The sequence below is a fragment of the Cebidichthys violaceus genome, unplaced genomic scaffold (assembly GCF_023349555.1).
Source record: "Cebidichthys violaceus isolate CVI_PGR_0920_01 unplaced genomic scaffold, fCebVio1.0.p SCAF_9, whole genome shotgun sequence".
Lineage (NCBI taxonomy): Eukaryota > Metazoa > Chordata > Actinopteri > Perciformes > Stichaeidae > Cebidichthys > Cebidichthys violaceus.
Window position 1 is genome coordinate 2759436 of NW_027176975.1, and position 58054 is coordinate 2817489.

At 46.7% G+C, this 58054-nt stretch overlaps 3 protein-coding genes across 3 annotated transcripts in view; 2 read left to right on the forward strand and 1 right to left on the reverse strand.

Moving 5' to 3' along the window:
- Positions 1–15966: 15966 nt before the first annotated feature.
- Positions 15967–20306, forward strand: si:dkey-193c22.1 (uncharacterized protein LOC567837 homolog). Its single transcript, XM_068704177.1, has 9 exons — positions 15967–16009; positions 16953–16980; positions 17087–17236; positions 17323–17443; positions 17559–17771; positions 17911–17994; positions 18520–18661; positions 18824–18986; positions 19097–20306. Coding segments are annotated over exons 2-9 (1110 nt in total). The 5' UTR covers positions 15967–16009; positions 16953–16978; the 3' UTR covers positions 19332–20306.
- Positions 20307–22062: 1756 nt separating this feature from the next.
- Positions 22063–44036, forward strand: cspg4ba (chondroitin sulfate proteoglycan 4ba). The gene is given in 12 exon segments (XM_068703853.1): positions 22063–22164; positions 26009–26172; positions 28610–29500; positions 29502–31270; positions 31272–32163; positions 32515–32988; positions 33175–33351; positions 37069–37267; positions 37492–37623; positions 39136–39308; positions 39772–39955; positions 40587–44036. Coding segments are annotated over 12 exon segments (7203 nt in total). The 5' UTR covers positions 22063–22076; the 3' UTR covers positions 42647–44036.
- A 12110-nt stretch (positions 44037–56146) lies between these two features.
- Positions 56147–58054, reverse strand: part of snx18a (sorting nexin 18a) — a 7627-nt gene continuing 5719 nt past the window's right edge. Inside the window, exon 2 of the mRNA XM_068703907.1 lies at positions 56147–56401. Coding sequence (XP_068560008.1) covers positions 56148–56401 — 254 coding nt within the window. The 3' untranslated portion in view covers position 56147. The remainder of the gene's footprint in view (positions 56402–58054) is intronic.

The window sequence follows — 58054 nt, forward strand, 5'->3', positions numbered from 1 at the left end:
TTATCAGCACCGACTCTCCTGACTTTTTTGGGATAATCTGAACTTTTGGGAAAAACTTTCCAGGTCAAGGACAGAAAACATGTTTGCTGATAACCTCCACACGGGGAAACGTTGATGCATTTCAGTCATTACTTGTTGTTTCAGCTGATTACAACAACGTTTTACACCATCCAAGGTTTATTGCTTTTCCATTCAACGTTGAAACGTATTCCTCTTGGACCACCGTAGCTTTAATTCCCTGCCGCGTCAAAAATGTAATACCTTGGATATTTCAGGGACATTAAACATATATATTGAATCCACAGTGAACCAGCTACTGACTGCAATAAAATAAAAAAAACAACCTGCAGGGAAGTCGCAGAGTGAGTCGCGCCGGATTTACACGTCGGAGGGTGGACACAGAATTTTCATGTAATATTTCTAACCCATGTTTATACAGACAAACAACAAGTAAAGCTTTCAAAACATTCCGACCTGCAACTATATATCTATATATATATATCGGCCCGGTTCAACGTAATTAGAGGGCTCAGAGGAGCTCTAAGAGATGTGGAATTCCTGCCTGTTGCTTCACGCAACCGGGTCAACAGTAAAAACATGCATGATTCAGACTAACACGTGCACGGTTTGCCTCAACGCTATGATTACATGGTAAACACAACCCGTGTGACGGAATGACTCGACACCCTGACTGCTGTTGGATTGGACCAACTTGGGCTCACAGAAATAAGTGAAAATGACCACGACCGGCTAGAAACGCATTAAATGATGTGGAAACATGGCTGATAGAAAGCACATTTTTTTGGGTGGCGCACAGCTTAATTAAAGGCATCCGCGTGACGCAGCAGTCAGAGAAAGTGACGGTGAAGAAGAGTGCTTGGATGTTGGATGACGGTCAAACAAACACAAGACTTTGCGAACCATGATATTGGCGTCTGGTGTTTGTGTCCCAACGCGTTGTTGCTCCATTGGTTTAAGTCCATCCATCCGTCCATCCGTCCGTCCATCTGTCCGTCCGTCCATCCATCCATCCATCCATCCATACATCCATCTATCCGTCCATCCGTCCATCCGTCCATCCATCCATCCATCCATAAATCCATCTATTCGTCCATCCATCAATCCATCCATCCATCCATACCTACATCCATACATCCATCCATCCATCCATCCATCCGGATCAGAGTTGCAGAAGCACAGCAGCGTTCTCATTTAGGCAACAAAAGTACTTTAGGTTTTAAAAAAAGATCAAGGTTTTGGTTAAAAGAAGTATGTTTCTTATGTATATTAAGTTACATAAATAAGTCAGCTTTTGGTTCCACATGGGACACGAACAGCAACTTTTAGGACAATCGTTTTCGGGTTGGATCCGACCATCCAACCCGAACCTCTTCTTCCCTTCTCGATGTCTGTCTCCTGACTTCCGGAGCTCTTGCTCTGAGCATGATATTGTTGCGGCATTGAAGTAACGCGCAAAAAAGCATATTGACAACACGCTAAATGTTACTCATATATGCCATGTGGTGACACGAGGCTGCTGCTGAAGGCAGTGTGGTAAAAAAAATATTCATATTTTCTTGTCTTGTTTCTTTCATGCATGAAAAGAAACACGTTACTACATATGTCATTGTAGCCCTCCAGCTAAAGGTGCAGTGGTGAAGAAGGTCACGGAGAATACTTCTTTCTGATTGGCCGACCAGGGATCTGGTGGTTTCCTTCAACAGTTTTCCTTTCAACCAAATGTGTAAATCTGTAACGTAACCCTAACCCATAGGCAGCTGTAGTAACAGCACTTCTTCTAGACCTTATTACAGATCTAACAATGATCAGGAGTTTAAAGCTTGTGTGGCACAATGGCAGTGATTATATGGAACTTTAACAAAAGAAAAAGGGTAACAAACACACCTGGTCATTTATTTTTGCACACCTCCCTGTGTGTTTTCGATGGCGTAGTGCACGCTAGTTGCAACCGCACCGGTTGCACCGTCTATATTTACGGCCTGACTTGACTCCCTGGTGGTCTAGGGGTTTAATAAGGTGCTGACTTGTGGACCACAGTGTCTTTGGTTTAAGTCCGTTTCTGTCACACGGCGTTGCCCGTCTCTCTCTTCCCCTAATTCCTCCTAAATCATCTTTCCCACTGTGAAAAAAGGAGACACGGCCTTTCATCCTCCATTACATAATGAAGGCAACATGAGCGGCGGACAGGAATGTGCTCATCAGATCAGATTTGTCCTGAGAACATTTGGGCATGCTTATCACCTTTGTCCTCGATGACAAAAAAGTTTTGGCCGCGGACGAGAGTTCCCAGCAGACCGGGGTTACATCAGTGCGTGTGTGTGTGTGTGTGTGTGTGTGTGTGTGTGTGTGTGTGTGTGTGTGTGTGAGTGTGTGAGTGTGTGTTCAGCCATCTGAAAGATAAACTTGATATCACACCACTCTGTCTGTCTGACACGTAATTTGCCACGCTAAGCCCCTCTGACAACACCCAACCTCACGCAACTGCAAACACACACACACACACACACACACACACACACACACACACACACACTTGCTTGGCCTTCTCTCCTGTGCTTTTTTTGGAAACGCCAAGTCTCACATCCCAGTCACCTCATTCACATCACGCCACTTCTCACCAATTGGGTGTCAGGGAGTGTCCTGTTTGTCCACAGGAGCGTATACCTGATCCTGAAAGTCATTTTTTTATTTCAAATATAATAGAATCAAACATGTTTTTAAAAAAAAAACGAAATAACAGTTGACATTGTTGACTTATTTGTTGTTGTAATTACTAATAATAATTCATAATAATTCAGCTGAATGGATGGAGCTCTTTCCCCCACGGATGGTTTGGAGGTCTAACAACGATGAATAGACAAAACGGAGTATATATATATATATGACACATTATCTCGTCTCCGATGCATCCGCCAAGGCCAGGTTCCCAGCCTTTTGGTGGGAAGAGGGTTTAGGTGGTGAGATCAGGATGACCCAACAGAGAAAGAAAGAAATGCTAAAATACCTTCAATATGAGAGTTCTTATTAGCTTTTAAATGAGTCCGGTTGGTCTCGTCTTAAGCAATACAAGTTATAACTAAGAGAATGGTATGATAAATGTATGTGTGGGAGAGCTGTTGGACGCTGAGGACTTTGTTAAGGTCATTGATGTAAACATCTCAGCGTACTTACAAAGGTTCTGTCTTCCTGGGTGTATCCTGTAAAGTGTGTCAACTCCGACTGACCTTTCGGTTCAGGAAAGACAATTTCAGAGTTGACCTCGGAGTCGTTAAAGTTGATGAAATTGTGGCCATGAAATCCTTTGATTGTTCTGTTTTCGTTGTCTTCGGTCTCTTAGACTCTGCCTGCCACCGCATTCACAAACAACAGTGTCACCGTGGTCAACACCGTCAAAAACACGTACGTCACATTTAGACACACGGTGTTGTGTTGTGGTGGATTTCTCTTATTCCTGTAGAAAACATTAAAAACTGCTAGAACGAAATAAACACTGACATACAAGGGAAACCATATTACATGTGCAGTCAACATATAATTAAAATACTATTGCAAAGATCCAGTAAGAAGCATGGCCTGAGGCAATGCATGAATAAAGGTACTAGATATGTTATGTTAAACTATATGATTTATCACTCAACACACTAAAGTTCACATGCAGCTTATATCTAATTACACCCTAATTAGCGCCCTCTAGGGTGTCCTTCTAGTGGAGAAAACGTGATAAAAAACCTCTAGGGTGTCCTTCTAGTGGAGAAAACGTGATTAAAAAAAACTTCTAGGGTGTCCTTCTACTGGACAAAACGTGATAAAAAACTTCTACGGTGTCCTTCTAGTGGAGAAAACGTGATAAAAAACTTCTAGGGTGTCCTTCTTGTGGGGAAAATGTGATGAAGTGCCCTCTAGGGTGTCCTTCTAGTGGAGAAAGCATGATAAAAAACCTCTAGGGTGTCCTTCTAGTGGGGAAAATGTGATGAAGTGCCCTCTAGGGTGTCCTTGTAGTGGGGAAAACGTGATAAAAAAACCTCTAGGGTGTCCTTCTAGTGGAGAAAACGTGATAAAAAAACTTCTAGGGTGTCCTTCTAGTGGAGAAAACGTGATAAAAAAACTCTAGGGTGTCCTTCTAGTGGAGAAAAGGTGACAAAAAAAACCTCTAGGATGTCCTTCTAGTGGAGAGAACGTCATAAAAACTTCTAGGATGTCCTTCTAGTGGAGAAAACGTGATAAAAAACTCTAGGATGTCCTTCTAGTGGAGAAAAGGTGATTAAAAAAAACCTTCTAGGATGTCCTTCTAGTGGAGAGAACGTCATAAAAACTTCTAGGATGTCCTTCTAGTGGAGAAAAAGTGATAAAAAAAACTCTAGGGTGTCCTTCTAGTGGAGAAAAGGTGATAAAAAAACCTCTAGGATGTCCTTCTAGTGGAGAAAAGGTGATAAAAAAAACCTCTAGGATGTCCTTCTAGTGGAGAGAACGCCATAAAAACTTCTAGGATGTCCTTCTAGTGGAGAAAACGTGATAAAAAACTCTAGGATGTCCTTCTAGTGGAGAAAACATCATAAAAACTTCTAGGATGTCCTTCTAGTGGAGAAAATGTGATAAAAAACTTCTAGGATGTGAGAAAACGTGATAAGAAACCTCTAGGGTGTCCTTCTAGAGGGGAAAATGTGATGAAGTGCCTCAGGCAACCTCAGTTCGAGTATAGCCTACTTTAATTTTGTTCTAGAATTAATACACGTTTTGCGTATCAGACTCTGTCTCTGTTTTTAGGGTTTGTATAATGTAGCAGATCATGAACTCATTTAGGTAGGAATGGGTGAAACGCAATGCCAGCTGAGCAATTTAGCAAAGAGGAGTGACAACGTGACCGATGTACACACACTAGAGCTTGGCGAGGGAACGGGTGGACAGGTGTGCAGGGAGAAGCGAGATCAGGTGATGGGCTGAGGCAGGAGCACAACCGACGAGGTGTACCTTTCCTAACACGAGATGACATAATACATGAGCAGGCTGTCGGCCGTCAGCCAAGGTGTGACTTTAAAGTGACACTGCCTACCCACCACCACCACCACCACCACTTATTCAGTCTCTCTTTCAAACTCTCAAGTTAGCTTTGGAGGCGCTGGAACAGTGGAGAACAACTAACAAACGTGGTTTTGATGAGCTATATTCTGTTACTGTCGAGTTTGAATAAATTGCTGTTATCTAACTGGAGTCTGGTGGCTTTAAGCAAATCATATTCATTGTTTGTTTTTGTCCAAATCTCTCTTTCATTCGTGAGTGAGTGTGCACCTCTGCGTCTGTCCGCGGGTAATAGTAGTTTGCTAAGACTCACGCTTTTGCGAAACACCTTTCATTGCCACAGTGTTTTGAGAAGCGGTCTAATCAGAGTAATTGAAAAGCACCTGTGTAGTTTTCCGCATTGGGGTGTGCAGGAGCTGCGTTGTATTGTGTGACAACAGTTTGGATTTGGGAGACAGCCAAGGTCTGGAAAGTTCACAATAAAGACAAGATGGAGAAAGTGAGACATAGCAGGTGTCATCATAAAAGGACGCGGCGTTGTGTAAATGTTAACGGCTCATGTCTGTCACTCCGTATCACCTCTACGAACAGGTGGCATCTTACCAGAGGTGTGTGTGATCTCACTGAACGCCTCTGTCCACTCGTGACCTTTTGAAAAGAAAATGGACGTTTCAGTTCTTTATTTTTGCAAAGACAAATCAAAATAAGCCCGTAGCTCTCTTGTCTGTCCACTCCTTTGCCTCCCCACAAGCCGACCGCTCTCTTGGTACATGATATTCTTCTTCTTTTCTTTTTTTTTCCTCCTCGACTTGCTGACATTTAACACCGGTGGCACCCCCGCGGTGCGTCTGCTCTCGGTTTCCATCTCTCATCCGACATGGGTTTCGGGTCTTAAAATATGCATTCAATGTGTTTCTAAGAGGATCGCTTCTGGTTCTGCAAAAAAATGGAAAGTTTAAGACTTTCAATTGTGGAGGTGGGAACGCTGATTTAACGAAATGAACACATAGCTAACTCCTGTTGGTGCCTGAGAGCAATTTGTCTGTACTGACACTCTTCAGGGAAACACCGTTGGTCATATTCAGGCACACGCTTCAGCAAGCAGGACATCGACTCATCAATGCTATTAATGGAGTCATACAGTAGATCTCATTTTACATCTACTTTTTAGGCCTTCAGCTGACACGCTTCCAGAGCAACTTAAAATGAGCAGGCCAGCGAGGGGTCAGGGTGTTGTGTGTAGGGGCATGTTTGATTGTGTTTGATACATATTTTGTCATGATCCTGGGTTTTCTTTCCTGTTTTATTTTGAAGTTCCCTGCCTCTTGTGTCTTGTGATTCCTGTCCTTCCATTCCATCCTTTTTTCCGGGGATCACCTGTGTTTGATTAGTCTCGTCAGCCTCGCTTTGCTCCCTTGTGTTTCTTCCACCTATGTCTGCCCAGCTGTGTCTTGTTGTCTAATTAGTCTCTTGTGTATTCTTTGTGTCTTCCTGTCTTTTGTCTGTTGGTTGTTGGTCCGTCTGCTACGTTTCCTGTGTATTTTTTCCCTGATCCTGTTTCGTTTTTTTTATTTTGCCCGTTTCTGTTTTTTTGGACTTTCAGTAACTCATTTTTGGACTCACCTGCTTTGCAATTTTTTTACTTTTGGACACTTTCTTTATTACATCATTATTGATAATCCATCTGTTCCCAGTGAGTCTGGCATTTGGGTCACATCCCCTGTTGTCTGTTTGACAGACCGTGACATATTTTGCATTATGTGGCAGACCCATAGATGTAGCGGCAGAGACCTGTCAATCACAGTGTAGCCCCGCCCCTAAAGCATCCCCTGCTTTATGGTCTGTTTGACTCTAAATGGAGCATAATGTACTAAATGAACATCATGCTGTATTAAAGAAGACTGTAAACTAGAGATTGAGACCATAAACTCATGTTTACAATGTTTACTGAGGGAATAAATCAAGAGAGAAGTAGAGTCACTTTCTCATAGACTTCCATACAATCAGACTCCTTTTAGCAACTGGAGGAGACCAGTGTCAACATAGGAATAGAGCTCATGTTGGTTTGTTGTGTTCTGTCATTTTTTGGCGGCGGGACCACGAGACCAAGCTCTGCAGCTGACCACCAGTTCACTGTTGGGCAGACCACTGTCGCACTGGAGAACGTTCATGCTTTTTGTTTCTTTTACAGTTTGCACAGTGTGAACTTCACAATAGTTGTGCAGAACAAAATAAGCATTTGATAAGAAAAGGAAAGTCCTCCGTTTTGTGTACGACGTCCTCCTCAAAGCCGCAAAACCGGGACTTCAAATGTCTGCTCCTTAGAGCCGATAATGCCGCCGGACACGTCGCCGGCAAATGTTTCCCGATAACAGATGTCGGCAGTAGTAGCATTATGAAATGCGGAATTACAGCTGTTAGTATAGACAACAAGATCGGCAAAACGCATGTTGAATTTACCACTGGTAGTCGATCGATAATCAAGGCTGCTGTTGATTGTTTTCTTCTGGCGGCGTGACGAACTAGGTCTCCGGTTCAGCCTCAGAGTTTTCAAACTTACCCGGCATCGGTAGCGTTTTCCAACTGATGTAGGTGAGGAGAGGTAACTTTCTGCACAGGGTGTTATGGGAACCTGATGAACGCTGATACTCTCCCTTCTTGTACTGGATAGAATTACGCAATCCGAGTAGTAGTGACTCATCGTTTTATGAAGAACCTGCTCACTTGTTTAGCCGGAGAATCAACATTCTTGATATTGACAACAGAACAAGTTTTCATGAATCAATTAGTTTCAGGATTTGTTAACGTATGGTTAGATAACAAAGACTCTTGTGTTTGGAAATAAAACACTCATCAAAGGATGTCTGTACATGCTCATAACAAACTCCCTGAACGGTACAGTGAGTCCGCTGCAAAGTTGTCCGTAACAGTTTTAAAGAATCGTCACGTTTAAGACCTTCAAATATTTGAAGCTCTTGAGGAGGGACACCGTGTACAGTGTCAGGTGTGAGATTATAGAAAATGAACAGTAATACTCACAACGCGTGGCCTTATGTAAATGTGTTCCAAAGCCATGAGAAAATGTCACAATGAGTTTACTCGGCGGATTAAATAGTTATCTTTGTTTTGCAATGTTGTTACGCAAGATCGGGTTGGTTGGTTAATCTCTGAACACATGGATAAGGGTCGGCCCCGTTCTTTTCACAAATAAACTGGGACAGGTCAAGTGTTATCTTTAGCGAGAGTAGCGAGTGAGGAGTCAGCAGAAAGTCAACGGAAGTACAAGACATTTAAACAAGCAGCCGTAACCTTCCGTCCGAAATATCTCGCAGTTTGCTGCAGCAATGTGCGAGATTAGCCGTGGATGGACACAGAGGCGCACACTCACTCACTCACTCAGGGACACACACACACGCAACTGACCGCATGATCCTCATGTAGACGATAATGTGATTCATGCTTGTAGAACAGTGTCATTTATTTGTCTCTCTGTCCATCCCTTCGTCTGATGTCCACACCCACTCAAGCCCCTCCTCCTCATTCCCACATCAAGCAACACCTCCTCTCATCATCCCCACTCAGTTTAAACATCTGAACAATAAACACCAATCCTTGGCCAGATTGTTTATTGCGCTGTTATCCCACAGGATGAATCACACTGACTTTTGATGAACCCCTGACTTTCCCTCTAAATTCTTCATCAGGGGACCCAGGCCCGGATCTGAATACCCACTCGATCCCAAAGTTCACTTTGTTATATTTGCGCGATAGCTGTGGACCCGGGGGGACTGTTCGTCGATCCGTGTCCAATCCACGCGACGAGGTGGTCTCGAGTGCGGTTTGTGCGTACCCAAGGTATGGTTTGCTTCAGGTGTGAAAACCAACCGTACCCAAAAAAAGTGGACTGGCTTAAAAACATAAATTTCAAGCATTTCATCGAAAGAATCCATCCCTCTCTGCATTTACAAACCTACCTTTCCCCTTTTCCTTATTCCTGCAGTTAAGACAGAACTAAAATTTCACGAGAATAACTCTTGCTGAGCTGTTAGATGTTAGAGTTAGGGGGAACCTGGCGAAAACAAAATGGCTGCCTGACAACCTTCGTGGTATATTTGCTTTAACTTTTAATCTTCTCTGTTGGGTTTTTGCTTTTTAGGGCTTTAGTTGTAAGTGACAAAGAGGCTCCTCTCTCTCTGCATCCGGGGGATTTTCATGCACCTAAATGTCAGCGTGCCTGAGGCAGAGCTCAGTCTGTAAAAGTGCCTCTCGTTGTTAGCCTTTACGGCGAGCGCTCCATGACGATGCGGATCAGAGCCGTTACACCCGCCGTACACTCCGCTGAAGATTCGGTTCCCATGGGGCTTCCGCGAGGAATCCAGTCGCCGGACAAACGGAAAAGTCCGGTTTGAAAATAAATCTGTACGAGGCAGTTTGAGGGCCAAGCCTGGAATAGTTTGGTTGAAAGGAACACCGGTGTTTATGCTGGAATTAAACACAGACTTTAGTGTGTAAAAAAACACTAAAAAAATCTATAAAATACCTTACCTCAATCTGTAAAAAGAACATTTATGCATGCCAGTTTCACAGTATTTGATACTTAATACAGGCTGTGGAAAGAATGTCTTAAATCCTAGCTGTGGACGCTGCACGCAAACGCAGTGAAAAGCAAACACAAGGGCGCTGAATTAAAACATACCTGGGCTACCTCTACCCCATGTTACTTGTTATGAGTCTTCTTGGATTCTAGGACGCAGGGAGCCGGAAACCGACCTAAAAGAGACACACTGGAGGGCCGACAGCCTCTCGTGGGGCACGTGCAGACAGACAAAACACAAAGTAAATATGCGTCATGTTGTATAATCCACGGAGGAAGGCCTCAGGAGGTTGTCAGCCGCCAACTCAGAGCCTCCCTGCGATAATTATGAGCGGATTAACCCACCAGGAAGGGCAAAAAATGGGCTGCCGGCTCCCAATTTAACCCCTTAAATCTCCTTCTTTCTGCACAATGTGCACAATTGAATACTAGCTAGCCTCCGATTGGATCGAAGTTGGTCAAAACAAAGACTGAGAGCGTTGGTCAGTCCCTCTGCTTGACTGACAAACCCGGGTACCTGTGGCCGTATGAGCCCATCCAGTCATTAAATTCAAGCCCAATGAAGTGAATGGACGGGCTTCGTACAGTCCGGGTCTGCCACGTCTACCTACCTGATCCGTATTGCGCTCGTGCACTCATTGCTCGTCACCGGAGTCTTCCGCTAGCTGCTAGCTTAACGGCTGTGAGCGCTAACAATAGCCGCGTTGGTTGTTAACGTTCATAATCAATGATTGTGGGGGGAGTCGCTTCTGAGAGAGGGCCTGAAGGGCTGTCAGTACTTATTTGCTAGATTTAGCAACTTTTGGAGGTAGCTAGCGCTGCAAGCTACTTTCATTGGAAAACTTAGTTTTTTTGGTTGGATAAGTTGCTAACTTGCTAGTTTCTGCAGATTACCAACCCTGCCTTTAAAGTAGCGTGATAATATGTTACTGCTGGGTCTTTGGTGATTCCCGCCCTTAATATTAATTCAGTTGTATGTACAAATGTAGTGCTACATATCCCCGAATGAAGTGTAAATACAACATTTTAAAAAACAGTTGATGCACAGTGAGCTTGGAGCAGTTGCACCATTGACTTGACTGGTATTGAATTTGGCCGTGACGCAAAAAAAAAGCTTTCCCGTTGATATACGTTTTACATAATCCTTGTAAACAGCACAAGCACAGGAATTCCGAGAAGAGACAGGTACAGAGGTCTCAATGTGTGTGTGTGTGTGTGTGTGTGTGTGTGGGGAGGGGGGGGGGGGTCATATGTGGCACTTTGAGAGCACAGCCTCGCACACGTAACACACACGGCTGCACTGTCAGTGTCGGTCTATTTATATGCAGTTACAGTACGTTCACCTTTCTGATCAGCCCGGGGCTCGATCGGCCTGCTCGGAAGTGAAGTAAGAAGAAAAGCTTGTAAACCATCGACAGGTGCTTCTTGTTCCCCTCCCTCTTGGTCTAAACAAGACGCCGTCCTCTCTCCTCATTTACGCTTTTAGGACACAAACGTCAACGTGTGCAAGAGACGTGATGTTTCTGTACAGTAATCACAGATCGTAGGTGCGTCTCTGTGACGTTTTTCTTTACCCTCACCGCTCTATAAAGTGACCCGTCATGTCAGGTTTTTAGTATTTATTTATTTTGAGGGCAGCTTTTTATCTTCTCCTGACTCAGTCAGCGCTGTAAAGAGACATGAAGCGCTGAAACTCAACCCGAGCGGCTTTGGACTATATAAAGACGAAAGTGTTGCAGCGATGCACCTCTGAACCCCATCAACCTGTTCACGCGCACGCACACCTTCTCACCGTATATTTGTCGGTTTCCCCGTCGACTACCTTATCTCGCCAAACCCTCTCCGCTCATTTCCTTTTTTTTCCAGCGAGGATGCTCCAGAGTGCATCCTCGCGGGCTTGTTAGCATTCATGCGGAGCGTCTGACAAGAATGGCCGCTCTGTTTCTCTCCGATCAATCAGAGCCCCCCCCCACCCTGAAAAAAAAAAAACCTGCATCGCCCTCAGAGCGCCAACGCCTCTGTCTCCGCTGCTCCTCCGGCGTCTGCAGGACTCGGGGGTGCGATTCCGGGCACAGGGATACCTAGAAACTGGGCCTTGTGGTCGGTGCCAGTTTCCATGGTTTCCCCCTCCGCCGTCAAAGGGAGGTTCTCTCCGGGCTTGGCGTGTTTGCGGAGTCCCCCCCAGTGAAAAGATGGCTCTGTCTGTCCTGAGGTCCCCGAGCCCCAGCGAGAGCAGAACTCCTCCTTGACTCCGGCTGAGTTGGGGGGTGTGGGGGGGGGTGTGTGTGTGTGGGGGGGGGACACACACAGAAGAAGCATGTTTGGGTTCTGGCTCAGCGCCACGCATCGGTTGGGGGACTGGGTCACGGTAGGGGGGAAGTAAACAGGCCAGTGTGTGCACATTTTAAGACGCAAACAGAGAAATGCGAGCATTCGATACGTTGCCCCTCCTACCTTTTAGAGTTTCCATCCACAATCACAAAGTTGAAGGAACCAGCCCCACGTTCTTACGATCTGAAATGACGCTGAACGCACACAAACTAACAAATCCTCCTAAAAATGAAGAAAGCTAGATTTTTTGCAGCGTAGTTTACGTTATGACTCAGCGCTCGGCAATCCCATCGGCACTCCCTCTGCTTTCTCATCTGATTTTTTTTTCACAGGTGAAGGACACAAGGTACACAAGGTAGGAGGCTTCTGTTTGACGTGAAAACACCCACAGTGACTCACTGGAGGCAGACGAGGATATGCTAGAGAGATTAAACGATGTGAACGTGGTTCAGATGGGAGCGGATGAGCTGCTACTTCTGCAATAATAAAACGGCAGCGTGAAGACGTTAATAGAAGTGTTTTCTCACGTAGTTGCAAAACACGATTTCGAAGAAATTACTGAACAGGAAACGGAAAATCTAGAGGGTTTATAGTTCCTCCTTTTTGAATAGCAACAGACTACAAAAGCACAATTGTCCCCGTGGGCTAAATGTGCAAAAGAGAATGACCGGTCTGATTTCAAAGGGACAACCAGTATCACCGGCCTCTCTAGTTGGATTCGCTTTCGGATGCTGGCAACCTGTCAGCTCCACCGGTGAGAAAGCTGCTCACACACCTTGTATTAATTCAACCGACGACAATTAGAATCCTGAGTTTCTTGAAATTCCACTTTCTCTTTTCAAAAGCCTCACCTCGTGTTTAAAGACACAGTTCAAAACAGTACCTCGGGTTTCGTACCGCGAGTTCTCCCTCGATCGCCGTGACCCGTGTGTTCCCGAAAGCGGCCGCCTCGACGCGGAAAAGCCTCCGAGGTGATCCATTGTGTTCGCCGCATTGTGTGTTTCTTGCCTTCCTGGTTCTGCAGCTCAAGCTGCACAATCCAGGATGCGATAGCGATCATCTCGGAGAACTGTGTCACGGGAAGGCCGTCTCCCCGCTTCCTGCTGGGTTTCCATTCAGCCCCCGGGACTATTTAGACATGTGTTGTTCTGCGTCAGTTCCTTTATTTGAACCGCAGTAAGAGTAGTAAGAAAATAAAAGCCCTAATAATTCAAACCACGAACGCAAACGGAGCCGTGAAAGGCCGTGTTTGCGTCTTTTCCGTGAGCTCAGAGAAGCGAGGCTGCACAGCTGGTGAGGACTCTGCATCTGGCTCCGGGGTCGTGTCACTATGTCGGTAGTTTGCTGCCACATGTGATGATGGCCCTGAGGCCGGGATCTCCGTGGTGAAGGACACGCGGAGTGACGGGGTCACCGTGCTTCCCCGCGGCATTCCGAGGAATCGGCGAGCTCTGATTTGATCCGAGCGGCTCAGAGAGCAAAAGAGAAGAGAAGATGGCTGCGACTGATCTCCAGCATCTGCACACTCTTCTTTAAACGCAGACCTAAGGGCAGATATGGGTTCTTATTAATAAAATGACCTTTCAAAACTTTTTTTCCACAAAGAACGCAGTTTTTTTTTCCAGGACGAAAAGCTCCTCGACGCCTACGCAGAACACGGTCTTGTGCGCGTCAATTATTATCTTAATACCGCGACGCGTACAGCGATTCCCTCAAGGATAATACAATTCTCAAAACGGGCACGGGGAGGGAAAACGCTGTGGTGGAGTTCCCAAAAACGGGCTGACTCGGCTCATACCGACGGCTTGAATGCCTGACTTAGCGCTCGCTCAACGGCTCCGTTTCCACCGCGGCCTCCGGAAAAAAAAAAAGAAAAAAAGCAAAGCACCTGGGCCTCCCCACATCGCGGCAGATGGAGGAGCTTAACCACACGCCCACTCAGGAGCCGGAGTTCTCCGCTCGGTGGGGCCAAACATAACAATAACCCCCTCAGGGAGGGGAGGGGGGGGGGGCAGTTCAGCGCTCGTACGCTGCTACGGGTTTCCTCGGAAGTCTGCGCCGTCGGATCCGACGGTTTTCCCTCGCCAACGGAACCTCCGTCCGGTGCCGCACTCCGTCCTCTGTGAACCTGACGGAGAGGCCTTCAGGGCGGGGCGGGCGTTTAATGGATGCACAGAGTGAACAAATCAACATCGAATTACATCGTTTAGAGGTAATAAATCCAGACAGGGACGTGCGAGTGGGTTTTTTTCCAATTTCCTTCACATCACAGGTGAAGTTTTTTTAAAGCGCAGCCTCTAGTTTCTAACACACCGAGGTGCAGTCCAGTGTGAATAACAATACATCTTAATGTATTCTCCTGTAATAGGGTAGATGATGTGCACCATCTGGATGCATTACTTTTGCACGTCACTTGCAGAAATGAGTTCAAGCAGCAAGTGGCAGAATTCTTCCTCCCCCTGCTGGACGTATGGAGACAGTGCTGCTTTCTGAAGGCACACTGATGCACGTGTAAAGTGTATTTAAACTGATAACTTGTGTTGTGGAGCGAGCTAAGCTCACTTCCAGTGGAGGTTCAGCAGTTGGTCTTTTGAAGTTTTTTTACTGGAGACCATAATAAAAAAAAAGGCATTGGATGAAACACAAGACATTGGGTAACAGTTAGACCAAGGGAACTGTAGGAATGAATTACTAGAAACGAGAAAAGTGGGCCGTGTATGTGTGTGTGTGTTTTTTTGGGTAATGTTAGTTAACGCTACAGTAGCAGTAAATAAACAGTGAGACGCATTTATTAAATTCTTTCAAATAGGAAACTAGCAGTATTTATATCCACACAGATTAAACCCAGTGTCATGATGTAAAGCCTCTCTCAGTCTCTTAACATTAGTCAGACGTTGGACTGAACTATTGGAAGTAGAAATGAGCAAATCAAACAGTGACCTGAGAGCTATGTGGAAAATCACAAGATAATTAACAGCTTCGGTTCAGGTTATGAGTGGAAAAAAACACAGACGAGGCTTCACACAATTAATAAGTAGCTGCATGCCCGCATATGATCAGACTGGGGCGTTTCAAATGAATTCGTAATTTTGTTTAATCAAAACAATGTTAATATAATATTTTAGTTATTGTGGATTTTTTTTACTTTTTTCAATATTCTTTACTTTTTTAATACTTATGTATTTTTTACTATGTCTCTGTTTGCAATATCCACTATGCTGCCCTAACCCTGTAAATCCCCACACTGCGGGACTAATAAAGGATTCTCTTATCTTATCTTAAGACACATTGGTCCTTTACGGTAATATCATTTTACATGTATTGAGTCTGTTAAGAAGGATTCCAACTAGACAGGTAAACAGTGACAATGCTGAAATTTAACATAAGTGCAATTTAGCAGCATTGTGTGCAGGTTAAAAGTAATCTTAAGAGGTCCATTTACTGATTTTTGCTCTATTTTTGTTAAGCTTTCGGGCACATCACACGGTCTTCCTCAGCGTGGTGGTGTCACTATGCTGCCACGAGCTTGTCACCACGCGACCCCTGCAGGTAGCAACTGAGCTATAACCATGACGACCGCGAGATCTAGTTAAAAATATAAATATATATATAAATTAGTAGATCGACCTTGAGTTACGAATCTTTTTTGGGGGGCGGGGGGTCAAACTACAGTTTCCATTGTCTGTATTTTTGCTATCTGCATTTAACGGGGTCTGCATTATCGTGGATGTACTTCCGGGGTATCAGTGCAGAGCTGTTGAGTGCAACAAGATAGTAATCCGTCTTTCCCTGAAGTAACAGAAGCCATCACCGCCACATGAAAACGTCATTTATTAGAGCATCTCTTTGTGTACCCGAGTGAATAAATACATCGAGCGACGTGTATCTGTGACGTGTCACGTGTATATTATCCACTGTACGGTCGGTCACCTTGGTACACGATACTTCGGAGCAGCACCGGAAGTAAAGGAAGATGTCCCTCTCGCTCTGACGGATACTTTTTGTTCTTTGAACGTGTGGGGCCGACGCCGACTTTCTGGAGGACAGGTAACGAGGTTATCCGCGGCATCGCTTCATCCGAATCTAAGGCTTTAATACCGGACCACATTGACCCGGGATTCGGCGTTCATATGATTATATTTTGCGATGTTTACGTCGGCTTCCGTCGTTTTTTTCCTCCCCCTGACCGTTTCCTTTGTTTTCCGAAGCAAACAATAAGTTAAGCTACAAAAACATCTTATATAACGTCAAGTAAACTTTACTTCTAGCGTCGCTCTACTCCACCCGAGCGGCCCTTTCCGTTCTCACGGCGTTCAGATAGAAGGAGGCTCACGTTTAACTCAGCTTTACGACGAAAACTGTGAAAAGCAGAGGACCGAAAAATGATGTTTGCTCATGTAAAATACCGTAGCCTCACTGTAGGTCAATGCTAGCTAGCTAATATCTATTTATAAAGTACCGTTAGTGGCCATTGTCAAAGTGTGCTGCTTTGTGTTATTCTTTAACAGATGAAGCTTCTTATAAGCGACGGTGTTACCGTATAGAGGCCCACTAGAGGGCGCCACGGTACCGTCACACGTGTAGAGACAGCTGGGTACCACTTTCGAAGTCACCCGTCATTAAGGTGTTATAAATTATGTTATAAACTATTCATATTTTTACCATTTACTAATGCTCTAGAGATACGTCATAAGCCATTAAAACGTTTTGGGTTCAAATGTTTAATTGTAAATGTTAATAAAGTTATTAATAACATTCTTTTTGGTCCAGATGCTCTGCAGTATTTTTCTTTTTTTTTTTAAGGTCAGAGGTCAATTGGAACTTTTACCTGGTCAAATAAAAAGTACAATAACCTACCAGCCCCACATTTGCATGTATTAATAGTTAATTTGTGAGCTATAAAACATAAGCACATTATTTATTAAACATTAATGAAGTCTGATAACAACGTAACACACACATCTCAAGGTCTCTCTCCTCTTTGTTGTAGGCGAGACAGACGGACTGAAGCAGAACATGTGAGATCCTCTCCAACACATTCTGAAGAGCACTGGGTGACATCACTTTTTAAAGAGTAATATATCTTCATCTATATATATATCTATATATCTTTTTCTTTTGAAGGTCGGGGTTGAAACATCACATGTCGCTGCCGGTGTCCGTGGGGTTCCTGTTGGTGGGCCTCCCGTACTCCATCTCTCTAGCGGCCCAGTGGCTTTATGGCTGGCCCAGCAAGCCCGGATATAAGAAGTACATCGAAGCTCTGAAACCACGGTAACCTGTGAAATACTGCAGCTCTCTTCCTGTTGTCTCGCTCACTGAGAAGAGTCGGTTGTTAATCTTTTGGCCTCTTTCTGCAGGCGAATCTACCGTTTGACCAGAGCTGTGCTGGAGACTCTCAAATACCTGCAATACGGGAGACTTTACTTCCAGTGGAAGTCGTGGTACCAGAACGAGGAGAACCGCAAGCACTACGAGAAGGTGCGTCAACGACGACGTGTCTCTCCGTCGCGCTTTTATGTTGGACGCAACGCCCTAAAGACCGTGTCAGAAGTTCACCGTTGTTGTTTTTTTTTGTCTGTCTCGGGACACAAAGGGCATCACGTTCGGCCGCCGAAGCAACAAGCTGGACTTGTACCACCCCCCCAACGTGGACCGGTCCGAAGGCGTGCCCGCTCCGCTGGTGGTGTTCGTCTACGGAGGCGCGTGGGGCTCCGGAGATCGATCCATTTACTGTCTGCTGGCGAGGCAGATGGCCGAAGAACTGAGCGCGGCGGTGATTTGTCCCGATTACTTCGTCTATCCACAGGTAGGAGAGCAACACTGTAGTCCTATTGTTACGGCAGGTGTTCCTCATTGCTTTGTGAAGTATAGGGACGAATTTCAGATAATAAATGTCTCTGTGGTGTCCGGACTGACTGCTGGTTCCAATCCGATCTCTGATCCAGACGAACGTTTTAGGCATGGTCCAAGATATCGCCGACTGCTTGCTTTGGGCCCAAGAGAGTGGACAGAAGTTCAACTTTGATAAAGTAAGAAATATGTTCATCTGTTTCTTAGAACAGTGATTCTCAACTGTTTTTTTTTTATTCAGGCAAAAGCCTGCGACCCACTGAAAACAATAACAAAATTAAATAAATCAACCCCCTTCAAAATAAAAGCACAGTATTTTTAATTAATTTTTTTTAATACATTTTTTTTATTCAGGCAAAAGTGGGTCACGTGCCTTCGCCTGAATAAAATTAAAAAAATTGTTTTTAAATCCTGTGCTTTTATTTTGAAGGGGATTTTTAATGCAGCGGAGTTATTCACACTCCTTATCAGTATTTGGCGTTAATGCCTTGTAATGCTAATAGACACCCATTTCACAGTATAGAAGAACACACACAAGGTTTGTTTTCGTGCTAATTGAGCGCCATCTTTTCATTAAATACATTTGAGAAGTTGAAAATTTGGGTCGTCATTGAGGGGTGATGGTGGGTCCCGCGGCCAGACCAGTTGAGAACCCCTGCTGTAGATAACACGTCACTACACGTGTTTTGTTTTTTTTTCCATAGGACAACATAGTCTTAATTGGCCATTCGGCGGGTGCTCACCTGTGCGCTCTGACCACGCTGTTTCTCATCGACGCACGAGAGGAGCTGTTCATCGAGGCCGGCAGGCAGAGGGACGTCATGCTGGCTATAAGAGGAGTCATCGGTGAGCGTCGCCGAGTTGCAGCCATGTTTTAAGCTTTAGTAAACTCAACTTGGGACGCGTTTATGCGTAGCGCAAAGACGCTTTCGTGGCATGAATGAATCCTATGACCTCGGGTTTCGCTGCCGTGATTTATTGACGGTTAGTCTGGCATGTTTGCGACAGGTCTGAGCGGCGTGTACGACATCATGGACCACTACGAGCACGAGCAGAAGCGAGCGGTGGAGTACGTCTCCACCATGCACAAAGCCATGAACGGCGTGGACAACTTCCCGTACTACTCGCCGACGCACCTGCTGAAGGAGATGAGCCGGGACAAGCTGGACAGGTGAGACCCCCCCCCCCCAAAAAAAACCCCAAAAAACACAAAATCTTCATGAAACCTGTTGGATCTGTTATTCTACCCACGATCCTCTCTTGTTTTCCCCTTTCCGCCAGAGTGCCCCCGTTCGCTTTGCTCCACGGCACCGACGACATCATCGTGCCGGTCGCCTCCTCCACGAAGTTCTGCGACCTGCTCACCTCGCTGTCGGCGCCGGTGTCGCTCTACCTGCTGCCCAGGGTGGACCACACCGAGATCGTCACGGACCTCATGGCGCCAGACCGCCGCTTCTACCATCCCATCTACAGCTGCATCAAACAGGAGCACAGGAAGCTGCTGGGGTTCTGCTGACGACCCGCCGGACCCATCCATCGCTAGTATTTACTGATTGTGCCATACGCTTCACTTTGTTTACATCGCCTGCTCTAATACTTCAACACCAATCATCTTTAGCCTTGGTTTCTACTCGATTGTGATTACATGATTTATGTTTTTGAACAGATGTTCATTTTGTCAATCCAAAGAGGTCCATCTGATTGATTTTTGATCTACATTCCTGGTGGACTGCAGTCTGGAAGGACGTCCTTATTGTCTCGGAGAGATTTTAGTGAAATCAATCTATAGCAGTATTGTGAAAAACACATAATGCTGATTTAGGAGTACAGTTACATTACATTACAGTCATTTAGCAGACGCTTTTATCCAAAGCAACTTACAACTCAGTATCTATCTACACTCCGTAGACGCAGCTACGGGAGACATTTTGGGGTTAAGTGTCTTGCTCAAGGACACATTGACATGAGACTAGTAACCAGGAATCGAACCGCCTACCCTCTGATTGAAAGGCGGCTCTGCTCTCCACTTAGCCACGGTCAGTTACGACAATTACATGTATTTTGTGTAGCCCAAATTCACAAATTTGCCTCAGAGGGCTTCGCAATCTGTACACGACGTCCTCTGTCCCGGGACCCTCGCATGGGAACAGGAAAGAGGAAGAGACCTGAGGAGGATCCTCTATCAGGGTGAAGTGTGACAGATGTCGTGTGTACAGAATGAACAACATAACAGAGCTACAACACATTCAATTTGATTCATGTAATGAGAGTAAGCAAGCATAAATAATGATGGAAGCATCACGACTACTAACAATGACGGCAGCGGTGGATGTAGGAGCGTAACTATGACAACAGAAGCAGTTATTGTTATCGGCCACACTGCGACATTTTGATCCATTAACCTGCATGTTTTTGTTAAATGACATTGTAATATATTTTCTTCAATAACTTTTTATTCATCTCAAGACACATTAAACCCACGTGAACAAACTGACTGTTGTTTTGTCTTTATGAATTGACTACAAAGGGATATTATTATATTATATTATTATTATTATAAGTACCAATATAAACAATTACAAAAATCACATATATTGTACATTGTTTTTACCGTATGCTTGTACTTTTGCATCTGAAGTGTGTTCCATACGTAACATACGTTTAACATATATATATATATCGTCAGCAAGGTAATAATACAATCATAAATGTACAAAAAATCCACTGAAGCATGGAACATCATGTAAGAGAACATCGTGATTACATTCAAATATATGCAGTCTGAACGTACGAGCATTTCATTACACATGTATCTACATACATACATATACATTTAAAACATAAATGAAAGATTGTTCCATGGCTACATTCTGCTGCAGGGACCGGGTATAAACTGGAAGTTACAAATATTCATTGTTTGGCTTTGGAGGGTAGAATGTGTCGGCGGTGCACAGATTACACTGAGCTAAACGTGGGCTACACCATAGCATGGTCATGCTTATTGATCGGTATCTGTTGTATGAACTGGACTGTATGAATGTGATTCAGTCAGGGAAAGAAGTGGACAAAGCTTTACGTGACGTCACACGGTGGTTTGCGGAATGCCGTCTTTGAAGCCTCAAGTTAGGCATTTTGGCCCCGCGCCATCTTGGTTTTTGGAACCAGAAGTGTGAATACAAAGGGTTAAAGTTGTAGGACTGAAACACAGATAACTCTGTGGCAGCGACCCGTCAGTCACAAGGTAGCCCCGCCCCCTAAATCATCCCCTGCTTTATGGTCTGTTTGACTGTAAATGGAGCATAATGTACTAAATGAACATCATGCTGTATTGAAGAAGACTGTAAACTAGAGATTGAGACCATAAACTCATGTTTACAATGTTTACTGAGGGAATAAATCAAGAGAGAAGTAGAGTCATTTTAGACTAGACTTCTATACAACCAGAGGAGTCGCCCCCTGGTGGACACTAGAGAGAATGCAGCTTTAAGGGACTTTCAAAAGTGTCTTTATATCTTTTTGGTGCTTCTTTATACGCATGAAAACTACATTTCACAGGTTTGGAGTACAACACTATAACTAATCTGAACGTTTTAACGTGTCACCAGCCCCTGATGGAGGTCACACTCATGTCTCCATGACGTTAAACATATTAATAGATCTTTTGGACATTTTTGATTTATCTGTATCAAACAACTTTGGATTTCAATGAAAAATTAAAGTCTCATTAAGGGGTAAATACCCCTTAAGCCATGCATATATTAAATTATAATACCCCTGACAGGAAAAGTAGGATTGGCTCAAATTAAAAGCCCCAAATTTTTTTTTATTTGACCTTAAATTAACCTGAAACCTGGAGAGTTAAATACAAAATGCAAAGTAAAATGTAGCTATAATGTGATCAACAAATAGCTCTTTCAACTTTATTTATTTCACAATTATACATCCAATACAAATAGGGTTAATTAAAATCTTCTATTTCCACTCATGTTCTGTCTTTTATTTTGAAAACTAAGATTTTTTTTTTGCTTTGAGAAGAACACACAAACACACACACACACGCGCGCGCGCGCGCACGAGGCGGAGTTTATCGAGGACCTCCGTCTGGGCGAATCAGTCCAGTCCACTTCAGCCTCGCACAGCGTCACGACAACAACTGTTGTGTTTCACGGTGCCGAAGCGCTGAAGAAGTGACAAAACAATGTCCGTTAAAATGTAACCGCACACGTCCGGTAACGTTCGCGTTCCCACCGGGAGAACAAAGATGGACCCTGTTGCGAAAAACACCCAGAAGAAGTTGTGGCTCCGCGGTCTGCTCTGGTGGTCTCTCGTGCTCGAGCTGGCGTCGGGAGGTAACAACTTTTTACACCTTTTTTTAAACTTTTTTTTTTGTGTTCTTCAATGAAAACAAACGAGAGATAAACTCCTTTCGTGGTGCTTTCATGCCGATGTGTTAATCTCATAACCATATCATTATAGTGGGTAATTTTGACGAGTTTCTTCCAGGTGTTTGTAGTTTACGGAGGAACTACGTCCACCCTGAAGGCCACTTGTTATAACCGCCACTTCGGTGGTCAGTACACGCGACCGTTAATGGCTGACAGTGATTTCACCTCACGCGCAGGCTACAGCGGACTATTTCTGTACTATCACAGGAGCCGCGCGCCTCCCAAAAAGCAGGCTCGCGCTGTATCACCTTACCGGGACGATTGTTCCCGTGTTTCCCGTCGAGTTGCCCGGTAGAGGTTCGCTGGTCTTAACATTGTGAACGAGGTTCTGGCTGAGTGACCAACGGTTCATTCACAACCGCAGATGGTCATTTTTTTTTATTTATTTTTTTTAGCTTTTGTACGCAGCTTGATTGTGCATGATTTTCTCAAATTAATGAGGCCATTAATTAAACATCACGTGCTTATCTCAGATAAATGATTTAAGCACGCGCGCTGCCTCAAATTACCGTATCACAGGGAGCAAGCGGCAAATGGGACTGTGATGCAATGTGACTGCGTGACAACAGCACACTCGGATTGAAATCAAAGAAATGGACAGGCGTTGAGAGAACTGTGCGCGTGTGTGTGTGTGTGTGCGTGCGTGCGTGTGTGAGAGCTTTCTCGTGAGTCACAGCTTCAGATGTATGTTATTTGCATCCATGTGGGCATTCATTAGCCTCTCTGGTTGATTTGATCCCATGCATCCATCCAGGCTCTGCCTTCCCTAACCCGGGGACAATCAGGAATTATTTCACCATGACTCAGTCTCACCACAGCCTTCATTGAAAAATAATAACGTACAGTATTAGACATTTGTTTCACCTCAATGCATATCTATATATCTATATATTTCCCTTAGTGTTCTGGAACCCTTGTTGAAACATCCACAGTGCATCAGCATTCCAGAGTGGCATGAAAGTCAACACAAAACCCCCAAAGAGGCTCTTGTGAGCGCTGGTCTCAGCCCTCCAATTACGTGTTTTGCTGAAAGGTCACTGGCTTTGTTCTTTGTGAAATATCACCTTCAGAAACATGCAGATTACAGAACCACCTCTTGTGTTTATGTGTGGGCTATTGTTTTTCTGGCACTGCTCTTTCATTTACCCTCCACTCCCCCTCTCTCCCTCCCTCCCCTAAACATGTCCATGTTTCAGCATGTGAGCGCTCCTCTTTCCATCCTTTCCCCCGGCTCTTCAAGAATCCAGTAAACTGTGGGGGAAGACCTATATTGTTTGTTGCTTCTTTTCTTTCTTTTTTTTTGTTCTAACCAAACACGACGCTCGATCGCACGGCTTTAACGTCGCAACCGGCGAAATACAATTGAGCATCCGTGTCCGTCCCCATGACTCTGAAGGGAACAAATGTCCTCTTCTCTTTTTTTTTTCGCAAATGCTCCCTTCCCCGTCGAGCGGAGCTAGTCAGATGAATGAACACGTGTGTGTGTGTGTGTGTGTGTGTGTGTGTGTGTGTGTGTGTGTGTGTGTGTGTGTGTGTGTGTGTGTGTGTGTGTGTGTGTGTGTGTGTGTGTGTGTGTGTGTGTGTGTGAGAGAGAGAGGGAGGACGGGTCACGCTGGATGCTGTTCTTGTGGGCCAGTCGATGCGTTTGACGGGGCCCGTGACACCCGACCGCTCCGTTAATTAAAGTAGTGAACTACCCTATTTATATGTCTTTGGTTTGAATAAATTAAATTTAAAAAACACAAGCACCTGGAGGATATATGTTTTTAAAATATATTCCAAACTTTGTCACGCTTGTGTCTGCCCTTTACGTGATTATTCACTTCTCTGTGTGTGTGTGTGTGTGTGTGTGTGTGGGAGCAACAGTGTGAGGTTTATGTGGAGAACGTGTCGTCACTTGAGCTGTGTGTGTTTGTTGTGATTAAATAACTCGAGGAGTCTTTAATCAAAGGGCGAGATCAGTTTGATGTACGGCTGTGGGCTTGATGAGGTATTTCCTTTTTTAATCTACGATTAGAGGGCTGATAGGGTGAGTCAATTAAAAGGAAATTAATTATTTTGGACGATTGATTTATTGTTTCAAGCAGAATATTCACTGGTTCCAGCTCGTCCGTTTGTGACGGTGAACTGAGTGTTTTTTTAAGGTCGTTTAAGGTCAAACCGAGACGTCACGTTGGCGTTGAGGACGTCGTCATAGTAACCGATAACGACGCTAGTTGCATTCTACAAAAGATTCCTCTGTTAAGATGAACTTGACCAAACCTAGACTGTGTTCATTTGCAATTTGTTGAAATTCGTCTTGTCAGTCTGGAGGAGGACAAAACAGATTTGTTCCGTCTTTTATTTCGTAAATGAGCCAATTATTTTTGAGGAATCCTGGGAGACGAGGGGAAAACAAACCACTCCCTCTTCTGCTATATATACATGTTTTTATATATCTTAAGTTCATGTTGTAAACGTGTTTCCTTTCCTTTTTAGCGCAGCCTGAGCTTTGATTTAATATCGTCTTTTTGTCTCAATCAGCTCCTGTTGACTGCATGTCTTCGTGTCCGGAGGGCTGATTTACACGCTTTACTGGTCTAACTGAGCCGCTCGTACAGATTGGATTCAATCGAGCCAATTAGTGCATTAACCCTTTTTTTTAGGAGTAACGACAATGCATTAGCTCACATCGACTGTATCCAGCCTCCCCGGTGAGTCACTCTGTTCTCACCCTGGGTCACGAGCTGCAGATGTGTATATCAAGCTGGGGGGGGGCGGCCACGTTCCTTTTAATATGCGTGGGAGCCGCGGAGCTCGTTTTAAAGTAGCGAGCTGCTGGTGTGGGAGCGCTTCAGAGCTACGCTTCAGAGCTACGCTTCAGAGAGCCAGATTACAGGGCGACGCCAGATGCCCGGGAGGTGAGATTAGCAGAAACAGCTGGGTCCGTCCGCCGCAGTTGTCTCTGGAACACGAGGCGCTGTGGGGACGTCGGGGGGGTGGGGGGGGGGGGGGGGGGAGGGAGCAGGGCAGGCCTGAACGCGTCCCGCTTCCCCCTCCGAAGCTCATCCTCCGTCTCTGTTGTGGCATTAAAGTCAAACACCTTTACGGTAAAATGTGGGGAAAAAGAGCCGCGTCAGGCAACTTTCTCGAGCACACACACACACACACACACACACACACACACACACACACACACACACACACACACACACACAACCTGCAATTCTACAGAGGAGGTTGTTACTCTGCACATCAAGGCGCTTCATGATTGAAGCTCTTGTGATGCGTATAAATGATCAGGCCCACCAGGAAGGGCGAAACCCAGCAGAGAATCTTACAAGCATGCTTTTAAATCGGGGCGAGGTATAATTTGTGGTGTGTGTGTGTGTGTGTGTGTGTGTGTGTGTGTGTGTGTGTGTGTGTGTGTGTGTGTGTGTGTGTGTGCTTCCCACACACACACACACACACACACACACACACACACACACACTCTCCACTTGTAAAGAACAAGCAGGATGATAAATAGCCTGACTTTCACATCTAAATGTCACATGTTGGCTATATTAAGACCACAATGCTTGACTTGCCTGTGTGTTGTGCTACTGTACTTTCTGTTCTGTTTCCTGGTGTTCAGGCTCCATGAGACAGTGAGCATCACGTTTTGAACACACACACACACACTCCCTCTTTGTCCTTTCTTTGTCTTTTTAAAAAATAAAAATCTCCCCCCCCCCCCCCTCTCTCTCTCTAACGTCTCTTTCTCCAGCTTCCTTCTACGGCGACGGCTTCGTGCAGCTCAAGGCGACCGAGTCGTCCGACCGTAACGCGCTGCGCGTCCGCTTCCGAACCTCCAGCGCCGGCGGCCTGCTGTTCCTGGCCGCCGGCCGGACCGACCACTTCCTGCTGGAGCTCCACGCCGGTCGCCTGCAGGTGGGTACATCCGTGGCCCCCGGCGCCTGTGAGCGTATATACATGACCGCACACAACACACACACACAAGGATCATCTTGTGGAAAGACATGACAATCTCACACACACACACACACACACACACACACACACACACACACACACTCTGTAGCCGCCTGAAGCGTGGCTCCATGGCCGTTGACGGTGTCACTCTCTCGACACAGTAACACAAGCGGACAAGCCTGCCTGCTGTCAGCGGAGTGTTAACTCCGTACCAGTCACTTGCAGCAACTCCTCATATATGAGATATTAATTTGACTAATTTATGAATCATTTCATCTCTTGATTTAATGGACAGGATATATTATAGCTTATGTCTTTATATAAGGATACATGCTATAATATATATAAAAAAAAAGTACTGTAGTTGTTTTTGCTTTTATAAAAATTCTCTGAATTTCAAATTTAGCACCTTTTTTTTAAATTTAAATTCAAATAAAAGAATTCAAGTTAAAATAAAAGTACTAATATTGCCACAATATTCATCTGTCTTTACACAGTTACAAGATTTAGGATTGTCGTGCGTCCCGAGTCGGACGCACTATTTTTAGCCTTGCTGGGAGGATTTACGGGGTGAAATACATTTGTCACCTAAAAACTGCTTGTAATGCAAACCTGTGAGCGTCTCTGCCAGATCAGATCAGCACACAGAATGGGACGGACGAACTGTGGGAAGCTTTTTTTATTTTAATATGCAGACACTTTCATAAGAAACGCAGGAAGTCCTGCATTATATCCTTGTGGCTGATGCTTCTGTTGGTGAATGAATGAATGACAACTGCGTTGCATTTTTTCCAGTGAGCTGCTCGTTCTTCGTCCCCCCCCCCCCCCCCCCTCGTTCCTTTTTAAACTGGTCACCAAACGATGCTCCGTTCGCTCGCACAAGTTTACCCTCGGGGGGGGGGGGGGGGGGGGGGGGGGGGGGGCTTTCGGGGGGTCTCATTCCGTGTGAGTCAGACGTGAGCGGCGCTGCCTGGACGCCGTGAATAGCGGGGAGCTCTGGAGGAGCGGCGGCGTCTAAATGCAGCGTCGGTTGGAGACGGTGACGTGACGCTCAGCGGACATACAGCCTCAGGCAGGGAGATGATCGCTCTCTTCCTGCTTTATAATCGCAGACAAAGCTCGCTGTTATTAACAACAGGTGACATCATGATACAAGCAGGCTAAGTGCTGTTTCCCTTTTCCAGGTGTCACGCTGTCTACAGTCATTTAAGCCATAATGTCTTAAGGTTACACAAACTGTTATTTCAACATATTTTAAGATCTTTTAATTTGTAATGATGGATATATATTTATTAAAATATTATTCTTTAGAAATCTTCATAATCATGCCAGACAGTTGAAACCCGTACATGTAATTTTTAAACAAGAGTCTACAGCTGTGGTAAAGGCACCGTCTGCTTTTAGCTGGATGCTAATGTCAGCCTCGGTTGCTAACATGCGGATGTTTAGTGGGTGTGTGATGTTGGAGTAAAGCTCGGAGTAGAGCCCGCCGCTCCTTTTGTCGTGGAAAGGAGCCGGTCGAGGTTGGTTTCGGGCATCTGGTGAGGATGCCGCCCGGGGCGCCTCCCTAGGGAGGTGTTCCAGGCACGACCGGCTGGGAGGAGACCCCCCGAGGGAGGCCCGGGACCATATCTCCAAACTGGTCCTGGGAGCGCCTCGGGATCCCCCCAGTCAGAGCTGAGCTGATGTGGCACCGGGAAAGGGAAGTTAGGGGGTCCACCTGCTGGAGCTGTTGCCCCCGTGACCCGATCCCAGATAAGAGGTTGAAGATGAGACGAGATGAAACCACAGTAGTTTGGCGTGACCCCTGATAACGGCGCTAGATGAAACATTAGAGGATCACCGAAGTAATTACAATTCATCCTGAGGCGGGTCATGAACGCTAACAAAATGTAATCCATCCGGTAGTTGCCGAGACATTTTTATTCAACATTCATTTAATTGTAATATCAAGAAAAGTTGAGGCGTCGCCAAGGCCATCGGGATTCATCTTCTGGGTACGACTGATATTTTAGTACCAAATTTAACAGCGATCCGTTGCAACAGTTATGAAATGTTTCTAAGAAACAAAAATACAACCAACAAATGCGTGGTGGTGCAAGAGGAAAAGTTAGGGGATCAAATCAGGAGGCTTCACCGTCTAGGGACCATGAATCATCCAATACTTCTTGAGGTATTTCAAAGTGGTGGACTATCTGACCAACACCACCGTTCCTATAGAGAGGCACGTCGCCAACCTCACAGCAATCATTCTGAATGTGGGACATAACTAAACATATCTATTCATAACTGATGAGCCTGATTTTATGTACATTTACCTTTTTTTTTTTTTTTTTTTTTTCATTCATGCAATATAGCCTCATTTGTAATCCTGTTGTTTTGTTGCTTCCCTCAGCTGAAACTGGACCTCGGATCGGGGGAGGTGGTGTTACAGTCGGAGAGAGGCACCCAGCTCAACGACCTGGCCTGGCACTCTGTGGAGGTCCGCCATGCGCTGAACAACGTCACTCTGACCGTCGACAAGAACTCTCACACAGATGTAAAGACGCCGGGCTCCCATCACCAGCTCCGCATTGTGGACGGGCTCTATGTCGGTGGCGCGGGAGGCCTGGACAGACTTTACCTCCCCAGAGACCCGATCGGCTTCCGAGGCTGCATGGACGAGGTGGTCTTCAACGAACACGACTTGCTGTCGTCCCTGAGGCCGTATACCGGATTCAAGAATGTCCACGAGGTGTCGTTGGGCTGCAGTCCCCAATTCTTTGCCACCGAGGAGGACCCCATCAGCTTCTTCAGCTCCAGGGCTTACATTTCTGTTCCAACCTGGAACGCCCAGCAGGAAGCGATATTTGAGTGTGTCGTGCACACTTCAGCCAAAGAGGGAATTATCCTCTACAATTCCGCCAGAGAGGGGGACTTTGTTGCTGTAGAGATTCAGGAAGGTTTGCCGGTGGCCATTGTTGGGAAAGGTGGAACCAAAACCGAGCTTCGATCCCTCACATTCATCAATGACAGGAAATGGCATTCTGTCAAGTTGCATTTCAGTACCAAAAGCCTCGAGCTTACTGTGGATGGAGAGGTAGTGAAGAGCAGCATTAGTTCTGGTTCAAAGGGGCTTCAGCTCAAAGGTTATCTTTTTGTTGGAGGTATCGATGATGGCACCAGATCCGAAGTCAGGAAGGTGGGGCTCGTCTCCGTGTCTGGAAAGCGTGTCAGAGGAGGTTCCTTTAAAGGATGTTTGAAGAATATCGAAGTCAATGGAGTGAAAACCGGTCTCTCCAACGCGGGTAGTCACCAAGGATATCTCGGTCGGTTGTGAACCAGAGAAAGAACCAGAACCCTCGACCACTACGAGTGCTCCGGTACCGTTCTTTCGCTTGGCGACGCCAACGCCGTCGCTTCACACGTCCACCCTCGCAAGGGGCTTGGACAAAAAGTACGGCTCGAATTTTGTGCAGCTCAAAAACCTCGTGGTTCAGGAAGGCGGCCGAGCATCTCTCGAGGCCAAACACATCAAGGTCCTCTTGGACTTCAAGAAGCTTGGCATTCGACAGTCCCAGATCATCTTCAGGATCCGGGAGCAACCGATTCGCGGTCAGATAAGGCTTGACGTCGATCAGGACCAAGAGGAGAACACCTTCAGCATGTTGGACCTTTGGCACGGACGGGTGATGTACATCCATGGAGGCTCAGAGGAACCAGATGACTTCTTCATGTTTTCAATGTATTCTAGCAGTAGAAAGCAAGTTCCCGATTATCTGAAGAGCAGCAAATTGTACCGCTACAATATTACCTTGACACCCACCAACGATGCACCTGAGTTGAGTCTCCCTGAAGGAAATCTCTTTGTCCTGTTGGAGAACTCAAAGAAACGCCTCACCACCGATGTCCTGAAAGCCACGGACATCGACAGCAGCTACACCGACCTTATCTTCTTTGTGCTCGGGAATCTGAACGCTGATGCAGGATATCTGGAAATTGAAAACAACCCCGGCAAGGCGGTGACCTCGTTCTCATATTCAGACTTGGAGGAACTGAAGGTGCTCTATGTTCACGCGGGGGTCCGAAACTCTAGGATAGTTCTCAGAGTCAGCGATGGGGAAAAGGTCAGCAACACTGTGGTCCTAAGGGTCATGGCTGTAGCGCTGGAGTATAAGATCGCCAACAACACGGGCCTTGAGATCGTTCAAGGAGAGACGGCTATACTTGGTTCAGAGCAGCTGGCTGTGCAGACCAACGCTGTGAAACAAGTCGTAGATGTCCGATTTGACGTCATTGAACCGCCTCAGTACGGAGAACTCCAAAGACTTCACTCCAGCGGCGAATGGAGGCCCACCGACTCGTTTTCCCAAAGGCTTCTCGAAAAAGAGCGCCTGAGGTATGTCAGCACCTATCAAGAAATCCAGACGTCCAACGCCACCGATTACTTCAAGAGCAAAGTTAACGTGGCCGCAAGGGCAACCACTGAAGTCCTCTTTCCAATCACTGTGAAGTGGGTCAAGTACCACCTGGTGAGGAATGTTATGATCGACATGGATAAAACTAGAAAAGTGACACTGGACTCCGAGCATCTTTTTGCCACGGCCGAAGGCGCGACCCTCTCGGAGGAAGACATCCGTTACCGGGTTCTCACCACGCCAAAGAAAGGGAAGCTCCTGCTCGACGCCGCGGTCTTGGGGAAGAACTCGACCTTCAGCCAAAAAGATGCGACCGATCTAAGAGTGCGTTACGAGCTCGTCGACAGGCCTCACGAGGATACGAGCGACAGGTTCAAGTTTCAGCTGGTGTCCAAACACGCTCAGTCACAGTACTACGACTTTCGGTTCTCCATTAAAGCCGACGTCAACAGCGTGTTCATGAGAAATGACGGACTCTCGCTGCAGGAGGGAGAAAGCAAACTAATCACCAAAGACGACCTGTTTGCCGAGACTTTGAGCACAAAGGATATGTACTACACGGTGATAAGCAGCCCTAGACATGGGAAGCTGGCCCGTATTAGCCAGTCGAATTCCAACGCCAGCTACGACAACATCTTAACCTTTAGTAACCAGGACGTGGATGATGTACATCCACGATGATGGTGAAACGACGCGAGACGAGTTCACTTTCATAGCCTCCACCAGCCAAGGGTTCAGATCCTCGATCACGGTAGACGATGTCGGCTCCAAAGAAGGAGTTTTCAACATAACCATTGGGCTGGTCAACGACCAGAAGCCTGTTCGTGTTGTTGATAAAGTGTTCCACGTGGTGAGGGACGGACAGAAGATACTCACCATAGAGGATTTGCGTTATCACGATGCGGACTCGGACTTTGACGACGGCCAGTTGATCTACACTCGACGCGGAATCCCGATGGGAGACCTAGTGCTGGTCAACGACACCGCTCATCGGCTGTTTCAGTTCCGACAGAAGGATTTGGAAGAAAGGCGAGTGTTGTTCGTTCACAAGGGCGTGAGCGCCGGCAGGTTTGTGCTCTTCGTCTCGGACGGAAAGCACTTCGTGTCGAGCCTTCTGGACGTCAGCGCGCACGAGCCTTTCTTGAGGGTCGCCGACAACACCGGCCTGCTGGTGCAGAAGGGCCGGTCCGTCACCTTTTCCGCAAGCAACTTCAGCGTCGTATCAAATTTGGACATCAGAGACGACGAGGAGGTCGTGTTCGTTGTGGACGGGGCTCCCAGGTACGGGGGACTGTATCGCGGTGAAACGAAGGCGGAGTCGTTCTCGCGGTCCGACTTGAAGGCCGGGCTGATCTCCTACCGGCACAACGACAGCAGGCACCTCGCGGACTCCTTCAACCTCACGGTGAGCGCTAAAGGGCTTCGGCTGGCGGCGAGGATCAACGTGAAGGTTTACCTGGAAAGTCATCAGAGGCCACCCATTGTGCTGCATCACAACATCCTGCTGGTGGAGGAGGGGAAACCAGTGAAGATCAGCGAAACTAAGCTAGAGGTGAGCGTTTCACAAGAGAGGCCGGCTGAGAGGAGTTAATCATCAATTTATGTTTTGGTTCCAATTCTATGACGGCCGTTTCGAAGGCCAACACCATCTTCTTTTAAATATCTTTATAATTTAATATGGTTTTCCTTCATTATTCAACCCTTTACAGAGGCTAATACTGTCCAGAATGTGTTGTTATTAGAGCTTCTGCTGCTCTGAAAGGGCAGATCCTGACTGCTGACCAGTCTTTGTTTTACACAGATGCCACGTTACATCAAGACCTAAATGACAGCTAAGCGGTCGTGGCACGTGGAGCATTTCAAAATTTGAACCAGTGAATATGTTTTGTTCCGATGGCTGCAGGTCACTCACGAGGACAACCTGCCATCAGAGATTACATTCACGGTCAAGGTGGCCCCGTCTCATGGCTTTCTCCGGCGTTTCGCCGAAGTGGAGGGGATCTACGTAGGAACCCAGCGGTCCCCTGTCAAGACGTTTACCCAAGAGGACGTCAACGCCGGCAACATCCAGTACGTGCAGACGGAGCCCGACAGAGCGAACGACACGTTCCTCCTGGACGCCACCAACGGGGTGACGGACGTCGCCGGCATCGGCATGTCCGTCGACATCATCCCGCGCCTCATCCCGCTGCAGGTCTCCAACTTCACGCTGAACGAGGGCGCGCCCAAGGCGCTAACGCGGGACGTGCTCAAGGTCGCCAACCGGCACTTTGCAGGAATCAACTTCCTGTATAGTCTGACCGAGCCCCCGCGGCACGGTCACGTTGAGCACTCGCGACATCCCGGTGTGGCCTTAACCTCTTTCACCAGGAGGCAGGTGAGACATCCTGACACACGCGCTCCTATGGTTGCTACGGAAACATGTATTTTTGCTATAATCATTGCTCTTTTACAGGCGTTTTTTAAAAATGTTTTGTAACCTAAAAGTAGCCAAATGAATCATTTAAATCACACCATGAAACATAGCCCTTCTCTCAATCGTCTCCGTGGTTTGTCTAATCAGGTGGAGCACGAGTTCATTTACTACGTCCACGACGGCAGCGAAACCTCGGCCGACTCCTTCACCGTGGCGGCCAACGACACGGGCCTGAGGAAGCGGAGCGCGGCCCAGACGGTGCACATCCAGGTTTCAGCTGTCAACGACGAGCCTCCTGTTATTACAGCCAACAGGGTCCTCAGGGTGAGTGCTCTGCTGCTCTATATTTAAACTCCTTCTCTCTCTTTTTTTTTGTCTGGCACCATAACTTACTGTCAGACAGTTTTCATGTGGGCAGTGTTGCAGGTTGCCATGGCTGGCTGGATTAGGGAAACTATGCTCGCTATGTGGAGGAGAGTCACAGCACAGAACAGACGTGTGATGGTGCTTTGGGGGGGTTTTTGTAGGAAGTGCCTTGTTGTGGTGCTAAAGTGTTAAGCTCTCAAACTAATTAACTTGCTATTAAAATAAAGCATTACTGGTTTTTTTTGCCGGGGTGGGTCGGCAGTTGAAGTGAAGAGGCAGCTGCTGTAGTTCAGGTTGACTGAAAACGAATTCTAATGAATGCAAAAGAGTTTAGATCAAATGGAAAATAACCCACAGGCAATAACGCAGACAGAAGGTCCCGCTGCCGAAAGTATGTCGCTCGTATTCGGACCGCTTCTCGTGAAGTGAGTGGCACGATGGCCCGGGATGGAAACGGGGAACGCTGGGACCACGCCGGGCCCAGATTCCTCCGCTTCACAACCCTGCCTCTTATTTAACACTCGTTGGTGAAAAGCACTTTTTCCAAATACGTCGGTCCTAAAGAAACCCCGCGTGTGTCCGTGTGCCGAGCGGCTGCTGCTGCTCGAGCGGCAGGAGTTGGGAGCGGTCCAGCTGGAAGGAGAGGCTGAAGTTTTAGCTCTCCATTGTCTGAGCAGCTTTGCCTCCACATGCCTGGAATTCCTCTGCGGACTCTTGAGAAACCCGGATGAATTAAAGTCCTTTTTTTTTTTTAATTTTGGAACCGTGGATATTTTTTAAAAAGGGGTAACTTCTTCATGATTTCTGCCGATTTTTGTCAGTAGAAATCATAATTCCATTCATACGCTCATTATTTCACTAGATGTTAGATGGTGTCTAGATGGTGAAAGGTCTGGATTTTGTCCACAAGGTGGCTCTCTACCACTGCGCTTCTTCATGAACCCGTTCTGAGAGATTAACAGCCACGGAGTCCTTTATTCATTCCCAAAAATATGTGTTCATCAGAGAGCTAGTTTTGTAGCGGCTTTGATGTTTATATTTAAAAAGGACTCATCAGATTTGTATCACAGGGATTGTCTCTGTGCGTTATGTAAGATTGGCAAACGCTGAATACAAACCCCCCCCCCAAGATGAAATATGATCCAGTGTGAAATGGACACTTCCTCAAAAACACAAACTATTCAGTCAAAGATGAAACAAAAGGACAGAAGACATAACTTTGAGTAATGTAAATGTGACCCAGTACAAAAGGTTTGAGAGTCTCCCTGAAAGTCTTTATTTCATGTGACAACAGGAAGGCGGCTTAAAGGGAGAGTCTGGATGTTTTGAAGTGTGGTTGAATGAGCTCCTGCTCCACAGTCGGTGATTCACTACAGTGAGGCTTTTAGAGAAGCAGCACAGGAGCGGCAGCAAAACCCTGTTTTAGTCACCTCCAAAAAGGGCCCGCCTTAAAAAGCATCATTATCACTTTAAGTGTTCACACGTCAGACCACCAAACCAGGTGAGTCTACCTGGCAGAACCTCTTTTGGGTGGGCCTCAAACATCGAAACAAGCCGAGGTTTGGCAGTCGAGACTTCAATGAAAGCGGATCAAAGACGCGAGTGTGGTGAAGTTCTTCATCGCTAAAGCGTCCTGGTTTTTGGAGCTATTGATCTCGACCCCCCCCCCCCCCAGGGGACCTCACACGTCTCTTCTCTTGAATCCGCTGAGTCACAACTGATGCTGTTCCACAGACTGATCCCGCTGTGACTTCCTGTTAAACAAGGGGGGGGGATGAACACACACGCACTCACACACACACTCACACGTGGCAAGTCTTCTAGCGTAGGAGGACGTTATGCTGTGGATGTTGTGGTTTGCAGGTGCTAATTGAAAAAGTACCCTTGAGCTTCTGTTCCAGTAAGTAACACCTCCAGCGCAGTGAGAGGCCAGCCTCTGATTTATGGCCGTCATGTATCGTGTGATGTTGTGTTTTTGACCGACTGTCACAGAGCAGCGGTGGGACAGTTCCAGTAATGCTAGTTAGCTGTGATCACACCAAAAGAAGGCTAGAAAATCCATTTGTGAGCTACTGCTGGCTCAGAGCCACGGGACCCTGTGGTAACAGAAGTACTGGGAGAACAGAGACGTTCATATTATTAGTAACACCTGTGCTTGTCCTGTTAGGACAGTGTCTCCTGTGATGTTTGTCCTCCTCTGTGAGGGACGGCGGTGCGTTATGCAAGGGTTTGCTCCGGAGTGGAGAGGCTCGTCCTTTTGTTTGCCAAGTGTCTGCACGGTCCAGCAGCTCCGGTGCTCCGCGCGTCAATGAGTTCCTCTGTTCCTTCGCGTTAGCTCGAGGCTTTTGAATCTACATGGGAGGAGGAGGGGAGGGGGGGGGGGGGGGGGAGAGAGGGAGAGGGGGGAGGGGCTCAGCGGCGCCTCGCCGACACTCACTGTAGCCCGCCGGGATATATTTAGTCCTGAGACGTCTCCCTCGTTTGAAAGTGGACCCGAGTGACGTTGTTCCACGGGTTCGTTAGAGGGGAGAGAGAGAGAGAGAGAGAGAGAGAGAGAGAGAGACGTGAGAGAGAGAGAGAGAGAGAGAGAGAGAGAGAGAGACGTGAGAGAGAGAGAGAGAGAGACGTGAAATAGAGAGAGAGAGAGACGTGAAATAGAGAGAGAGAGAGAGACGTGAAATAGAGAGAGAGAGACGTGAAATAGAGAGAGAGAGAGAGACGTGAAATAGAGAGAGAGAGAGACGTGAAATAGAGAGAGAGAGAGAGAGAGAGAGAGACGTGAAATAGAGAGAGAGAGAGAGACGTGAAATAGAGAGAGAGAGAGAGACGTGAAATAGAGAGAGAGAGAGAGACGTGAAATAGAGAGAGAGAGAGAGAGACGTGAAATAGAGAGAGAGAGAGAGAGACGTGAAATAGAGAGAGAGAGAGAGAGATGTGAAATAGAGAGAGAGAGAGAGAGAGACGTGAAATAGAGAGAGAGACAGTGAGACACACAGAGAGAGAGAGAGAGACGTGAAATAGAGAGAGAGAGACAGTGAGACACACAGAGAGAGAGAGAGACGTGAAATAGAGAGTGAGAGAGAGAGAGAGACATGTGAAATAGAGAGAGAGACAGTGAGACACACACAGAGAGAGAGAGAGAGAGAGAGATGTGAAATAGAGAGAGAGAGACATGTGAAATAGAGATAGAGAGAGACAGTGGGACAGACAGACAGACAGACAGACAGTGAGAGAGAGACATGTGAAATAGAGATAGAGAGAGACAGTGAGACATGTGAAATGGAGAGACACACACGTGAAGTAGCCTCTGAGCTGGACCTGCAGCATCCTGGTCCATCGTGATGACGATGAGTGACATGGACTCATGCTTGTGTCTCGCTTCTTCTTCAGTGATACATCTGAGCACAAAGATACATCAGACATGATGATCCTGTTCTGTCTCATTTGATCCTTTTGAATTAGGGGGATTTCTCCCGAGACTGACTGGCATCCACAAATGGAAAAACAGCTTGAACATCGTGTAACAAACTATGACAGCATTTCATTCCATCTCTCAAAATAAATGTCAAACTGGCCGTCAAATCCCGTTAGCCCCCCCTCTATCATGACCCCCCCCCCCATGGATGTGGCCACGGAGATAACAGATGGAACCCGTCGGGTCCACCTTGTGTCCAGGTGTGGGTGTCCTCCATGACGGAGATCAGGCCGGAGGATCTAAGAGCGCAGGACCTGGACACCCCCCCGGCGGGGGTGCACTTCATGGTGACCCCGCCCAGCAACGGACACCTGGCCCTGAAGAGCGCCCCCGTGAGGCCGGTGCTCAACTTCACCCAGGAGCACGTGGACCAGGGCCAGCTGCTGTTTGTCCACAAAGGTAAGAATCAGTCGGCGTGAAGCTTTGTCGTATCCAGTCCTCTTGTTGTTGTTGTTGTTGTTGTTGTTGTTGTTCCGTCGGCGTCCACCAGAGGGTGCCGTTGACAGTTTGAGTCGCTCTCTTCTCGAGTCAACTGACAGCCCAGTCTTCCCGAATCCGACACATTTGCCTCAGAGTCCTGTTCAGACAGCTTTTGATTGTTATTGTTTCTATTGCGTGTCCAGGTGCCATGTCTGGAGGATTCAACTTCCAAGCCAACGACGGCGTGAACTTCACTCCCAGGCAGATCTTCAGCATCACCGCCAGAGCTTTGCTCCTCAGCTTAGAGACGAACCGTCCGCTCAAGGTGTTCCCAGGTAAATAAAGGATCAAAGTATTCTATAGTCTTTATTATTATCGTCAAACAACGCCAACGGGAAGTGTTTCTGCAGGTCTCCGCTCAGAATCCCTTCAGGTCGAATTATAACCCGGCACCTTTCCCAACAGCCGTGAAGTCGCTGCTTCGCCCCCGAAACGTGCGGCGAATCACGTCGTGCGGCGCGTCAGCCGCTGTCTGTTTCTGAGCTTTGTCCAGCGGTTCTGGGTTGGTGAGCTGGAAGGAGGAGGGTAATTGTGGAGGGCAGCAAACTGCCAACTGGCACGCTCTGCTGAGCTTCCCCCGGCCACGGGGCCAGAGTGGGTACTTGAAAAGCTGTGCCGCTGTCGGTCTGAGGACAGCCCTGTGCTTTGTGCCAGGCGGGGCAGAGAGAGAGAGGGGGGGGGGGGCTTTAACTGACAATGAAGGGTTTCGATTGGGGTGACGTGGAAACCCTTTTCACGGCGTGGAGGTGAGATTAGTGGTTTTCTTCTTCCCGGCAAAGCCCTCAAATGTGTGTGTGTGAGAGCGTTCAAAGGCTCCCCTCTAAACGGCCGCATGCGCCTCGTTTACCTGGAAGCGTTCTGACAGGAAGTCGCCGTGGTGTCGCCTCTTGATACAGGACTTCATGGTCAGAGGACGTCCACTTAGAATGACATCAAGCTGCGACGTGTTGTCACTGTTAACACGGTCATGGTGGGAATAATACAGAGCGCTGCCGGGATGACGTAGAGAAGTTAGCGTCACGCCGAAAAGCAGATTTCTCCCATTTGATTTTGGGTTCTTGCAGAAAATGAGGCGATATCCTTTAATTAAGTATGGGGATAAGAAGTGTGGGGACACAACAATATGTATATTATATATAAAAACCCATCTGGTGCAAATTCAGAGCGAGGTAAGTTGTCATTGTAAAGTCTCTCCCTCTTCCTCTAAGAATGAACTTTTCCCACGAGAGACTAATAACGACGAGGGGGGGGGGGGGCTCACGCCATGCATGAATGAGTCTCACTGTGCTTCGACCCCGTCTTCCTCCCTTCTATCGTTGCCTTTTATCAGCCAGTCTAACGTCGTTCATCTCGAGAAGAAAAGAAAAGATCCCGGTCCCCCCGGTCGTCCTGCCCATGAGAGACGTCTCTCTCTTTCCGTCCCGCTCCTGCAACGAGCTGATCCACTTTTAAGTTCTTGTTTTGGGTTCTTATGTAACGACCCCGCACTGCGGTCGGACGGTGCTGCTGAAAAAGAAAGAAAGTTAAAAAAAAAAGCCTGTGATGTCTGCGGCGCAGCTTTAATGTGACACATCAAAGGACGCTCGTCGGCCCGTCGCAGCGCTTGTTTTGCATCGTTTTGGTGTCAAATAGATGTGCGGCGCCTCCGGAGCGGAGGGGGGAAAACTTGCAACAATCGGATGCAGCCGAGAGATTTAACGGCTGTGGTGACGGCTAAGCAGAACACCAGACAATGAATAAACTCATGGTAACAAACCGCGATTCAATTTCACTCCCTTTCCCTCCAGGCTCCTCCACGCCGATCACAAACCGGTGTTTACGAGCGGTGACCAATGACCTCGGCAACACCTCGGCCCGCGTCATCGCCTTCAGTGTGATCCGGCATCCTAAGCTGGGCCGCCTGGTGACGAGGCAGCCGGGTAATTTGACGGCGGACATCTCCACTTTCACACAAGACATGGTGAGTGACGAACCGGAGGACTTGTCCCCTCACAAGACTACTCAAAAACAATGGATGTGAACCAGTTTTAAGATTCAGCACTCAATGTGGAAAGCTGCCAGATTTCCACGGTATTAATAATAGATGTTCTGCATCCTCATTCAGGAAACGGCCTTTTAGCTGAACGGAAAACATGCGAAGCTTTTACGTAATCGATTCTTCCTGATGGATTACGATACGACACATTTAAAGCCGCGTCGCTCCGTGCACTTTATTTACCGCTGAGCAGAGCAGATTCTGAATTAATGATGAAATCTCACACACGCCGCGGCGGAGAATAAATGTAGGCCACCGAGCTGTTTGTGCACTTGATTAAACCATCGGTTCACTTTCGGGGGGGTTGGCTGATCTGCGTGTTGTGCAAATGTGTTCATTTGAGTTTATTTTTGGACCCTGAGGTTCTCCTGTTGTTTGTCCCCCGCAGGTGGACAGGAAAGAGGTGGTCTATGTTCAAACCCCCATCGAGTCCGTGGGCTGGGAAGCGATGGACTCCATGACCTTCTCCGTGGCGTCGCCGCCTACTTCTCTGGACAGCCAGACCTTCAAAATCGACATTTCCTATGAGAACACTGGACCTGAACACAACACGGTCCTGCTCGCAAACACAGGTATGAACAAGAGTAAAGCACAAGTACTTGGCTGCATAGAAATTTTAGATGTTTACCAATTCAATTTCAAGAGATGTTTACCAATTTTTACCAATTAACGTCAACCTCACGGTGGCGCGAGAGGTAAAGTCATGAGAATCGCCAAAGTTGGTATGTCATCCATCAAATGTTTGTTGAGGTGTGTGTGTGTGTGTGTGTGTGTGTGTGTGTGTGTGTGTGTGTGTGTGTGTGTGTGTGTGTGTGTGTGTGTGTGTGTGTGTGTGTGTTGTCGTGGCAAAATGTGGTGACATTTCAGAAACAGATACTTTGCCGGGTGTTTTTATATGTCTGTCTGTGGACAGATTGTGTGACCGCAACCGTGCAAGATGCGGTCTCAAAACTTCACAGGTGTGTAGTTGAGATCAAGTTTAATGGCGCGGTCAAAGAGGGGCGTGGTCAGAGCGAGTGCGCCGGATGCAAGAGGGTAAGAAGTACAGCAGACGTCGTTGGTCACCCCCACCTTACGAACACTTGACGTATTTGGCGTCTCGGCCATCTTGCGATCCCATCACAAGATGGTCTCTAGTTAATACTTCAAAATGTTGAGCGGTGTTGTCCTCGGTGATTTAAAGAAATGTTTGCTTGCCGCTAGGTGCCGAGGCGACGGAAGGGCAGAGCGTCGTCATTGACGAGTCCAAGCTGGATGCCGGCAACCTGATGTCCAAGCTGCCGACGCCTCAGCGGAGCTCCCACGAGGTCTGGTTCCAGGTGACGACTCTGCCGCGGCACGGCATCATAGTGGTCGGCGAGAGAAACCTCACCAAGGAGAAACCCAACTTCTCCCAGTTCATCGTGAACAAGTACGGTATCACCTACAAGCACGACGACTCGGAGACGACTCGCGACTCTTTTTCGTTCAGTGCGTGGCTGAACCCGAAAGGCAAAACGGCGCAGCGGCCTCAGGACGGCGTCGATGTCGTCGAGGAGAGCTTCAACATCACAATCGCTCCTGTGAATGATCAGCCGCCTTTGCTGAAAACCAAAGCACCCAGTCTGAGGGTGGTACAGGGGGATACGGTGGCCCTCGGGCCTGAGAATCTCAAAGTGGAAGACTTGGACAATCCTCCCGAGGACATCGAGTTCTCTGTGATTAGCAAGCCGAACAATGGCTACCTCGCTCTCGAAGGGAGCTTGGACGAGTCGATAGTGGCCTTCACCCAGGCCCAGATCAATAACGGAAGCGTCTATTTCATCCATGACGGAAGCTCCGTCTCGGGGGTGTTCTACTTCAGTGTCACGGACGGCCATCATAAACCGATATATAAACTCTTCAACCTCGAAGTGACCGAAATCACCATTTCTCTGGTCAACTACACTGGATTGACACTGGAGCAAGGCAAGACGTCGGTGTCGGTGACCCAAGACAACCTGGCGGCTGAGACCAACGGGAAAAACGTCACCATTCGCTACCAGATCACAAGGCCTCCCAACTTTGGCAAACTTCTGAAGGACAACCGAGAGGCCGCACAGTTCGAACAGGAGGATCTACGGGCTGGAAGGCTGTCCTACCACATGACCTCCTTCACCTCTGCAGAGGACAGCTTCGAGTTCACCGCCTTCACTTCGGAGGCAAATGTGAGCGGCCAGATGTTCAACATAACCGTCAGACCTTTGATCCAGGTTGGGAGAGGTTTGAGGATTCCCAATGGGGTCGCTGTCAAACTCGACACCAGCTTCCTTGATGCCTCTGAACTGGCCAATATCAGTGACAGCGACCCTGTGTTTGAGATGATCTCCCATCCAAAGTATGGGAAGGTGGTTCGGACTAAACCTAAAGTGTCCGGGAAAGCTGTGCCGGTCGAGACCTTCACCTTTCGGGATCTGATGCAGCAGAAGGTATCCTTGGAGCTGAATGCCAACATGAGCGGAGTTCGAGAGCTAAACGACTCACTGGCGTTCCTACTGAAAGCTCAGAACATCCAACCTGCTAAAGGAGAGTTCCACTTCACCGTCGTGCCGTATGATCCGGCGCTTTTTCCGACCACGAAGAGCCCTGTCCCAACCACGCCACCCGTTCCTCAGACACCCGTCCGGACTTCCAGAAACGGAAGCGCCTCGCCAGTCCTGTCCACAGCTTTCCTCTCCACCCAGCAACCAAGCAAAAACCATCAAAAGTTCAAGGCACGCAACCGCTGGGGGAACCCCAACAGAACCAGCATTTTCAGCACCACTCTTGGCAAACCGACGCGTGGAACCGAGGACTTTCCCTTTAGGAACACGCCGGTACGCGTCGAGTCCTACCCTCAAAAAACCTCCAGTCCGCTCCTGGTCATCCTGCCGCTGCTGGCCCTGCTGCTGCTCGTAGTCATCTTCGTGGTCCTGGTTGTCTTTCTTCGACACCACAGGCGAAGGAAGCAGAGCGCCGCCGCACCGAAGGAGCCCTCCTCCGCCGGCCTCGCCGGCGCTCCGTCCTACCAAGGTCAGCCCCAGAGGAGCGCGACCGTTCCCACCGTCACCGTCACCCCGTTGACCCCCAGCTGCCCGGGCAGCCCCGCTCTCGATCGGTTACTCCTACAGAATCGGGCCTCGCCTTACGACACCATCGATTCAAACGCGCTCATGAGTACCTGGAGGAACGGTTCCCCTGTGTCGTCTTCCCAAATTATTAGGACCACCACCCCCACTCTGCAGACCAACCAGTACTGGGTATGATCTTCCACGAACCAGTATGTGTTCCAACAGATTCTGATTACTACCTAAGTAAAATGTGGTTGTACTTAAATGAGGCTGCAACGAACCAGCCATTAATCAGTATTTTCAATTAATACTGAAGCAAATTACAGTCATGTATCATGTTTCACTTGACGGACTTATTATCGCCCAACTCTGCAGCTTCATGGAGATTTCTTTTGTCTCATTTAGCTCATTGTTTTTACCGCGTAACGGCAAACATTTAGCAAACTGAAGACGTTTCTTGTCCGGAGTTGGAGAGAACCGGAGCTAAAAGGTCACCATGTGGCCAGAAACACAGCTCCAACGGGATGGAAGCATTGCTCTGTGACTGCTGGAAGAATAATGACGCAATTGTTTGCTTAAAACTTTTGAAATGACAACTTTACAGAAAGGACAGATGCAGCTTTTAAGGACGGAGGAAGCAGAAAACCACCGCGGTACGTTATTCAGTCGCTCGATCCTACCAAACGCCGCTGTGTGTCGAGTCCGGTGGGACAGATTTGGTTCCCTTGAGCATTTTACAAAGCGGTCCTCGTTGTGGTGAAACACTCGTTATCCGGTCCTCCTGCACGTCGAAGTCCTCATCCATTGTGGGTTAAGACCGTCGGAGGGTTAGGGTGACGCTGACGACGGCTCGAAACTGTGAATTACTGACGCAAAGATGTACAGTCTGAGCATTTCAATCCACTGTGCAGATTTTATACCGTTGTCCTGTATTATATATATACATATTAGAGTATATTAACTTTTTGTAACTCAGGTATGTTAACGGTCAGTTACTCCATGTTCCCTTTAGGGTTGCATGTATCGTCAGTCAGTGAGGTCTTTGTTTAACATAGAGTACTACCCCAGCATGGCTGTATATTTAAACAGGACAGTTATTTATAGGCCTGATCAAATCACACCGATTCAAATAATAGCACTGTTTTGTTTTTTTTATTATTATTTTACTATGCACAGTATTTATATATTTTTGCGTACAAAACACAATCAAGGCACTGATCGTATTCTCCCCGCCTTCACCTCAGTGATGTTGTCAGGTTCTTACAGTCCAACAGATCTGATTGGTCCGCATAACTTTAAGGAGATTAAACCCTAAAACATATTTGATCACTACTGACGGGTCTGTTCTTTGACTGAGAGGAGCGCTCTGGTCTTTACGTGCTTCTACTGTAGGTGGTTTGACACTGTAATGATGCGTCTACTGTAAATGAAAAACCACTGTAATAATGTTACGCAATCATTTTGTACTGAAGAGAAAAAAAAACAACTGTCTATCAAGTGTATTCCAGTCTCATCTTAACGATGTAACCTACTATGTAACAGAAGTGTCATATTTATTTATACCGTATATTTTTAATAAACCACTTTAAAACAAAGTGTGTGTGTGTGTGTGTGTGTGTGTGTGTGTGTGCGTGCGTGCGTGTGTGTGTGTGTGTATGTGCGTGTGCGTGTGTGCGCGCGCGCTCCTCTTAATAGCGCTTCACTCACTGCAACACAGGATGCTCTGCGCCAGAGGACCAATTAGAAAAAGATTAATTATCACCATCGCTTCTCCTATAGTCTCCTGCAATTACGGTAATCGTGGTTTCCTCACAACCATAGACACAAGGTGGAGGAGCAGAAGTTAAAACGTTTAATGTGATTTGGGGGAAAAAGCACAAGCGTCTCTTTTTGTGCAGCTGAAGCTTCGCTGCTGTGAGTCAAAAGTCCCCCGTGATTCGCGCTAATTTAGTTCTCTCTCCCCCCCCCCCCCCCCCCCCCGCGATGGCAAACCCACAGAATGCCGGCGGGACATTAAGGAAGTCTGTCCCTTGTTGCTGTGCACAGGTTTTTAATTTACTCACTAATGCAAATTGGCGCCGGTGTGCTAAAACGGTCTTGTTGACCGTAAAATGAGCTAATGGTTGCCGTGAGCCACGAGGTGGAAACCCGGTATTGTGATGTCAGAGTTCACCAGGAGGAGCTTCACTGTTAACCGCAGAGATTTAAGGGGAAATTGCATTATTCAATCCAAATCCATTATTATTACAGCCATGTAACAAAATGGAAACCAACCTGCCAAGAGAGGACCAAACACTGCAGACGAGAGAGACAAAGATCAGCCTGAAGGAGCTGCAGGAGGCTGGAGTTTCTGTCCACGGCACCAATTTAAGCCGTACTCTCCATAGTCTCCCGCGTGCCTTTTGGCAAACTCCAAATGAAAATCCATTTTAATTCCTGGTTGTAATGCAACTAAATAGGAAAAAAAAACGCAAATGGAGCAGGCTCTGTACAAAGAGCTGTACTCCAGTTGTAGCCCCACCAGCTTTACTTTATACTTCGGCTACATAACATAATCAATAACTGAATTATGATGTATTATTGTGGCTTAAGATAAGACATTGTAATGTACAAATTCATGCTTCGACGATTAGAAATCAATATAATTTCTTCTATGTAATGAGTACTTTTAACTTTTGACCTTACGTATATTTGGATGCTAATTCTTTTGTTGTTTTTTATGTAAAATTTGAAATTCAGGACTTTAAATTGTAACAGTGTTTCTATTATTTTATTACTACTTTTACTTCAGTAAAATATAGAGTAGTTCTTCCACCGCACAATCCCGGTTTCTCAGAACATTTGAGATGTAAAACTGTGATGATGTGTCGCACACTTGAACTACTGTAGGCCTGTGTGAAGGAGCAGCTTTTCAGTCGACACGAGGGAGAGGGATTCTGTGAGGCAGGATTTAGAAGATTACCCGCTTCCTCCCTAAACACACAAACGCAAAAATAAACACACAAACAGACAGACTGTCTTTGTACTTCTCTGTACGTCTGAATCCAAAACTGAACTCCAACCTCAATCCCAAACTGTCAAACCAGCATTGTTATTCATTTTGTGGCAAAAAATACCAACTTTGTTTGGGTTCTTTCCTCGCCACAAGCGTAGAGGTGAAGTCATGCACGACTGTTACAACGTGGTGAGTCGGGCCGGTTTGTGTTTAGGAATCCCGTTGATCTGACAGATGATCCAGAGACGACAACGAGCTCGCTCTCTATTTACCGCCTGAAATCATTTGCAGAGATGCATAGTTTTTTTTTTTTTTTTGTCATGTCAGTCTTTTGTCTGGTGGAGCACAGCAGGGAGGGGAAAGTGAACTAGTTTATATGCAAATGCATCATTTAACAGCCACGTTTTCACTGTAATATTACATACAACATTACATATTACACTAATCCAGCCCCTGTCAAATAACGACGCTTTGTCACAGCGTCTGATACGGATGTACAAGGTACCTGGCTTTCAGGTAACTACGATGTAAACCCATCAGTGTAAAGACTGAAAAAACCCACATATAGTCAAACAAACACAGGACTTTCAACCAGGAGACCGGTGTTCGTGTCCCACCAAGTGTTTTCCGTACTTATGCCGCGTTGTTTACGTTTTATTTACTTTACATACTTATTTTAAGCCCAACCATGATCCTAAACCTAATTAAGTGGTTTTGGTTTCCTAAACTTAAGCAAATGTTTCTGTTTGAATTCACAACGTGACCTCGTGTTTGCCGCTACCGCGCGCTAGGCTATACCGGTGTGTAAGAAAGTGACGCCACGGGGTCTGACGAAGCATCCTATCGATGTCACAATGTCACAATTTTAATACTGTTTCACCTCAAACCGCCTGTACGTACAGGCTGTACTAAGGCACAGTGGGGCTAAAATGCTAACGTCAGTAATGCTAACATGCTCGCAACGTCAACGCTGACGTCATCGCGTGCGCGACGATCGTAACGTTTATCGTGTTCACCACCTTAGTTTACCACGTTAGCGCGCTAACACCATGTACCCAAACCATGTGCTGCTAGATGAAATAAACGCCAATAAACGGAATGTTTTATTTTCACCCAGGGTGAGAATAGTTACACGGCAGCTATTCAGCTAATTATACCTACCCAGCCAAGTTATATACGCTACCCAATGTAGCAATTGTTAGCTAGCCAAAATAGTTAGCTATAGCCAAAATAGTTAGCTAGTTAGCTGTAGCCAAAATAGTTAGCTAGTTAGCTATAGCCAACCTACAGTAGGCTACATAAACGCATGGTAGCTAATGTAGGCCAGGGTTGTGTGCAAATAGCGTTGTTTGTCACAGACACTTGGGTGCTTGTCTCTATCATGCTACCCGGGTGTATAAAGCCACATTTGTTGTCTTCTGAAATGCTAATAGCATCTCGCTAAAATATATCAGGGTCACCAAAGTCATCAGGTTTTATCCTCTGGGAACCATGCATGTCTGTACAGAATTTAATCCATTACAACTCATTAACAAATTTGCATTGTGTACATTGATAAATATGAAAACTGCTCATGCTCATGCCACCGAGTTGGCACCCTGCCCCGTACGGTGCAAGCATGAGTAATTTGTACTTCCATGAAAAGGTCAAATTATAGTCTCAGAAAGAGGAAACTGGTGTAGAGAAAAATGCTGACATCATGGGAGTTACCAAATGTGAACGTCTGGCAAGGAAGCGGTCACATGCCAGACACTCAGCAGGCAGCCACGGCTTAAATTAGCATTACGCTAGCTGTCTGCAATATTACGCACTCGCAGCTTTAGCGCTTTGGCTTTTGACACAGTTGAAGTACGAGGAACGCAAATGAGAAAACCAAGGAACCGAGAGATAATTAGTCGAGATGAGTCCTCGCCCTCAGATATTAGATGTCTGAGTGATCACTGTAATTTAGGGGTTGATAATTGTGGGGCAGAGGGTAACAGGAACAATAGCAACTTGCTAGACAAGACTAGGAGAGACAAAGCAGTCTTGGCTCATTTAGTTTAATACGGTTCCGCCGAGACGAACCCAGATGGTTAATTAGATCACTTGGAACCGCCGGTTGTATTTTACAAAGACTCTCTCTCATCTTCTAAAACCCATCGCAAGAAAAACAACTCTTTGTGCTTTTGAAGCACCACTAGCGTATCATCCACAAAGTGTCATTTAGTTCATTCGTTAAAAGCTAATCAAGGCACGTAAAATACCGCAAAGGGTGTCAGAATGTAGCGCGCTGAACGCCGCGGCGGTTTACTTTTAGGGAAAAAGCGATGTGGCGCTAACGATGAAGTGAAACAGAGAGCCACTCTGCAATCTTGCTTCTTTCTCTTTTTGTCTTTTTTCTCTCTTTACCCAAAGTGGCATCATCGGTACCAGCCGCCGTTTTATCTGCTGCTGAACTGGGTCCTTGAGGATCAGCTGCTCGATTCATAGACGGGCTTTTCTCCGTTTTCTTTGGCAGCTGCTATTTTAGGTCAGCTGTTGGTAAATGGCGTATGATGGCAACTTCTAGCATACACCGTGTATCTGTGCTTCCATTTGGAACTGAACACAAGTGAATACAAACCCTATTTTTGGTCTCTTAAGATTAACCCAACACTCTAAAATGTTCTCCCAAATTGCTCGTAGAGGCTGTGTGAGTATATGAGTGTGTGTGTGTGTGTGTGTGTGTGTGTGTGTGTGTGTGTGTGTGTGTGTGTGTGTGTGTGTGTGTGTGTGTGTGTGTCTGTGTGTGTGTATTTTGGAAGAGTAGGAAGGTGCTGTATAAATGCAAACCCATTCTAATAGGTAACACGGTTGGCACATGAAGTTGTTTTGTTGAAATACATTTTACAACATTACCCAAATTGTGTTTCTCTGCTGCAAACGAGGCCTTTCAAAAAATTTTGCTTTTCAGAATAAAAGACATCTGGAACATGAAGGCGCATCAGGCACACGCATTCTCACAGAGCAACAACATACATACACGTGTAGTCGACTCCCACACGTCCCGCTGACCATTGATTTGTCAGTGAACCTGTAAGAGTAGGAGGTGTGTGTGTGTGTGTGTGTGTGTGTGTGTGTTGTCGCCGTGAGAGAGGTCAGAACAGCAGCGTTCCATGTCAGCTGGTGTGTTTGAGGACAAAGAGGGCGGTTAGACGGTCAACGCTGTGTGTGTGTGTGTGTGTGTGTGTGTGTGTGTGTGTGTGTGTGTGTGTGTGTGTGTGTGTGTGTGTGCTAGACTGCATGTTGTACTAGAGAGCCGATGTGTGGGTCTGTGTCATAGGCACACACGTGTTAGGCCCTGTAGGCCCTCTCAGTGATCTAACCATGATCTAACCATGATCTTACCATGATCTAACCATGATCTTACCATGATCTAACCATGATCTTACCATGATCTAACCATGATCTTACCATGATCTTACCATGATCTAACCATGCACCATGAGGACAAGAGAGAACAATGGAGGGAATCCTTTTGAAGTCGTGTCTCTGGTCTCATTTTCATTGAGAGGTTATTTTTAAGGTTATAATTATGCACACTCCAAGAAAACAAAGGCGTTCTGTAGTAAAGTGTGTATGTATGTTGTGACATAAACACATTGAAAAGAGCTTCTTTTGGTTTCTTTTAAAAAATTGAAAAACTGAAATTCAACTTGTGAGAAACAAAAACAAGTGTTGGAGGTGGATGGAGGTTGTGGTCAGAAGCATTGATTTGAATGTGTTTGCATGTGGCCTCTTCTCTAGTTCTTGCTTGTTTGTTGTAATTAGAGCTATAAATGAAACTCTCTGATGGCGAAGAAGGGGGAGGGGAGAATGCACATTGGCCCACAAAGACAAAAAAAAAAAAAAAGTGTGTTGGTGTTGTGTGCGTCTATCTTGGAGAGCAGCCAGAGAGGTGGGGGGGTGGGGGTGGGGGTGGGAGGGCAGTCAGCGTTTTTTTTTCAGGCTACATGAATGAGGCCCCACCGGCGTGAGTGAGCTTCCTGTGTGAGGGCTGTAAAAACAAAACCGGGGCTAAAGAATGCGGTGTGCTCCCACATTCCCGAACACGCTGCCAGGTACAGGACTCACAGCATGTCCTCCTCTAACTCGAAGAGGAAGACAAATTAAATTCCCATGATGCACAGCCATTGATTGAAAATGAGAAAAACCTACAAATGCATGTCTCTAAAGGTAAAAGCTCCAATCTAAGACTACATGTCTGTAGCCCCTGCTGGTGGTGTCCTATTCATTACAAACAGGTATATCCCCTCGAGACCATGCACGCCTCCAACAAATGCATGTTCAGGGGTGTGAGAGAAAAAGCATGGAATAGATCCATACTCTGGGGAGCATGAAAACACCAACAAAGAATGCCACAGCAGTCTGGCCTTTAGATTTGGATGTTTATTTTAAGCACGGGAAATATTTAGATGACGATAGCGATAGCAAAAAAAAAAAAGTCAGAGAGGTCACCGAGAACATTTAAACGAACCCTCTGAGGACTACGAATATCAACGGCTAATTCATTGGAAAGAAAATGTTGTTTGTAGCTGCTGCTTTTACAAGGAAGTAATTCAGCAGTGGACAAACGGAGACAAGCTGCAGCAGACGTGGAGTCTTCAATGAAAACTATTTTTGACGGGCAATAAAAAAGAGATTAGTAGACCGTTTTTTCAAACACTTTTATTTTGTAGTTTCCAGTCGCACTGAGAATGGGTGTGGCTGTGGCAGGATGTTGATTCCATCACGCCGGTACCGTACAAACCTAAAGGCAACATCTTCTGCTGTGTTCCTTCAGCTATTTCAAACCACAGCCGCCTACAAAAAACGGCCCTGTGCTGTATTAATCCTGAGTTAGATAAAGCCCAGTGCACAATTTAAGACACGGCAAAATGTGATTTTTTTTTTAGCCTAAAAATAATGTTTTATTAACAGGGTGTGTAGCACGTCTGAGCCTTTTTCCGTACCGACAGGGCCTCGCCCCCGAGAGTGGGCAGGGTGCCGCTGTTGCTGAGGTCAGCGGGTGATCTCATGCGAGCTGCTAACCCAGGCCCAACGTTTTGTCTGAATCACGCTGCTTCCTGCAAAAACCAAGAAGTGCTTGTGAGGCCACGGTGTGTAATAGCAAAAATCAGATCCATCACGTCATATGGAAACAGAAAATAGAAAAAGAAGATACAGCTCTTTTCATGAGTACACGCCAGATGTGCTTGTAGATTTACAGGAGGAGATATAAAGTTGAGAAATATCATCTGGACTCGACTCGGTTAAAAGCAGGTTTTCAGACAACCAAATATATGTTTTTATATACACCGCCGCGTCGGCAACAGCCATAGCTGGAGGCATTATGTTTTAGTTAAATAAATAGGAGCAGAACTGACATTGAACTGTGATCAGTGGTCATTTTGCGGACGCAGCTCGGAGGGCTGGCTAGTTAGCTTGTTAGCTTCTCCTTCTTTAAAGCGGCGGGCGGTTAGGCGGAGGGACCGCTACACCCAGTGCTGCCGTTGAGCACCGGCCCGCTGTTAGGTTATTTCTTTTGTAGGCAGTGTAGCATTAAAGCATAGTGGAATTAACAAGCTAGCTAGCTAGCTAACTAGCAGACGGATGGCTAGCTAGCTAACCGGCAGACCGATGGCTAGCTAGCTAACCGGCAGACCGATGGCTAGCTAGCTAACCGGCAGACCGATGGCTAGCTAGCTAGCTTGCTAATTCCATCATGCTTTAATGCTACACTGGTTAGATTGAAAACTCCAGAATTAATGTGCTAATCATGACAATGACACGGCACACACATATCTAATAGGATGATGAAGTGGTGACATTTTGGACAGACATGGATGGAGGCATGTTGAAGTGGAGGTTATCAGCTCCACACCACGTGACGTTAAGAAGATTAAGAAAAAGTTAAACTTTAATGACAAAGTCACGGGGGACCAGCTTCAAACAAGTCTCTCACACACACACACACACACACACACACACACACATGCATGCATACACTCTGTTCTTCATGAAGGGATCGTACCACTGGGACTGTGACGTGAAGCTGGCGTTGGTGGGAGCGCTTCTGTGTTTTCCTCTCCAGAGACTGAGAATCTGTTTGGCCCAGAGCCTCCAGTGCTCAGTATCCCCCCCTCTGGTCCCGAGTCTGGGACAGGGTCTCTCTCCCCTCAGTCGGCCCAGACTCCGATCAAAGGCCAGTACAGACCCGACTGTGATTGAAAACAGATTCCAGCCGGAATTCACCTCCAGGCAGGAATATGCTGAGTGCAGGCGAACGCCACACATTCCAAAAGAATGAACTCCGCAAAAAAAAGACGAGACAGAAACAGCAGTTTGCTCCTGTCTTACATGTGGAGAGAAAAGGGGGGGGGGGGGTGGTGGTCCCACAATGCCTCATCAACTGCACTCTGACCTGTGTTGACGCTATGGGATCGCAAGATTGATCGGCTACTGTTACTAGCTTACAAACAGATATGACAGTGGGAGCAAGCTATTTATTTCATTCTTGGCAAGAAATCAAAATGAGTGTGTTTCCCCAAAAATGGTAAGCTATTGTTTTAATTAAGGTAGCGTTCAAATGACTTTGGCCCTCTTATTGATGTGTCAATGAGGCCAGCCCACATCAACACATGGAGCGGAAGGGTCACCCTGCCAGAAAAATGTAATGTAGCTCAGTGCGATGCTATCTGGTGAGCTACAGCTACATCAAATACAGGCAATGTACGCTGCTGCTGCTGCTAGATTACTTTGCAAACCTGAGTGCTGTCATGAAATCATATGTTAATGAGCCAAAAACCCTCGGTGTGTAATTTGAACAGTACAAATAGGTAAGCCTACCACTGAATCTACATTTGAACAAGTAATGAGTCCTTTCCTAGGACATAGGGCATAGGGAGCACCAGACAGCAGCTGTTTCAACAAACCGTGCAAATAAACCCCAACATGTCCTGTTTTTTTAATAGTCCCTCCTTGGCTTGAAATAAGTTGCTGCAACCTAGAACAAAAAACTTCCTTTTAGCAGAAATCCTGTGTTTGGTTTTTGCACTTCCTCCTCTTGCAGCATAGTAATATCACATGAAGACATATGAGGGGTGAAATCTTTGTGGTTTGCCTTCGGGGCATTTCCTGGCATTATGGTGTGACATTTTGGAAGGCTTTAATCGGCTGAAGCCATGAGAGGAAGTTGGGGGTCGAACTTTGTAAGTGTGAAATTATGTCATGGGAATTTAAAGCTCTAAGCACCGAGGTGGCGAGCCGAGGTTGTATCAGTAAGCGGATGTGAAACGATGCATGGTTGTTGCGGTGGGATCTCAGCAGAGACGAGGGATTTGAAGGAGCCGGGGTTCACTTTTAACAAAACACAAATGAGCATCGACTCCCAAATTCGAGAGGTTTTAGTCCCGGTTCCTTGGTTTTTTTTCCGCTGAGGAATCAGAGGCGATTGTTGCACAGGGAGAGTGCAACAGGAATTGGGTGTAATCTAGACGAGAATCTCGAGACGCTGATTCAGTACTTGTGAAAGCAATGTGGTTGGATGTGGCGTCAGCGCCGGGTCATTAGAGGGGGAAACCCTGTGCTTCTCAACTGCCAACTATTGAAACGAAGGGGAAACCAACCCATCTCTAGCTGGTGTGATGTGTAAACACGTCTTAGAAGAAAACTGCTACTCAGCTATGATCGAGGCATGCAGTCGCATTATCACCTCAAAGAATGAGAGCCGAGCAGTGATGACCACTTTATTATCACCGCCACAAAGGTCTCGCGTGTTTGTACGCTCGTTTGTGACTGTGCACCTCTGTGTCTGTCCACGGCTAATCTCCAATTCCGCCGCAGCAAACTGCGCGATATTTTGGGTGTCCGGTCATGGCTGCGTGCTCAAGGACCTCTCGTGGTTGTGGTGACTCACTCTTTCTCAAAACAGACTTTATTGCCCGTTTTGCCATTGACTGCCTGCCGTATCCTCACTCACTGCTCTTAACCGCACCCCGCCGGGTAGGGACCGCTAGGGCTAATGTTCACTGCCAGTACACGCACCGCTGCGTACCTCTCGGGCCATCGCTCATGCAGGACAGTTTGATTGCTTTGGGCTGTGTATTTTTGGCTAACCGCTAACGGAACTACCAGTACACCTACTGCCGAGTACCTCACCACCACTCCGCTGCTGCTAGGTGGGCAGACAGCTTGGTTAGTTTCATTTGAATGTATGAAATGTCATACGATGACTTTGAGCCGATTGCCCGCATACGTCGCGGTTTTGTTTTTGAGTGTTTTTTTACGAGACGTTCTGTTTCAAGGAAAATTCAAGTCTGAATCGAGAACCGTTGTTTCCTGCATGCTAGCCTGTGGTGAGCAAAGGCCTCCGTTTCTCTTTTGAGTCACTGTGGTTGACGATGACCTCGCTCAAAGCCCTCTGCATGTTTTCGCACGACTTTTAAAAGATACCACTTTGGCGGTATTGTTCTTATCATAAGTAGGTCTAGTATTGCTAATTACCAAATGTTCTTTTTCTGAGCTATTATGTGTGCCTCTCATTGATAATTCAGAACATTAAAACAGAAGCTTGTGGCGGGGGAAGAGGAAGAATGTGAAAACAGGAACACCCATTTCCCCGGGTGTTGGCGGTATCGACGGCAGGCCTGAAGGCCGAGTGCATCTTGTTGACTTTATGAAGACGGTGGTAAAAAACCAAGGATTACAAAAAGGAGATGAAGATGGTGAGAGTTTCCAACCGGAAACCGGTTGCCATCAGGCGTAGGGTGAAACGTCGGACTTTGTTGGAGATTACCAGCATGTTGACGTTTATTGTTTTTAGTGAAATGTCCTGACAACTGATATTCCTGACGCCAAGCAGATGAATCCTAAAGACTTTCCACCCCAGTGAAACATCTCTACACCTTCCCGAAAGTTTGTGCCGTTATTCGTGGTTCTCAGATGATGCATCCCAATGACTTTAGGTGATTCCACGACTTTCCATTTGGCACCAAACATGGGGGTTTGATCACAGTACTACTGCAAGTAAACTAGTAACTACTAGTAAGTAGTATCATACTCCATTTCATTACTAAGTCTTTAAATGTGCCATCAATTAGATACCTCAGAAGGAGACTATGCAGTTGTAGACACACGTTATCTCCAGTAAGCACTGGTCTGCGTCTTGGTTATCTCGGTTAGAGGTGGTGGAGATGACGGCTAATGAAAAAAAAGTTCTTTTTTTTTTGGGGACTTTTTTCCTGTCGACTACGTGTTCTCCGTCATGCGCTCCGGCACTTCTAACAGCGACCAGATGGCTGGCCCGGGGGGGGGGGGGGTTAACACGCTCTGTCAGCAGATCTGCAGACAGAGCGTGAGCTTAGCATGAAATAACTGACGCGGCACACGGCAGCACACGGCACACCCCGGGGTCCTCCAGAGGACGCCGCCGGGGAAACCCGCAGAGCCGCTCAGTTCATAAACTCCGTAGTGCGAGTGTCTGAGGAACCTTGAAGGACCGTTAAAAAAGGCAAACAAAGCTGTCAGCAGGTAGAGGTTTTTATGATCATTTCCCCCAGTTCTACGCTGGATTCGGCCTCATGAAGAAAACACACACACACACACACGGGACCGAGCCAACAGCTTTCTGTGAAGGAGGAATTTATTTTCTCTGCTTCTATATTCATCTTTTCACGACGCAACCAACATCGTAAAAAGGGTTGCTTGTCTAGAAGTGTGCAATTAAAAAAAAAAAAAAAAAAAAAAAGACTGCATTGTTATAAAACAGCCTGTCTCTGAAACACGACCCCCCAAAAAACCCTAAACCTGAAAAACAACAAATTCAGGTATCCGGCACCGCGAGCGTCCACTGGTACCCGTCCCTTTTAATAAGCACCGGTGCTGGCTGCGCACCACGTAAGGCGACGTGGCTCCTATTGTCAAAGCAGGTAGTCCTCTCTGTGATCCTGATGTAGTCACACTTTGAGAGTTAAAAATCAATCCTGGGGCCACTTGGGGCCACTGTACAAAGCACAGTGGTCTTTTTTAAAATGTTTTATTTCTTCTAAGCCTGCAAAAATGTGTAGCTTTGTAAAAACAAATAGAATATATTTCTACATTTACAGTATATAAAGCTTTTTAGTAACTAGTAAAAAACGGAGTGACGTAATCAGAAGGCACAGCGAGAGACGGTGGTGACGGTGGCGGCGCCGCAGGGGTGGAGGAGTGTAAACATTTTGTCCCTGTTTGTCCATGGAGAGAGACACCAGGAAGGCGGCCCACTGGAGCAAGCGCTACTAAAAAAAAAACAACCAGTGTAAGGCTTTTAGATACAAGGCTCTTAACGGTGACTGGATTCAATACCCCAAACCCATCGCCGGACCAAGCGGCGCACCGTCATCACCATCGATTCTCATTACATCTGTTGTTTGTGTCACAAGTTGGCCTGACTTCATTAAATTACACGTCTTCTCTAACAAACAAACTGGATTTGGGTTGAAACGTCAATATTACCGGAGCGTCATCCCCCTTGAACGTCTCTCTCTCCCTGCGGCCCGGTTTGAACGGCGTTCACCAGTCCTGCCGGTCGTTTGCCAAGAACCCCACTGGCCGCCAGAGGTGTGGAGGCGCACGGCCAAACCGTCGATCGATCGCCGAAAGGTCTGAGGAGGGTTAAAGAAGCGCTCCCCCCCCCCCCACCCACCCCTCCACCCCTCCACGTTACGCGGCGTCGTATTTCTGCAGGGCCTCCTCCAGCTTGCCGGTGATCTTCTGGAAGAAGGTGATCTGCTGCTGCAGGTAGTGCTGCATCTGCGCCTTGAAGTCGCGCACGCGGATCCGGTGGAAGTGCTGGATCTCGGCCAGCGTGGCGCAGGAGATGATGTTGCAGCGCTCGTCGATGCCGTCCGCCTGCGCCCGGTCCATCTTCCCCTCCTCCACGTGCTTCTGGCTCTCCTTCACCTTCGTCAGGGCTCCTGTGTTTTGAGACGAGAGAGGCGAAAACTATAATCAGGATTTATTTTGTCGCTTCATGAGAGTGCGTGTTCCGTTAACGGAAAGACACCCACGCCATTTATTTATCAACGTTCAATCAGATACTATTTTTTTTTACCAGAGTGGGAAATCAGCCCGCAAGTAGGCCACATTCAAAAGAAAACATTTAACTAATCAAACAGGCCGTCAGGAAAGTAAATGAATCATCTCAAGATAATTTGCCATTAGGATGCGAGAGCACGGCTCCACGGTGGATGTATAACTTCAGGGAAGCGGCTGAAAATAGTTTGATGAAACAGTTTGTTCCAAAACTCGCTGAGAACCGGAGCCACGTCTGCAGTCAGGGAATGTGAGGGGGCCTACTGCTAAAAACATCCAGCGCATTATGTCATGTTTTCTGAAGAACCATTTAAGGGGATTTTTGCTGTCGGTTTGATACCGTCTACCGTTGGTACTGTTGGCAATTTCAAGGTCGTAATATGAATATGAGCAACTGCCAACTAAACGTGAGCGAGTCTAATTCTTAAGAGTCAGCTCTTCTTGAATGATGACGTCACAGTAGAGATATTCAGATCAGAGTCTGATCGTACAGGTTTTACACTGCTATTTATTGTATAGAGAGAGAGACAGAGAGAGAGACAGAGACAGACAGACAGAGGCAGACAGACAGAGAGACATGAGAGAGACAGAGACAGACAGACAGAGAGACATGAGAGAGACAGACAGAGAGACAGAGACATGAGAGAGACAGAGAGAGAGACAGAGACATGAGAGAGACAGAGACACATGAGAGAGACAGAGACAGAGAGACATGAGAGAGAGACAGAGAGAGAGAGACAAAGACAGACAGACAGAGAGAGACAGAGAGAGACAGAGAGAGAGACAGAGAGAGAGACAGAGACAGACAGACATGAGAGAGACAGAGACAGAGAGACAGACAGAGACAGACAGAGAGTGACAGACAGAGAGAGACAGACAGACAGAGAGACAGAGAGACAGACAGACAGAGAGACATGAGAGAGACAGAGAGAGAGACAGAGACAGAGAGAGAGACAGAGACATGAGAGAGACAGAGAGAGAGAGACAGAGATATTCACAGATCACTAGGAAGGAAATAAGAGTGTGATCTTACACTTTTTCACTGCTGTATAAGAACATGTTGTTTCTTTATCTCTCTGTCTGCTACTCGACTCTTTGCCTGGAACATACAGCTCTTGTTTACCACGACAGCGTGGACGAGGTCACCAAGAGCACACAGTTTAAAACAAGTCAGAGACTCTATGAAGCTTAAAGGGACACTTCACCCCAACATGAAAACTCTTCATGTCTTATTGTGTCTAAAGTCAACTGATGTAATCTGAACACGGCTAAGAAGAACTCTTCAGAGAGGAGTTTGATTCTAAAACTTCAACGACAACTTCACACTCATTTGGCTGTTATTCGCTCACTTTAAATGTACCGTGAGGAGGTTTCAGTGACATCACTCCTCATACTGAGAGTCTGAACTGTCCTTGTCCCCGTGTGCAGGTGTGGTGTTACGGATTGTTGACACTGACGTTGTTCAAAGCGCCGCTGACGTCATTCGGCGCCGAATGAATTTCGTCTGTGAGCGTTCGGCAGAGCTTCCTGTATTG

What these genes read in the sequence shown, in the direction of transcription:
- si:dkey-193c22.1 (XM_068704177.1), top strand. An exon ending in ATCGAAGCTCTGAAACCACG is followed by an intron (nt 17,237 to 17,322) that starts GTAACCTGTGAA and finishes CTCTTTCTGCAG; the next exon opens with GCGAATCTACCGTTTGACCA. An exon ending in ACCGCAAGCACTACGAGAAG is followed by an intron (nt 17,444 to 17,558) that starts GTGCGTCAACGA and finishes CGGGACACAAAG; the next exon opens with GGCATCACGTTCGGCCGCCG.